The sequence below is a fragment of the Solea solea genome, chromosome 9 (assembly GCF_958295425.1).
Source record: "Solea solea chromosome 9, fSolSol10.1, whole genome shotgun sequence".
NCBI lineage: Eukaryota > Metazoa > Chordata > Actinopteri > Pleuronectiformes > Soleidae > Solea > Solea solea.
Window position 1 is genome coordinate 17,758,626 of NC_081142.1, and position 63,704 is coordinate 17,822,329.

The following is a 63,704-nucleotide window of genomic DNA, read 5'->3' on the forward strand; positions in this document are numbered from 1 at the left end:
CTCTAGGTCGTGGAATGCAGAGAAATGCAGTGGCACAAAGTGGAATAAATCATTACTGTATTTGCTGATGAAGGCACTCACATGAAATATTATTGATTTTCCTCATTCAGGATTATCAGGGTGATGAAAATTCATTGTGAGCTCTACTTGACCTGTATTTAAATAGTGCTTTTCTGCACTTAAAGTGCTTTCTACTACAGTTTTCACTCATTTATGCCCACTCACATTCATGCAGTGCTTTCTAAATCACACACATTCAAATGAAACTGAGTCAGTCTTGCCCAGGGACATGTAGAGTAGTGGCTGGGACTGAATGAACCCTGACCCTTGCAGCCGCTGTGATGCATGACAAAAGTCTTATATTGTCCCAATACTAGCCCTGTGTATTCTGACTTTTTAAAGAGTTTTGTTTGAGTCAGTGCTCTCTGGTTCAACAGAGTAGAATGGGAGCGGAGGATGACTGATTCAGAGCCGGACCGAGGAAATAAATCACTCACGTCTTAGGTCGAACATGCACCGGAGTGAAATGGAGAAGTGCTGACTGAGTGTTTTGGGGTTTTTCTTTTTTTTTTTTTGCTCCAAGAGCCAATGAGACAGACATGGAGAGCCCGTGGCATAAAGAGCAAAAGTGCGAGGCATGTAATTGAGTGTTTGCATTTGAGGAGAAGAACCGAGTTGAAGTTGAAGATGAAGCAGAAGAAAGCGAGGACAAGGAAGAGGGAGAGGGGCAGTGAAGCGCTGGTATCAAACTGCATTTAGTTCTCTCCACAGGGGGGTTCTGCTATACTCTTGTAGTGATATCGCTCACAAACAACCTCTCTGGGGGATTAAGTGTAAAGACTTAGACAGCAAGAATGGGCTCCGGTCTGCTCTTCTGCTCAATCCCTCCTGTGTTCTATGATAGAGGTCAGCTTAGACCACCACGTGCTGGTGCCATGGCGCCTAAGCTCAACAAGGGGCGGTTAATATAGGTCAAGCAAAGCTGTGGCAAGATGGCATTTGTCAACCTTTAAAACCGGCATGAATACCTTAAAAGGGGAGGTTGAGGAGGGGAACAGGAACACAGCAAACAAACTTGTTTTCTACATCCAAAAAGCACGTTTGTTGTTTTTAATAATAGGTCATGTGTTCATTTATTTTAACCATTTAACACCCAGACGTCATGTTTGCGCAAGCACATTTTACATTACTGGAATTATGCAACGGTTTGTGCTTTGGGAAAAATTCAAAGCCAACGTGTGATTATTACGGTAATTTCACTCACGCTGTCGCAGGAAGCCGGAGAATCAGCCTCTTTGTCGCCAGAGAGGAGAGAGTTGGAAAAACACCTGTACAGTACATAGTTTCCATTTTTTATCCTGTTTTTGGACATTGAAACAAAGACTCAGGAAAATGTTATTTAAAATATGTTTTATACCGTTCAAATTTAACACGCAAAATCTGATGTTTGTGTACAACAGTGTTTTTCTAAATAAACCTTTTTGTTTTTCCTTCATTGTAAATTATTAAAACAGTATTTTAACATGCAGTAAATTGTTAATAGATGCCAGATATTGGACGTTATTCTGGAAAAATAGGCAAAAGCACTTAGTCACAGGACATTTTCTGGTCGTTTTTTGGTTAAAATAAGCACAAGAAAAGTCCAGATGGACATTTTGAGGGTTATATTTTAATATTTGTGGACACCTGAACTTCACAGTTAAGGTTAAAAAAAAAAAAAAAAGCAAACGCAGTAACTGGCTTTTGTCATTGGAGAGGAAATGGGAGCGAATCATGGTTGGCTTGAAACAAAAACTATTTAACTCCCTTTTCCCAGCCCAAACAAAAAATAAAAATCACCCTACAACCAACACCATATGCCCCAGTTTCTTAAACTAATAGTCTGTGGCAAAGAAATGGGTCAGAGGCGTGTTCTTCGCGGGTCGCCCATATGACAGCAGAACCGTTCGTTTCATTAGACTGGTTCCCAGGATGACTGACAACATTTCGTGTTGTTAAAAATCAATCCTGAACATATGGCGCTTGCACAACACAGACTCACAAAAAAGAAAAAGAAAAAAACACACAAATATGACAAAGTGTAGGAGACCAGCGCGTGCTTCCCGTCATAAACCTGCCCGGTAATTAATTGCATTTACAAAGACAATATTACGAGCCGTGTTCCCTGTAGAAGCACTTTGTCTCAACATCAATCATAACAGCAGGGAGGTGCATAAATATTTCATCTAAAGCTAATTGAAATCAGAGGAATGAGTTGGATGGAACTGCGTGGGAAAAATAAAAGACAGAATCCAAAAACAATGATCTCAGTTTGGTATATAAGGCAATATAAATTATATACCACGTAATATGTCAGGCAACCTGTCTCTTCACTGTCTTTATTCATGAAAAGTAAAGATGGTGAGATGGAAGGCTGTTGTGCCGCGGGATCCCAAAACAATTTTACTGGATCGCCAAAGATCGCCCGAGAGATGGATCACTGCCATCAAACTCACTTCATATCAGGTAGTGAATCCAATCCAAACTACCTTTTATTTCTTAAGTGAGATAAGGGCAAGTTTATCAGAAAGTTAAAGGAATACTTCACCGATTTAGCTTTGTATTACTAGAATAGGGCTAGTATTTTTGAAAAATTGTGCTTCCCAACCTGAGTTTACGCTACGCTAACAGGACCAAGTGTCACTGGTGGGCACATAACAAAGAAAAGAATGAAGATATTTCTCAACTCAGGGGAAAATGAGGTTAGGAAGCACAATTTTTCAAAAATACTAAATGCAAATTGGTGAAGTATTCCATAAGAATAGCGTCCGCTTCGGCTGTGTCCACACTAGTGTTCATACTAAGTTCGGCGATATTTTGCTTGATCTCTGTGGATTTGCAGTACGTGGTGAACTCTAGTTCTACTTCGAGTGACGGCTTGAAATCTGCATCGAGTCAAGTGATGTCTGAAGCTCTATAGAGATAAACCATGAGATCCTCTCAACCTAGAATCTGTGCCACATGTATCATTAAACTGTGGAAATTCATTTCAAATATTAGTCTTACACAGCGGCACGTTTTGCGCACTTATCATAATCAGTTTAGACCCACCAAGATGTTAACTAGTGTTAGATTAAAATAGCAACCAACTGACTTCCTGTCTTACCTTCCTTTGTGGGAAGTGTGGAATGGAGTTTCGCGTTGGTGTCACTCGGTTGCCAGGTTTGTATGCAAGACCGCAAAAGCAGAAACGTTAACCCCTCAATATTTGAGTAAATGTAAATATTCCATAAGTCAAGTCATATCAAGTCATTTTACACAAGTCTAAGTTTCAAGTTTATCAGAAAGTTAAAGATATCAGGGTACTGCAGGGCTGGATAAATGTCCGCTTCAGCACCCTGGGTCATTATAAGGGTCAGTTATGTTCATTCTGTCAAGTTCTACAATTTTTCACTTGATCGCTGTGAACTCTGATGGCTTGAAATCACCATCGAGTCAAGTGATGTCTGGAGCTCCATAGAGACAAACTATGTTCTAACTTAAACTTGAGATCCTGTCAACCTAAAATCTGAGCCACACGTACCCGAGGACCTTGAGTCTTTATACTAAACCTCTCAACATTTCACTTCTCGCTACCTTCAATTTCTTCTCCTTCACTCAAAAAGAGTAAATAGTATTTCATCCATTCACACACACACACAACCTTTCAGTCTAAGTCCATTTGATTTATTGCATTTTTAGTGACTCTCTCTGGATTATGTGGTGCTTTTATTGTGAAACAGTTATGGATAATCAATATATTTTTTATCATATTGTCCCGGTGTCCTCTGTGAGTGCAGGTGGATTCTTTCTGTTGCGTGTCAATCCATCATTCACCCATTCTTTCAATCAATAAGCTAATACACATGTGTCTGGAGAGGAGCCATCATCAAAAAAAACAACAGAAGGAGAAGCCTTTGAAAATTAAATTGGTAACAAAAATTTTAATTATTATTAGAATTCTTTGTATAATCAGCCAAAGGTTACTAAATTGTTTCCCAGAAGCCTTGAAGGGCAGTTTTATAAACATTGGTCTTTGGAGAAAACAAAACCAATAATTGAACACCCTACAGCTGTTACAGACTGCAGTCCGGGGCTGGACTGTGTTTATTTTGCCATCATAACAGAAGAGCACAGTAGAAGTGTTTACAAAGATTAACAGTTAGACTCTGGCAATCTTAGTGGAATTGCATATTACAGACAAACAGATGCCAAATAAGACAGAACAAACAAACAGTGGACTGACACATGCAAGTTGGTTGTTCACTAAAAAAAAATGTGGATTCTATTCAATTTATTTGACTCATTCATTACAGAATGTAGTAGAGGCAAAGATTGTGGGATTTAATTTTACGAATGTAATTTGTTCCCACCAAATACAACAAATAATATCTGAAATATTTCACCCAAATACATTTGCACGGTGGCGGCCCGTCCATAGAGGGCGCTAGGGCGCTGCCCCACCAGTCTCAGAAGAAGAAGAAGATCGGAATCATCTTGAATACTTTATAAAAACATGGACAATTCAAATAAACGAGCTACACATTATACAGCCCGGTGCAAAATTTAGCGAGTCCATCACGTGTCTGTGTCTCTTGCTCTCACCCCATGTATGTGTCTCTCTAACTCCCTGTGTCTCTCTCTCAGCTCTGATTAGAGCATCACGTCTTATCTCCTATCGATCAGCTGTTTTTTGTGCTTTTTAATCCTCTTTTCATTAAAAAATACGCCACTCCAAAATGTTTCCTTTACCACCAGCCGCCTCTTCTAGGTTCAGCAACAGACACGCATCATGATGATGATGATGATGATGATGATGATGAGAGCATAAACTGAAGAAATAGTTTCTCTCTGACAAGAATGACATTGCTTTGGGGTCTGTATTTTGTATGAGTGTCTAAGTGCTGAGTGTCTCCCTCTACCTTCTACCTCTCTCTCTTCGTCTGCCATGCATCTCTCCTCTCAGTAGTGATTATGATTACAAACCTGCCAGACAAGTGTAACAACATCTATCAGGCTTATCTCATGTTGAAGACTCACAGGCTCGCTCACACACTCACACACACACACACACATACACGTCTGCTCCCTGTCCTCCGTTTATAACCCTCCTGTTAATTCAGACGAGATGCCGCTTCCAAATGATGTCACTCACAGCTCCAGCCAAGTCTGTCCATGTCGCTGCTAAATCCCACTTGACAGGGGCTTTGTCTTTAGATTGGAGCTCAGAAGAAGGCAGCGCTCTCTTTCTGTACCTGTGTGTGTGTGTGTGTGTGTGAGAGGGGGAGAGAAGGGTGTTCTGATAACATTTCTGTTGTTTTTCCCTCTGAATAAATAATAAAGTGAGCCTTAACTTAACTTGCATCTAAAGTCATATTGAAGGGCTTTGTACCAGCTTTGTCACACATATGAAAGTCTCAAGTCTTAACCTTCAAGTTTCAAGGAATCAAAAGACATTCTTGCAAGAATCAATCAAGTTTCAAGTCAAGTCATATGAATATAGAAGATGAAGATGATTTCCCAGATATTCCACCGTTAAAAATGCAAAAAAAAAAACTGCTAGAGTTTTATCTGTAACAGAAACACTGTCTTAATCGTTCCCATACAACTGAATATACAATTAACATCAATAAAATGGAGGTAAATAAACCTACACAGCCTAAAATGTAAAAGATACTCACATTAAACCGTGGAAATGAATTTCAAATATTAGTCTAAAAAAACCAACATGTTTTTGCACACTTACCATAACCCCCCACTCAATGCTGAGTTTCAAATTTGTGACTTAAGTCAGACTCGTCATTTTGAACTGCTAGAGTTTTATCTGTAACAAAAAGACTTACGCATATAATGTTAGGACCACTCCATGGTCCCCTACAGCTGAATATATAATCAACATCAATAAAAAAGAAGACAAATAAACCTACAGTACCTAAAATGTAAAGAATATTGACATTAAACCATGTCATTGAATTTCAAATATTAGTTCTGCGCACGTATCATAACCAGCTTTTGACCCGCCAAGACGTTAACTAGTGCTAGAAGTGTCAAATGGAATGTCACATCGTGGTGTTGGTGTTGCTCGGTTGCCAGGTTTGTATGGTTAACCCCCCTCAATATTTTCGAAAATGTAAACATTCCGCAAGTCGAGTCATTTCGAGTCATTTTACTCAAGTCTAAGTTTCAAATTTGCTTAGGACTTAAGTCAGACTCGAGTCAAGTCACGTGGCTCTTGCAAAAACATCATTACATTGCATGTCATTTAGCAAACGCTCTTATCCAAAGCGCCTTACAATGGAATTGAGTACAATCAGCCAGGGGTGGAGCCGAACTTGCGACCATGATGTCTTTCGCAAACAGGGTACCGGTCTTAACCACTGAGGCACTCCACCCTATTCATTAGAATACTTCTCTTCCCCACATCAATTTAAGAAGAATTACAAGATTGGCTGTCGACTGCTCCTCTCATTGTTCACACAGACCAACTGTCATTTGGCTCTAATGTGTCCATCCAATCTTGCAATGGATGATTGCATCCATTGCAAGATTGCATGCAATGGATGCAATCTTGACTCTAAGATGTTGACAAACGAGAGGAAGTCACTCCCTGTTTCCTCCATAGAAATAAATTTCTTCATCTAACTGATTTTTTGTAAAAATCACATTTCCAAAACACATATATTACGTGCACGCAGGCAACTGAAGATGACCGTCACATTGAGAGAAAACGAGCACAGTATGAAAACACCAGTGGTCACACGATGATGCAGATGAAACGTGTGTTACGCAGCGAGCGGCCGTGTAAAGAGAACTCGGTGCTTGGCTGGTCAACAGATATCAGATGTGTGTGTGTGTGTGTGTGTGTGTGTGTGTGTGTGTGTGTGTGCGTGCACTGGCATCTCTACGACGCATATAAATGAAGTGGAGCGATGTTCTACTCATTCAAACGACTGTCATTTCTGTATATGCTCTATGTGCATTCTTAATGACTGGAAGGATGTGAGATAAGAGTGAAAATGATAAACAAGTAAACATTTAATTTACATAATAACCAAAAACTAACCTGTGACCTGGTTAATCATTCAGTGTGTGCGTTATGATGCAACCCCATGCAATCATGCAGCAATGAACTGACTATAACTGCAAATGTGCACTTTAGAAACTTTTAGGTTGACTCACTTATAGAATGTGTTACTGAGGTGCCTGTGTTTGATGAAAAGGTGGTTTTTTAATATTTTATATTAACATTTTTGAGGAAGAGAACGTCTTTAGAGCAACATTAAAGAGTGTTTTTCCTCGGGCACAAGTCTTCAACTTATGTGTTTTATCCATTATTATGGGTAATATTTAAAAAAAAGTTGTGTTTTTTTTTTTATAATAGTGAGGCAAGCGACGATACTACCTGGCCCTCAACCTATAGTGTTACTACTTTATTTCAGCATTCATAAGACGACGCCAATGAATAAATTAATGAATAAATAAATAAATGAATTCTATGGGATTTCCTCCATGTGGTGGTTGATAAAGTGGCATTCACTACGTCTCTGTCACACTTTGCTTTGGCCGCAATGTGCCAACTGCAACGAGCCAAATAAACACACTTGAACTGAAATATGACCCACCCAGAAAAGCTCTATATGTCTTGCTTTGGTATTTTCAGTATGGCTGCTGCTGCTGATGCTGATGCTGCTGCCGCTGCATGAAAACAACACCGCCTGTTTACTGAATGAACTGCACGTCTGGACTGATTTGGCTCAAGTGCTCCCACACAAAAAGACTCTGACTGCGAGTTTACCGAGAGCGCACGTGTGTCACATTTTAGCTGCCATAGATTTCTCCTATCAGATTATCTGTGCTGCATATTGACCTGACAGCTGGACAATATCACACTAATTTGAACGAGATAACAGGTGAAGCCAGCGACTCTAATCCTACAGATCCTAATGATTAAAGAAATGTGGCACACCAGAGGAGAGGCAATGTCATTCCCTAATTGTGCAGATTGATGGGGGGGGGGGAGAGTGAAGGGGAGGGAGAGAAATAGCATAGGGAGAGGGAACAAATTAGGAAAAGGAGGGTGGGGTGAAAGACGTGGATGATGGTCCTCCATTTTCCGGATCCCTGATACACCTGCAGTGTTTTCATTGGCTGCCTGTTGAGATACAGCCTCACAGAAGGGCATCAAGTTGCCATGGGCAACAAGGGCAACTCTGCTAATGAGACAGATATGAGAAAATAAGAGCACAAAGAGAGAGACAGAGAGACAGAGATACAGGGACGGACGGATAAAAAAGGAAGAAATCGTCTGAGGCAAAAAAGAGAGAAACAAGTGTCACAGATGAAGCTTAAATTCACCCTCACAGCAGCAGCTCGTCCAAACTGCTACACGATATTACAACGATAATTCTGCAACAAACATATTCTCAATGTAAAGGACCAGTGCGCAGGAATTACTGGCATATTGGGGCATATGGTTGCATTAAAAAGTGAAAGTTCAACAGGTTTGACAGGTGCTTCCAGGCGAATATTATTTGACATTTGTGAAAATATTCCCCTAAATCATGAGCTCTGGCCCTTCACCAACTTCCCACTTAACCATTTAATTGTCACTCCATCTCTCCTCTCTCTCTCTCTGGTCGTCGGGAAAGCCACAGACCTGCTCTTAGCGCTTTCATTCTAATAGGGATGAGCGTGAGGATTTAGCACTGAGTCTGGGCACTGATGCAGGCTTCCATGCTCATGGCATCTCCGATCCCCAATCCCACCACTACACCACCGCGACATCAGATCCAGAATTGGGGCTTAATAATGTGACATTGGATTCGATCCATTTTATTTATTTATTTTTACTTGTGTTTATCCTCACAATACTGTGTGTGTGTGTGTGTGTGGAATGAAGAGAGTGTTATCCAAACTTGAATATATGGTTGCATGCTTTCATTTGCAGTTTTTAAATATAATTATTTCAAGAGGGAATAGATTTTCATAGTTACGTTGGCAAAATGTGGTCCTTAAGTTGGTGATGAAGATGAGAGTGATGAAACTTTTAGCACTTTTAATAAGTACTACTTGCATTATTGAGCTGCAGTGAAACCAGAGAGCCATATTCTGAAAACAGCACAGTATTAGAAAGATTGTCAAACTGGTTTAAACTTAGACTCAGCATTATTGATCCCTTGGGACGATTCCCTCAGGGAAATCTGACTTCCAGCAGCTTATTTCCAGCAGCTAGGTTAGAAAAGTAAACAGTAAACTCTTAGCTAAATATACAATACTTTACCCACTGAAGGGTGTGAAAATCTGTGTCTTGGTTATTACATATTAGCAGTATTGTGTGAATCATAATAGTATTGTGTAAGAATTAAGAATCCTAATAACAGGCCAAATGAAATTTGAATTTTCAAAACTGCATCATAAGGGCCGACAGAGTAACAGGAAAATATAATGATGTAAAATACAAACTGTTGCATTTCAGTCACATTATACTGTGCAATTACTTAAGACGTGATTATGAAATGTTTCAGTGACTGCATTATTTGGCGTTGTCCCTCAGGAGACACCAATAACAAGGCACCAGACGGAGGCAACAGCATTCTCCGCCCTACCGGCTCCAAGAAGGTTACGCCCCCTTCTCTTCTCATAGGTGTTGGGTGGAGGAGTTGATGTCCAATGTCCAATACTACTTCCCTCAACATAGTGTAGCCTATGTTTTGGGGTATTGAGTTCTACTGAGACTATATCATGTGAAAATCAATACAAATATTTGAATAATAACGAAAAGTTTCAGCTACAAAGTCCCTCAGTTTAATGGCAACTATATAAAATTACGCACATGTCACTTGCCCTTTTCCCCAAATAAAAATTCCAGACCTTTTCCAGACTTTTTCAAAACAGAAAACATGTTTTTCAAGACCTTGACTTTATGTAGTTTTATGTATGTATACTTTCTTGTTGATATTGTACCTGGAAAAGTTCATTTTAAAAAAACAAACAAGTATGAATGAATGCAGAATTCATGGTAAATTATGTTTTTACTGACAAAGCCTCTTCAAAACATATGAAAATCCCAAAAAAAATCCCAAAAAAATCGGTTGAACTTTTTCCCCTGGACTTTTTCAAGGCTTTCACACAAAATTCCAGGCTTTTCAAGGTCAGGAAAAAAGCATTAAGACTTTCAACACCCACTCAAGCACCCTGAAGCATAACAAAGCATCATTTACCAAAACTGTGAGGAAATAATATGGCGGTTTAACATCACAAAACCAAAATCCAACTGAAACTCCAATATCACACAATTCATGCTGTGTATATTTTCCCCGTGACTGACTGCGATCAAATCTCTCTGTGTGTGGGTATAGAGTGCACACCAGGCCTGTGTTAAAACCACAGTCATCCACACGAGTGTAAAAAAAAGTAGTAATGTGATGGATTGCTGTGCGTTCTCCTTTTCATCATAACAGATAACAGTATTTGGGAATTCAAAGAAACGAGGAAGTCACTGTGTCTCCAACGTCCCTTTCATCAAAAGCATCATCAAACAAGACAGAGAGCAGGGGGTGGGTGATAAAGAGGGAGCCGCTGAGGGTGAAGTAGAGAAGGCTGTATTGTTCAGAGATCATAGTGAGTGAGACTAGAGAGAGAACATATGGAGGGAGGATCACTCACAAGACGTTAGCGGACAAGGAAGGAAAGGAGGGAAGGATTGAACAAAACAAAAGATGAGTCGATCTGTCTGTGGCGTCATTATCGTGATAAAAAACACGCTGTAAAACTACCGTTCACTGTGTGTGAGACGGATGAAGTGAGGAGTTTTTGGAGGAAAAACAAATGAGAAGGAAAAAAGTAGGAATCCTAAATAAATTAAAGTCAGAAACAGCAGATGTATGGAGGAAGATAAAAAAAAGAAAAAAGGAAAAAGGAAATTAAAATGTAAAAGCCTGAGCAGAGAAATGTGTTTTCCAGGAAACAATTACTCAGCAAACACACACCTGCAGTCAAAAGGCCATCTTCATATAATGATTTAATACTCTCCTCTGCCTGCCAGAGCGCAAATGAGCCCACTTTCCTCCTCTTTCACACCATCGCTGTCCGTCCTGTTTGATGGCGAGATGAATAGAGATGGAGTGAGAAATTGCCAGGAGGAAATCTCTCAAGGAGATGCATTTTCATGATATACAATCTTCATTTGAAAATTAGAAATTGGAGGAAATGGAAGTGAACCCAGTGCCAAATCACCCAGGGCCCTGCCAAATCCTCCACATTTCATGGTGATTGGAATGATTGACTTTGTTTGTTTTCAGAGACGTGAAACTTAAGCCTAATGAACAACAAAGCACAACTTCTTGACATTAACCCTTTAACACTTTTTTTGCTTATTTGAATCATAAAAGGGCCAGAAATTAAGAATAATAAAGAATAACTTTCAATAGCTGACAGTTATTTACAATTTACTGCATGTTGAAATAGTCTATTAACAATTTAAAATGAAAAAAAACTTGTTTTTTTTATTCTGTCAGCTTAGATTGGCACAGGGCCCCCGTGACACTCAAGTGCAGGGTAAAGCAGTAGAAATGGATGGATGGATTGCATGGATGCATTCTTTACATTTGAAATTTGAACAGTATAACACATATTTAAAATAACATTTGTTTGAGTTTTTCATCTCAAAGTCAGGCCAAAAAATGGTAACGATGTACAGGCGTTTTTCCAACTCTCTCCTCTCTGGTGACAAGAGCGGCTTCCTGCAACAGCGCGAGTGATATTACCGTAATAACCGCACGTTCGCTTTAACGTGCAACTTTCTTTTTTTCCGATAGCACAAACTGCTGCGTAATTACATTAATGCGCTTACATGAATGCGTCGTCCCCAATACGCTCAGTGTTAAAGGGTCAACAACAGTGTTAGGTGCTATATCTCTTGGAGTATGCAAACTAAAAAGAGGTGTGGAAGGTAGTTTATGGATGAGATATAAAGTTATTCATCATCAAAACTCCGAACTTTGTGTTCACTGTAACCTGCCGGCACACAGGATCATTTAAGGGCTTCTAGAGTAAGGTAAAAAATGTTAAATTACAATGGAAAACAACTTGTGTGGCAAACACAAACATGCATAAATGCAAGTGAGAGCATTTATTGTCTCAAATCTGCCTCATTTGGACCAGGTTTCAGTCTCCGTGAGGACTAGTGGTCCTGACAAGGTCAGTGTTTATGCCAGGAAATGTCCTCAAGAGGTAACTAGTACAAGTGTAAACACACACATGCAAACACACCATCCTACACCAGCCATCTGTCCATGTCTTATCCTTCTTCCACTCCAGTCGGAGGCACGGATACAATTCAAGACATGGAATCTCTTAGTTCTGCCAAGAAAAAAAAAACCCAACGACTTGTAAAAAGGCTGGTGTTGGAGAGAATGTGTGTTTTGCACAGAGCGATGGCAGACTCCCAGTTCTTAAAGTCTATAAATACTCGTACATACTGAATTCTCCTGTTGTCTGCAGCCTTATCAAGAGGAATCTGGTCATTTACTGACATCAACACTGTGTGGGGGGGGGGGGGAAATACACTCGATATATAATAAAGTGGAGAAAGGGCACAGACACAGAGTGACAGGGAGGGGGAAAAAAGAGAGAATATTGAGTGTGACCTAGAGAGGATTAAAGGAGAGCGGAGAACAAAGGTGGATCCTGGACGGAAATAAAAAATGATGCACAAGTGGGAATTGAATGGGGAGCTTAGAGGAGACGCTGTAATTGGACAAGGTGGTGGTCAGAGACAGGGACAGAGAGAGGCACAGTGACACAGTGACAAGCAGGTTGGGGATTTATTGACAGACACATGAGGACAAAAGTGTGCTCGCTCTCTCTGTCTCTCTCACACACACACACACACACACACAATCGTGCTCCAGTGTACTGACAAATACATTGCAGTGAATATGGAGGACGTTGTAAAGAAACGCTTCCATGTATCCGTCTGAGTCATGGTTTCACGTGGTAGAAACTGCTGTGCATTCGTATCAGCTTTCACTCTGAGCTTAAATTGTGCCGTATTTCTAATACAATCACTGCAATTTTTCCCTTAATTCACACGCTATTTCCTCGGTCTAGACTTTGCTGTTTGAGAGAAAAAAAAAGCTGTTTGAATTCAAAGAAAGAAGGTTCTGCAAATATTGAGCAAAAATGTCGTCCTAAAAGGAATTTAATGACACACAATAATGAACAGAAATATAAAAACCATATTCACATGTATACAAATGCAGGAAAATCACACCTTATCACATTGCTTATCACAATCCTACACACAGAAAGTCAAACTGGGGAAGTGAAAGTAGGAGCACTCTTCTATAAATAATTCTCCACCTGTGGCCAAGAACCTAAAAGAGAGTTCAATTTACGTTGTCAACATCGGGGAAACATTTTCAGGCGACGGTTTCTTTCTGACGATTCATGCACCCGCAGCACTTCACCAACTCATGTCATGTCAAACGTCACAAAGTCAAATCAAACATAATCAAATAATTCCAGGGAACGAAAAGGAAAGTAAAGCAAGAAACCCAACAGACCCAACTTTTAACAAGAAGAAGAAATCTTTGGCACAACCAGACTCAAAGCTTTGCAGCCATCTGCCTCAGTAGGTTGGGGTGAAGGATAATACGGGACAGAGGAGACGTGGGGGACAGAACAGCCTCTTCTTAAGTGCATGACAAGTCGTTTGCATTGTCAACATAATTAAGTATCACTGAAATAAAAAGAAAATGTCTCATATAAGCTTTGAAGTTATTTCCTTTGTTGCTTTCAAAGCTTTTACAATAAGTAACAAGACAAGAACATTATTGCAAAATGTCATTTCTGCAAGAAAATGAAATGCAGAACAATATGTGATCCCAAATTCCAGGTGAATTCTCACGATACGAAAAGTTGACACACAAAAAAGCAGAGAAATAGCTAAATATAGGAAGGGAGATGTTTGGTTTAATAAAAGATTATAGAAAAATGCACATTCAAACTCATTATAGAGCTCACACCAGGAGAAATGAGAACTCGTACTGGTTCTACAGAGTTTTGGCTCACAGCCCATGAGCCTCTCACTACTCTGACGTGGGTGGCAGGCACAATAAAAAAATAATTATTTGTATTCATAGAAAGTTTAATAGTGGGATTTGCAATAAATGATCATAAAACACACACAGGTTTGAGCAGCTGCAACACTGCAATTGCAAAGGTTTATCCCTAACCTTTGTTTAAACCTAACCTTAGCCCTAAACATAACCAATTGCTCAGAAATGAGCGTTACTGGTCTTGACAAGGTACGAATACAATAAACTGGAGTCATTTCCCACTGCAGGCTACTCTATGAGTATCTGTCAAGGGACCAGTCTGTGGAGGTGTCAAGGCATGTGTTACACTTGCTGAACTCCTCACAGACAGTCACTGCTGCAGAATTCAGACAGTCCATCGTTTGCAGGCACTGAACACATCCTCTCAGTCCACGTATGACTCCGCAGTTGGGCCACTACGACTCCGTCTGAAACCGCACATCGATAAATAGTCGCACCGTAGTTGCGGGCAACATGGAGAAGGTTGAGTACTCTCACCTTTTAACCCCGCCACGACATGACGACAGCATGCAATTTCAAGAAGAAAGAGGAGCAGAGGGAGAGAGAGAGAGAGAGAGAGAGAGAGAGAGAGAGGGAGGGAGGCCAAAAGAGGACTGACGTGAAGAATTATTGGGAAGCAGGGACAGAGGACGAGACCTATAAGAGGCAACTGTAAAGATAAAGATAGAATGCAGAAATATAAACTTGATGACGGCTTTAGATGGCAAGTCAGATCCTTTGGGCACTATGACTTACTTCATATATATGCAATTGTTTTGACATAACTAATGTTATCCAATACCTGCCACTTCACTTTAGGCCGAGTTCACACTGGATGTGTTTGCAGAACACTGGCCTGCTACATCTCACACAGCTCTGTAGTTCACAGTTCACCTGTCACCTGTCAAGAAGAAGCCGTGGAGCTTCATAAAACACAACTCTATAGTTAACTTCATAGTATGAAGCTGCATATATACATGTCCTGCATTTACAATAAAGCAAACTCTTAAATGCTTTTACTTTGAAACAGGATGTGTTTGTGACTTAAATAGGCCCCTTAAATAGACTGGTAGATGCTCAGATATTTTTAGTTTGGACAAAAATGGGGGACTAACTAACCCTTACATATTTCGGGCCTCACACAAAGTCAACATTATTTACAATTTGTATAAAAACAAGAGGCAGCAGTCCAGATTAACATAAACATGAATTACACAGTATATTACTTCAAGTTCTTTCGCAGAGACTGTGTGGAGCTGCAGTACTCCATCAGGGTACTTGACAATTCAAACGGAAATTTGAGAAGAAAAGCAGGTGGCAACCCAAGTCATTTCAGATAAGTACTTAGAGACACGCTGGATTGAGGGAACAAATATATATTATTGTGAATCAACACTGGAGAGCTGGCTGTGCTTAATTAAGGAGAATGACTTGGAGAGGGGAAAAAAAGACATTAATTGACATCCTCCTGAGTGTTTGTCTGCCTCACAGCCGAGACTAATCAACATTAACTGCAGCACAACCCAAACAGACAGCTGCCAAAATGTTTTGACAGTTCATTCACAAATGCACACTGGCTTTCTACTAATCATGAAACATTCATGAATGAAAATGTGCACAATTGGAGTCTGAATTGGTGAGTGCGCCGTGTGTGCAAACACAAAGCGAGTCATTTCAGTGCGCTGCATTGGGAACAAAGCCGAGAGGAAGAAAGCTGCGAGAATCAGCAGAGTCGGACAGCGACAATGTGAAGGACAAAAACAGAGTTTATTTCCGTGCAGTGCCGTAGGGAGTGATTCATACTCTTCTTCCCTCATGGTCTTAATGTGTTCACCTAGTCACAATAGGTGACTGTCAGCAGAAAACCAATGGAATGGCCATCCATTTTGATTTTTAACAAAACTCTACCACAGCCCTGGAGGAGGGTTGGCTGGTGAAAGAGGCTGTGACACTGCGACAAGGTCAGACTGTGCTGAAGTTGCAGTTACCACACACTAAAACATTATATAGAGACTAGGATACTGTGTGTGTGTGGGTCACAGGTCTTTTGCGGCTGGTTATTTCTACATTTATTTCAATGTATTGATTGCAAACAGAACACAGAAAAGAAACACTAACAATAAAGATAGAAAATGTCCTTTTTCCAGTGTTGAACCAATGCTATGTTCTGATTGTTTGCTGTTGGCAGTTCATGTGTTTAAGCCAAATGTGGTCGTGCTGTGTCTATGTTGTCCAATGTCTTTATTTCTTTTTATAGCTTTTGCATACGGTCAACGGAGCTCCTCCAGCCATTGTCTAGCTCTGATCCATAAAGGGTCATGAGGGGAGCTGGACCCAGAGTACAATCTGGACAGGTCACCAGTCTGTCACGGCGCCAACATACAAAGATAAACAACTATTTATTGCTCACATTCACGCCAATGGTGAATTTAGAGTCTCCAGTCAATTTAACAATCTGCTACAGCTTATAGAGACCTACAGGTAAAACGGCCAACAACTCAAGATTTGTGAGTATAATGAAGCATATTCTCTATTTTCTAATCCTTGATATCCATGCATCACATCTGAATGTCATTATGTCTTGAAAGGCATGCAACAGGAAATATTAGAAACACAAAAATGCTTAGATGTAGACAGACGTCTACATTTACATTTAGAGATCTGCTTTGTACCCATGGAAACCGGGGCTGGGGGGTTGTAATCAGGCACAATTTCCATCACAAATGAAACTGAGATGTCTCTGAGCACATGTTTCTTTTCTTTTTTCTTTTTGTGCACAAACTACATTCACTGGTTCACCACTGCAGTATGCAGCAGTAATAGATCCAATTAAACCAAAGACTTTGGTAGATTTTTTTCAGACAAGGTTCATTTGCTGTGCCTGCAGGGGAAAAAGGAGCAACCCTGTGACTCAAGTGGCCGTCTTATTGAAGCATCATTTACCCTCATGTTCAATGAGATTATGCAGTCATGTTTATACATTACGGTTGCCCTGTGCACACAGAGGCTGCCCGCACATTATCAAGGACCCTTGTAATCTGAATAAACAAACTTCACCAAATGTCATTTCAGCGGAAGCGTATGCCACTCCAGATGTCCATTGCATGCATGTGTGGCACACTTTGGTGACAAGACAAAACATTCACTTCTACAGCATTTTTTTTTTGTATTTTACAAGCGTTTTACAAGAAACACTGCTCATAACATCACACAGTTACAGTAAATCTAGCTAAGGCCATAGTCTGACTAAGACAGGCAACTGGACAACTTGCTGAGTCTGAGTAGCGCTGTATCTCTCTATAAGCTTATGTGTATTCAGTCAGTTTTCTTTTGATATGTCACAGAAAAATAAAAAGTGAACGGTGAGAGACATCACATTGTGGTTCTGTATGTCTGTATGCAGGACGCCAAGTCCAGTCCGACTAAGCGCATACATGCAGGAGTAATCGGACTATGAATCACATTAGCCAGGTATGTTAGTCCGACTAAGACTCGTTAGTCCGAATTTTACTCGGACTAACGTGTTTACATGACATTAAGAAAACCAAATTATTGTCTTAGTCCGACTAAAAACGGACTTTTAACATGCACGTAAACAACATGTTTGTTGCTACACATTATATTGACGAGCTGCGTCAACCCCAACCGACTACGACACTGGCATTATGTTTACACTGACGACTGATGTTTACATCTCAGAGACACAAGCTGCTCGGACAAAAATAGACGTGGGAATGTAACGACGTGCAAAGAAAGCTGTGAAAGGCTCGGCTCATACAGTAATTGGACACAACTGAAAAGTTAGCAGGCTGTTAATATTTGCATGTTGCAATAAAAAAGAAATTGTGGCACCAACAGCAATGACACTTAAACGCACTTGGGTTGGGGGAGGTGTGTTGTGGTGAAAGAGGGTGAAAAAGTGGTCTGTTTCTACTTTAATCATCTCAAAATTACTGAATAGAGAGCATGTGACAACGAGTGCTGCATCTTTGCTTTAAAAAGGTATAAGTATCTGAACATCTCCCCATCTCTGTGTGAGAGTTAGGCTGTTTGTGTTAGGGATACTGATAGCCATCCTGGGTTTTTAAGATTATAAAAATAATCCCCTTGTAGATTACACAGTAGTTCCAAAGACAATTTTAATAAAAGAAGGATTATGCGGGGAAACAAACCATGTCAGTTAGCTAATCCCACAAGAACAGAAGGGAAATACATTTCAGATGACCCGTTTCATTCACATGTGCGCTGGAATGGGAGCAGTGAGCAGAGACCTTTAGGCAGCACACATCTGTATGACACAGCTTGCATGAGTTGGACGGTGGATCAAATACTACGCATCACGGGCCACAACTGACTGACAATACTACACAAATGAGCATGACATCGACCCTCTAGCTACTTATTATCTATTTATATATACTGTAACTGCTGTTTAAAGGCCACACAGACACAGATACTGCCTCAACATACACACGCGTGAGCCAGACTAGACAGAAGCTACAGGCCAAAACGTGTTCAGCGACGCATGACATGGCAGCTAATACAATATAATTAAGACAGCATGGCACTGACACTTTTCCAGGACTGACACACAACTCGAGGGGGAAAGCAGTCACTGACTTCAGAGCGCAGAAGGAGGTAAGAAAATGGATGTGGAGCAGTTAGAAACATGTTGTCAGGAAGATGCAAATGTAGGTGAGGAGTGTGTGTGTGTGTGTGTGTGTGTGTGTGTGTGTGTGGAGTGGGAAGATTAATGTATGGGAGCGTCAGTGCGTTCATCACATAAATACAAATGTCAGCGAAATACACAGTCGAGCTCACTTCGTTTCGGATCTGTACAAACTTTGAAACACTGAATATTGTGTCTGCAGCTCATGAATTAGACTCGAATTGGTTGATCCACTAATTGTATGCAATTGTATGCCTCTTCTCTTTTGTTTGCATCATTACAAACACGTCTAACTGTATATTGGTTTAAAACGCATATGACTAAAAAGAGCACGTATAATAAGACCTAGCCTTAACATAAAAATACAAAACAGCTCTCATGTCCGTGGTGATTTCAGGTATAATTATTATTATTCTTTGTTCGCCATCATAAAGACACAGCGGTAGCAAAAACACCAGCGCACGTACATTTTCAAAAAGCCATTGTGCTGTAATAAGCACCTTACCATACAAGTTTTACACGGAACTCAAATGTATGGCTTTTAAGCACAGGGATGTTTTTCCATAATAAGCAAGGGTGCTTATTATTATGCCAAAACACCGGCCTATAAAAACTGTGTCCAATAGGACGTATAATAAAAGCCAATGAGGTTTATTTGATTTGTGAGTTGTGTATTAGTGGACTATAAAGTGTAGTTTTAGCAGGTTTTATCATATTGTACCGATTATGTCTTCTGTTTATCATCTGACAATTGTTATTGTGTGTAATCTAGTTTAGCTTGTAGTTGTTATGTATATGCATCTACATTTGAATGTGTTATGCAATGTAAATAGCTATAAACTCCAAGTACAGCACATTAGTTGTATTGGAACTATCCAATCCAATCCAACTTTATTTATAAAGCACTTTAAAAAAAGTGCTGTACATCAGAGATAAATAAAACAAATGAAATATAAAAATGACCTAATAGACCTAAGAACAAACAACGTATTTAAATAAAATTCTATTCTATTCTAACTAATATAAGCTCACATGGTTCTTGTTTACCATTACGCTTTATTTTTACAGCGTCATTTTAACATTCCATGTTAAAACTCGAACCAGAGAGTTGTCTATCTCTGATTTAAACTATACTTTCTTCAGTAAAAGAATAACCTTTTTAGGCTTGAAAGTCAGATGAAGAAGACAGCAACACTCCAGAACATTTTTGGGTCTGCAAACTGACACGCTGTAAACACTCTCACTTTTTGACAGCTGCGTATGTCCCACTTGCCGGCTCTAACCCCAGTTTGCTGGAGGTACAACATATCTCTCTCTTTAAAAACCATGGCGAGTGCAGTGCTGCACGGAGAGAGATACGAGGATGTACAAGTGCCCAGGTTGCGATAAATATAAACCTGTGTAGTGCTGCGCTCCCATCGCTCCCTCATACTGAAGTCTCTCATCTGAGATGGTAACACACACAGAGGATCCCATCAAAGTACTTGTGACCTTTCTCATCTTTCAAAACAGACAGTGTAATGGAGCGTTCAGTAAAATGACATTGAGAGTTCAACTCAGTTCAAGGGTAATTATACATTTGCATCAAAGTGTCTTAGAGTGGATACTTTAAAACTGCATTTTACTTTCAAAATAAAATACAACATGACCCTAACTCACATGTTTAAAGTGTAAAGACTAGTCTTGTTTCAGACCTGGATTTCTACAAACAAAGAAAACACTATTACATTTAAAAACAAATCTTAAAAGATTCGTCTAAGCATCCTTAATTATACATAAATCTGACTAATTTAGCTCTACTTTTTTGCTTTACATATACTATACCTATCTCTCTAGAACAGTGGAAAGTCTGTGACCCAAGGTTATTTTCTAATCTGTGGATCCTAATGTGAATATAGTTGGGCTCGGTTAACTAATCCAGGGCAAGATCATATTTACAGATTAAAAAAACAACAATTTATTAATCCTTACGATGGGACACATGAAATACATTTTCTATGCACTGCTGTTGAAATAAAGATTGCACAGGTTAGGAAGACAGTCCTGCATTAATCGATATAGCTCTCCTCCACACCTGTCTGCAATTATCGCTTCCACAAAGGACCCATAATCGTTGTTCTTTCCTTGCCAGACAATGAGCTGCATTCTTCGTAAGTGCCTGTAATGCAGTGAGTCTTCTCTGTTGCCCTCTGTGCTCCTCACTTTACAAACAAAACCACTATCTTTGACTTGTTTTCAAGTCTAAAAACAAACCCAGGTGTCACATTTAACCCATATTCATCCTCTGACTTTGCTCTTGACCAAAGACTTTTCTTCATCGATTATTTCTTCCATCTCCCCATTCAATTCCATGTCCCATATTTTACTCTATCCTTTCCATAGTTTTCATATTTCGCTACGTTATGTTCAGATTACCAGACACATTGTTCAAATCGAATTCATTCATTCAAATTCGATTAATCATATTTGATTAGTTACATTCTTAATTACAAGTGTCTTTCTCCGAGGGTCATCATCAACAACAACACAATATATCGTTTGTGAGACTCCTCAGTATTGAAGTGGAAGATATTTAAGATAAGATACATAGATGTATTGATCTCCAATGGGGGGAGGGGGGATCACAGATGATGTCATTCTCCTCCATCGTTGTTGTGTCAACCCTCAGCACATATTTACAGGCAAAAAGCCGCAGGGGTTCCGTTCTACGACCACATACTGAACTGACACAAATCTGATTAGGAAAAAGTGGAATTGATGAGTTAATTGATTGAAACACAGCCCTGACAAAAGATCTGATGTGAGTCAATTCAGCCCGATTTTCTGAATGAAACCCAATGCAGAGATTCTTATATTCTTCATCCCCCTCTATCTTCACACCATACTGAAGCTCCCCTCCCTCCCTCACCTGCATGTCTGAGTCCATGTGGCCCTATTATCATTTCAAAGAGGGACAGTGGGCTCCTGCTCAGAGAGCAGCCCCTTTGAAAAAAAAAAAAGAAACGTGGATTTTAAATCAGGTTCCTCATGAACAGTCAACAAGGAGCCGGGCTGACTCATGAAAGATGCAACAGGAAAGGACGCATCTGTAACAGCCGACAGCTTGGAGCGGCGTAAGACGGCACTGGTGAAATATCAAACACACTGCGAGTGAGATCAACAGGGTATCAACGTGACCCAATCACAAATAACTGAGGAGTGAGTGTTGTTGTTTTTTATATAGTGCATGTAGTCATGTGCATTGTATGATCCTTGGGAAGCAGTTCAACTTCAAACCTTAAGTCTGAGTCTGAATTTTTTATTTCTAGGTGTAGGAAAAAAAAAACATGCTGAACAATGTAAAAACACTGCTGTGTTTTCCTGTGGTAATATTATATTAGCCAGGTACTTTTCAAAAAGGTGTTGCCACTTGTTTTTGCCTGATTTAAGCCTCTAAGAATTACTGAAATGCTTAGTAAAGTTATTTATTCCAGGAAAATGTAACATTTTGATAGGTTAATGTTTGAAATGCACATTGTCATACGTGTTTAAGAGGCTACTTTTGCACAGCAATGAAAAAAAACATTTGTTTATCCATTAAAGGAATACTTCACCAATTTGCATTTTAGCTTTGTATTACTAGAATAGGGGTAGTATTTTTGATAAATTGTGCTTCCCAACCTCAGTTTCCCCTGAGTCAAGAAATATCTTTATTCTTTTCTTTGTTGGTCCTGTTAGCTTAACTGTTAGCAAAGATGGCGGACACTGTTTACATTCTGGGAGCGAGGCACAGGCACAAGATTTACACTTAAACACTGCTTGGTGTTAAAAACAATTCACAAAAAAAGTAAATGTATAGTGATGACCCACAGGAAAAATCAGTGTGTGTCACTGGGCTGACAGCTCAGACCATGACAGCGCCCGCAACACAGCGACGTATATAAAATTCACTGCTAATACCCAAGGGCAAACATGTTATACATATATGTATGCAACTCAATCTTCCAAGATTTACATTTATATGCAGCGGAAGCGCTATAGTGACTTTATTCAGCAGCACAGAGCATGTAGAGGTCACACCCCCTCAACAGTCATACAAGCATTTGCCATTAACACTCTCCTTCTTAGGTTGCATGACCTCCATTCTCTAGTAAATGAAGGAGTTGATGTTGACAGCATGGGTATGTGACTGACATATGTAGTTAGACCCCGGAGGTTACCGCGACGACCCCGTCCTTCATCACATCGCTGTTGTTCCCTGGAGTGTTCTGGTTAAGTGTGTTTGCATATATGAAATGTCATTGTGACAGTAGAAAAGCAGGCAGAATTACTGCTTAAGAGCAATATGTGTACATTGATGTACAAACACTTCAACGAACAAGCCTTTCATAACCATTTGTATAATTTTGATTGGCCATAAACTGGTTTGATCCCCGATGTCGAGATGGCTTGTAAATTCTTAGGGGTTGGTTCGTAGATAAACGTGCACCGTGCCAAAGACGCAAATTGCGTCATCAACAAGCAGGCCAGATTTTGGAACCACACGCAAAGAGCAAATTAATTTCCCAGATTATAATCCCCGCTCACCAAGCAGAAAAAACATTTTGAAAACAGAAGAAGTAATCGACGTCATACGCGGAGCCATATGCTGCGAGAATGGAGCGGAAGTATACCACAGGCTTTAAAGAAATATAGAGTAAAAGGTAAAGATAACCCTTGGTTCTCCCCTATGTTGGCAGTATCCTCTGCTGATTTGTTTGTTTTCAGACAATTAAGAAACAAGTGTTTGTCTTTGATCAAAAAAGCCAAATAAGAATATTATTTATCTGTCACCACTGAGAACCTAAAACAGTTGTTAAATCCGTGACTGTGAGTCATGCTCTCTACCTGACTATGTTGCTATGTGCAAAATGGAAATACTATAGTGTTTTAACAAGCATTTCATATGCCTGTCTTGACCAGGTCTCCCTTGGAAAAGATGTTTTTAATCCCAATGGGATTTTACCTGGTTAAATAAAGGTTAACAAACGAATAAATAAACAGATTATTGTATAATATGTTTCTTTTGTGTTTACTTCACAGCGATGACAAGAGAAGTTTAAAAGAAAACCGCTTCATCCACACCACGTCACACACACGTCACACACACACACACACACACACACACACGCTCACACACTGCTGGGGGGATGTACTGCATGTTGATGAGTGATCCAGATTGTGATCTTTGCATGTCACATCAGAGTGACAGCCACAAAGGACACGTCTCCTGCGTCTGCACCCATCAACCAGTGGCATTTATCTGAGCTGCAGACAGACTGAAATGACCCTCAGATTGACATGCGACAGCCATGTGCAACTACAAACTACTGAATTCCAACACTTCTCTTCTTTTCTTCCACTTTTTCTCCAGTTTTGTTTCCGGCCAATATTTTTATGACAGGTATGCTCTTACCTTACCTTATCATCTTATCTTAAATTGGTTTTATTAATATTAATACCTGGTGGTTGTAATAGGAGACCTGGACTATTTGTACTTTAACTAGTTTTCAAAAGTAATTTTCTTCCTCTTTTTTCCTTCACCACAGCAGAACGTTATATCTCTGTTATTATGCGTCATTGCCATCAACCCTAATGGAATAAAATGATGATACTGAAGGAGATTGTGCAGAAATGTTCATAGTCTCCGTCTCCTGGGACCCCGAATCTGTAGAAATAATTTGCTGATTGTTATAAACTACAGTAATTTAAGTTACAAAATAAAAAAATCAATGTGTGATACGGTGTAACTCGAGCAATGTTTTTGCTCTATTTCACGGAGCTTTGGGTCTAATTTCCCCCAGCTTCTTTATCTAACGAGTGATTTCTCTTATTTATTTTTTTAAAGAAGTTTTGCAACATAATGCAAACTATCTAAGCTTTCAAATGTTTTATATACATATATATACATATATGTATATATATATATATATATATATACATTATATACATTATATCATCAATCTTGTCTTTATTTTCCTTTAAAAATTTTTTTAATTTTATTAACCCTTTAACACCGAGTGTATCATCGGTGGCACGTTTGGGCAAGCGCTTTTTACATTACTGTAATCACGTGATAGTTTGTGCTATCAGAACAATCCCGACAGTTTCTGAAAGCCGGGAAGTTGCACTTCAAAGCCAATATGTGGCTATTACGGTAATTTCACTGATGCCGATGCAGGAAGACGGCAAATCAGCGCATTTGTGCCCTCCAAAGATATCCAAAAATGCCATAAAGACGGTGCTTTCGGGTGATAAAACCACCACTGAGGTTTGGTGAAGCGTTTGAGATCAGTGTGTAGTTTTTTTGATTGGAAACATGTTTTATACGGTTCAAAATGCAAACTCCAGTGTTTTTCTTCTAAATAAAAGTTTTTTTTTTATTGTTTTTCCTGACTTTAAACTGTTAAACCACTCTTTTAACATGCAGTAAATTGTAAATAACAAATGCCACGTACTGAAAGTTCAAAGTGTTCTGGAAAAATGGGCAAGAGCACTTTGTCACAGGACATTTTCTGCCCCTTTTATGGTGGGGCCGGACCAGTCCAATAATAGCATAATAACCTAAATGTTTCCCATTTTACAATAAAGTATGTTTTACAAAACATATTATGAACAACCTGAAATTTCTAAAAAAATAAGTGCAATTTCAACAATATTATGCCTCAATTTACCATTTACATGTATCTGTAACTGAAAAATAGAATATTTTTACATTAGGAATCTAAATCTGAGGTTTTCACAAAATCATCCTGGGACCCGGATTGGGCCCACTGGTAGGCTGGTTCTGTCCCGCAGGCCGTATGTTTGACACCCTTGTGTTAAAGGATTAAATGACATCTAAAAAGACCTAGAACTAATTTATTCCTTTATCACCGACATCATCAACCTTGCTTTATACAGTATCTCCATGCAAGAAACATCTTGCCAATTATTCCATATTTAGCCTTAAACTCCATGAACACATTATGTCTAACTCGTCACCCACTTCCACCAAAAACTGATAGACTTTTTTTGTACTTTACGACTCGATTAACTCAACTGAACTATACCATCTGAGTTATTGTAGTTATTTATTTGAAGCAGAGGGAACCAATCTTCTGCCTCATGTATTAGAGCCTATTATTGTGTGATGGCCAGAGGGCTGATTGCACTGAAGGAGAAAGATGAAACTCTCCCACTCCTGCTCTCACTGCTTTAAAAGGTCTGATGCAGTTTGTGCAGAGAATCAAACTCATACTCTGTACGAACGACTCTGTGCCGACAGATTTCATCAGAAGTGACAGGCATTAATCAGCCATGTTGGGAATCATAGGTCACATGACTTACTCTGGCTGTTGTTTTTGTTTTTAGATGTTGTTGAGAGGGCACGATAATGGAAAACGCACAAAAGGGTTGGCAGTAGACATTTGTGATGAATGTGTTTGCTTGTGTGACTGTATTTCATTTTATTTTTATTATTATTATTTTTTTGTGTCTCTCTCAGGGAAACAACATATTATAGATTGTGAGTGGGGAGTTTTAGGCCAGTGATGTATAGAGGACAAACCTGTAATTCACATGATTAGAGACACTAGAAAACAGCATCTGTACAATGGTACGACAAAAAGTGGGGTACGACTCGAAGAAACTTTCTGATGTGACGTAAAACAAATGTTAGTTCAAGATTGCTATCTGAATTAAGGATATTTATCAGGCAGAGCAGCTGCGACATTTAGAAACCTGGGAGGCTAATAAATACAGCAGTGGCATTTATTTTAACAGGAGAAATGCAAATTAAATTAGAAACATATTTTTAGATTGGGGGATTCTCCTCTGAACGGCGACAAATGGCTGTGAACAAACTAAATTTACATGAGGTTAGAGCAGCAGTAAATAATGAAGTGAAATTGTTCAACATGATTAAGAGAACAGGGGAATTTGCCACATGTTTGATACATCTGTATGAATATAAAGGAGAGACGGGGACGTGGAACGTTAAGAAGAAGTAAAGAAAATCAGGCTGAGGTTGTGGAGCATCCTCTATGATCCTTATTTGAAATGACATGCCCATCTCTCATGTTATTTCAACAACATCAACAAGTCCCAAACCGGTTCATGCTCACAATCCTGTGTTGGACTTCTCATTTTTGAGGGCCGGTGAACCCATAACGACTTACCCTTATTTGTATCCTTGTTAGTTTTAGCTTCAGTTTTCCTGGACGTGCAGCTCTCTGGTAATTCTCCATCCACGCCTGTGCAAAAAACAAAGCCACACACTTAATCTTGATGACATAATGATTCCTTCAGAGAGACAGAGTGAGGTGTTTTCCTCCACACGGTTGTGCGACACTGACATGACACCGCGGTGGAGCGCGGGCACAGACGCAGGGTACTGTGCCTGGAACTGCATTTCAATCCGAATGTTTGATCTCGCTGTTAGGGATTTGACTGATATTGCCTGAGGAGATCAAGACGAGAGTTTGCTCTTTACCCCCCCAGAAGGCATAGAGAAGGGAGGCGTGAAGATGAAGAGGCTTTAGAAATAAGAGCATATTTTCCCGCTCCTTCTCTGTGTTAGTTTTCAGACAGATGCATCATATGGGATATTTCACTGACTATAACGCTGGTTTATCCGCCACATAAAATGCACGCGCTGTCCTACTGAGATGCTTCATTTTCTCTGCATGCATAAATAAATAGTTATGCTAATATATACGTTTCTCTCTTCTTCTTTTTTTTTTTACTCAAAAACACTCGGCATGTTGCTCTCCACCCCGCCCCCCCCCCCCCCCCCCCCACACACACACACACTTATGCGTGAAATCTGCTCCATTAACACAGAGACAGATGAGGACCATGGTGTCCACGGAGCGACGCCGCGTTGTCACCCGTGAATAAGACGTTGCCGGGGATCACAACCAACAAACTACTGTAAGCACAGTTATAACAACGAATGATTCATCGCGCGCTAAGTGAATTAACAGGCTTGCCCGCCTTAAACAGCATTTGGACTCATTACTGGGTATTGATCGAGTCCAGTGTTCTGGATGGAGGCAGGCTAATCCTTAATAATCTGTTCACTGTGGAGAAGAATAACAAATCTGAAGGTTACACTTTTTCCCCCCCTCTTTGTGTCGTTCATGCTCATTTTTTTCTCTTCCTCCTGTCCTCTTTGGCCATCTGTGGAAATAGATATATGGACTTATGTGCACTTTTTTGTTTATAAACACTCCAATAATTGCAATAGTGGCAGTCGTTTAAGAAAAACTTTCTTATACCATGTAGCACCTGAGAAAATATTGAGCACTTGAAGTAAAACCTTTAAAATACAGAGGTGTAAAGAGGCCGAGCTTCAGACTTTCGGACAAATGCTCTCTCATCATCCTCCTCTTCCTCACATATACGGTAGAACAGTATTTCTGATTTGAAGATGACGACATGAGTTCTGCTAATCCCACGCTGCAAGTCTCCCCACCTACAGTATAACAGCCTTCATTAGGAAATGAAATGTACACGATATGCAGTTTCTTGTTAATTACTAATCTGGACAAATATTTAATAAGTTTGTGTGTTTTTTGGTTGGTTGAAAATGTTAATGTAATTTTGGGAGTAGGTTGTGGCTTATGAATAATTGTGCATATTTAATTGCCTATAGTAATACGCAAGTACCTACGTGGAGTGCTTACTCTCTCTCCTCCATTTCTTTTCCATTACGTTTTATTTGTCTTATCTTGGAAAACAGTTTGCGCCAAGAACTGTTCTATTTTTTAACAACTGAATTGTGAGGATCCAGTGGAGTTCTTTGGTGTCCTTGTGTGGATTACAACCAGGGAATTATTAGAGCGTCAAGCTGAGGCTTCATTAAAGAGGAACCTACAGTTGCTTTCTGCTCCATATACGCCTGTACTGAAAGTGCTTTTGCCCATTCTGCACCTCTTGTGTGAAATATGAGTTAATTTAATCAAACACTTTCAAATCCAAACGGAGAGTTCTTGAGGCCGACTCCACAACATGCACCATTTAGGTGAGGGTTTTGTATTTGCTGCCGTCTGCCTCGGCCGGGACTCCTTTGAAAAAGAGGGAAGTGGGAATTTCTGTGGGAATTTCCTGAGTGTCACACTTCCAAAACTGTGCAATAATAAGACACATGTTAAACCATTTGTTATATAGTCTGGCACCACATCACAGTCATTGTCTCTTTTGTAGCTGTCAGAAAATGTGGTTGTACAAAGAATATTGTTTTTCTTTCCTGTGTTTAAAGTCCAAAAATAACCAATAATTTTTAGGTTAGGTTTGATTTTTTTTTTTCAAACTACACTTCCGGTCTTTTTCTCATTGCTGATATTGCATGTGGTTCTACAGTAGAGTGGAATCATATTAAGTGATGTTTTTCGCCACATTTGCATATTGGAGATTTACTGAAGAGAAAGTGGGAGAGAGAGACAGAGACAAATAGAGAGACGACAATATCTGCCTGAAAGCCAGGAGGGTTATTTCCCCCCTCTTCACGTGTCACCTAGAAAGTCGCACAGTGCTGGCCAATGAGAAACCAACACCACTGCTAATTGCCTGTTAGGGAGCGTGTCAATCATGTGGAAATGCCGCCGGAAAAAATTTACATAATATCCCATATATCCTGCCAGCTGACGCTAAATAACACTCAATGACCAAAGTGGAGGTTCAGTTTTTCTCTGTCACATTTGACTCTGCTGAACAGTGATTAGTCTCCCAGCCCCAATATTCTTGTTTAGAAATATTCTCAGTGTCTTATTTGAATTTGCATATGCATGTACACGTGTGTGTGTGTGTGTGTGTGTGTGTGTGTGTGTGCATATACTCCTCAGTGACTACAGTGGTTGGTAATTGTGAAGAAGGAGAGGGGATAATAACCATGGTCTCAAACAAGGTTGATGGAATCCATAATTAGAGGCTTGGTTAATGCGAACACCTGCTGTCCATGTCTGATGCTGTGTTGTTGTTGTTGTTGTTGTTGTGGCAACGACGTCACGTTTGCATTACCACAATTACGTGCCGGTTTGTGCAATCGGAAAAATTCCGTCAGTTTATGAAAGTGTAGAAGATGCACATCAAAGCCAACATGTGGTTATTACGTTCATTTCACTCACGCTGTTGCAGGAAGCCGGCGATTCAGCGTCTTTGTCACAAGAGAGGAGAGAGTTGGAAAAACGCCTTCTCATAGATTCCATACTTTTTGGCCTGTTTTTGGACATTGAGAAAAAGACTCAAACAAATGTTATTTTATGTTGTTTATTGTTTATCTGTGTTTTATACTGTTCAAATGTATGTTCATGTACAACTACAGTGTTTTTTTCTAAATACAAAAACATTTATTTAAATTAAAAGCAGTGAATTGTAAATAACTGCCACATATTGAAAGTTATTCTGGAAAAATGGGCAAAAGCTCTTACTCACAGGACATTTTCTGGCCCTTTTATGGTTAAAATAAGCAAAATAAAAAAGTCGCGATGGACATTTTGAGGCTTAAGTGTTGAAGGGTTTATACTTGGTTTTAGGGTCAGAATTGGGTTTCTGTTATGTGTCATAACGTGTGTGTGGTCAAACTGTGACCGTCACATGTGTTCTCAAATTACAAATCTGTCGTCGGTGTAGCGTGTCACAGACACCAGCTGATGCAAATGTGCCCTATGCATTTCTTTTTTTTTATTTGACAACAACAACTAAAGCATGCCTCCACATTGTTCGCAGCTGTCTGCCTATCAAAAATAAAACAGTCAACTTACACTGTAATTCTCCTGTGACCACTAAACTGCAACAAAGGCTTATTTAGATGTCCAACAATGGCTGAATGTGAAGTGTGCACGCATCGCAGTACAACAAGTGAACCAATCTGAAACTAAATGAGGCAGAATTATTCAGAGATAACTGGTCAGGATTTTACACACACACACACACACATTCATGCAGCTATCCTTTTAAACGGTGGTTTCACCCTTTTTTTTCTCTTGGGCAAGTGAAGGATAAACTTTAGATTTTTGTGATGCTACTGTGTTTGTTTATTTCATGTTCTGTTACAGTGCTGGAATATTATTTATTTACTTATGGAGGATTTCTTTTACTCTGCTCATAACACTTGTTATAAATTACAGAAACACAGTGAAGAGCAGCGTACAGCTTTTGTTTTCTTTGAAGAAGAAGTGACAATGATGTTGACTCCATGTTTTGGGACCGAGACATGTGTGTCAGAGCGGCCGTTTGATGATCATATGACACATTTATCTCTGAAAATAAGTTTTAAAAAACGGTGTCCCTTTAAGGAGATACAATTGGACACCCCACACCTGAACCATGACAACCAGGTTTTTTTGTCTCCATGAGGATTACTGGTCCTGACAGGGTCAGTGTCTATGCCGGGAAAAGGTCCTAAAGAGGCAACAAATACAAGTACACATACATACAAACAACATGTGTGTTGTTGGCGTGTTTGTTTGTTCATCCATAGAACTGTACAACATGCAGCAAACCATGAGTTTAGTTTAGTTTTTTCACCGCTCTTGATGTAAAACATTCACTTCATTAGTGTATTGTAAGCACGGCACTCGCCCGCAGGTTGGACAGACGGACAGACAGACAGACAGACAGACAGACAGACAGACAGACAAGCGCTTTGGTTCCAAACAACCAAAAATCAAGGACAGTACACAGGAGGCTAATATGTGAAAAATGATGGAACGCTCACAGGAGAGCGAACAGATGCACTGGCTGAGACTTAATTAATGAGGGGAGACTAAATACTGCAGGTAAGAAAGATGCTGACTGAACACAGGTGACGCTTTTCAAGGTGGGACATTGAATCAACCAGACCACAGAGAAGGTTCATGGATGCTGTGAAGGAGGACATGAGGACGGTTGGTGTAACAGAGGAGGACATGAGGGATATGACAAGATGGAGGCAGGCGATCGGCTGTGGCGAGCCCTGAAGGGGGAAGCCAAAAGACAAGGAAGAAGATTATTCACACCAACGTCTGCTACATCTTATCCTCACCTATCTATCAGCTTATGTTTCCTCCTGTAGTCCCTGAACATCTTCTACATATTCTTCTGTCAGTTCACTTCGATTACACTCACCTCTGACCCATCATCGCTCTATCCTGTTGTTCCTTCCCCTCCCAAGTCTTTCTAATTGGACTCAGAGTGGGATGTTCCCGTCTTTATCCATAATTCAGCAGCACCAACTTGACCGAGTTATTAGCAGGACATGACAGACAGAGCTTCGAATCTCCTCACTTCGACATTTCCATCATTTTCTTTCCTGTAGGATTTACTTAATGTAATCAAATATTAGTTTTATTTTCATGGTATATTAGCTGCCAGCAAAAATAACATACAGACATTCACATTACAGCCTTGAGTGTAGGCAAGCTCACATGAAGGTAACACCCAATATTTTTTTATGTAGAGGTTGTAAATTAATAATCACATTCTATGTGGTTGATACTTGTGCTGTAGCTGCTTTTAAAAAAAAAAATATGATAAGTGACAAACAGAATGAATGGCTGACTATTATATCATGAGGTATTATATATAGTAACAAGTCTGAAATTTATTTAACACATAACAAAGGTCCATTTATAAACAGCGTGTTGTTTGTTAAAGCATTCTATTCAATCTTTTTTAAGCATTTTATGACAACGATACGATAAAAATGCTAAGTGGAAATTGCCGCTTCTCTTTTTAAAGCGTCAGCATCACTGTGCAATGTCATGAATTAAAAATCTCTAAAACGCATACATCCATAAAGATTTACACCACATGTCTAATAGGCAGGCATGGCTCTCTTGATGAGGCCTGCCTGGTCGATGGTATAATCCACATTTATAAACTGTAATATCTCACTCAACTTTATTAAAGTTATTAAAGTAAAACTTTATTAAATGCTAATATCCGTTTGACAGCCGAGGAGACGCTGTGCTGTTTTTACTACCGTGTATTTCACTCAGTGGGGATCCACTGTGGCAGAGACGTCATGACAAAGCAATGAACACTTTGTATTAATTATTAATTTTTCCATATCTGAGATACTGTCGCACTGCAACTAACCGTTATTATTAGAAATTTGGGGAAATGCGAGCAAAACACATTTGCAGAAGAAAGCCAGAAGACTCATTAGTAGGAAACGACGAACAAAGATCCAGCAAATTCCTTATTTGTGAAATGAAAATTGATGAAATTTGATGATCTGATCGATTACCGCCTTCTGCAAATAATGTATAAGGATTACAGAAATGATTTGAAAAAAGAGAGTGTGTGTACGATCTGAAGGGAAGAGAGGTCTTTTGTTAAAAAAAAAAAATCAGAACCTGTTTGACAGTGAAGAGAGTGTGTTTTCTTCTCTTTTTTGTATAAAAACTGTATACTATGTGTACTGACAGAGCGTGAAAAAGCGGCAGATATTGTACGATTTGTCTTCCTTCTGTTCATTTTTATTCTTGTTTATATTATTTTCATGAGAAAGATTACTTTCATTTATATGTCCACATTGTCTGCGTGCAACGGTTCAACGGGACCAACCTGGTGAACTAAATAAATATGTTCAATTTCTTAAATGAATGAAATAAACTTGACAAACAAACAAACAAATGTCATGGCATTAAGATGACTTTGAATTTGATGTATTATGATCTATTATGTAAATGTGCTTGTTTGTCTTAACTATTTTATTTTGTATATATTATTGTAATTCTGTTTTGTATACTATGTAAATTGATGACTTGGGATAAAGGCGCAAAGTAAATAAGATTTTTCTCCTTTTCATTCAAGACTGGACAATTTTGTGTTTATATTAAATTGCTTTGGTTTTTCTTTTGTGAATGAAATTAAATAAATAAAACTAAACTAGCTTCTCTCATTTAACTCACTCTGTCTTTGAAGCAATCAGTTTATTACCTGCATAAAAGCAGCCATGCAGTATAAAAGCCAAAAAAACATAATATGTAAGCTTTGCCAAATCATTATTCTGTGCAAATAAATCCAGAATTATTGTAAAAAATAAAGCTGTAACTGATGGTAAAACATGAAGGTGCACTTTAATGACCTCTGTAGATCGTTGGTGGAATACAAAATGTGACATAAAAAGCCAATTAGACACACCGTTTGATCTCGACTGATGATTGAAGTACACACTCATAAGACAGCAGAAGAGTTCTGAACGTTAACCTCAACTATACACTTCAAACCTTATGAAATCCTGATGAAATGATTATCCTCTCAGCGGGTGCTGCAGAATGGATCACCTTGCGTTATCTCACACTGAGCGAGAAGTTTTAGTGTCTTTAAACCAAAGATCCATCAAAGGAACCCGTGGCTGCCTCTGTGCATCCACAGGTAACACAGACACGCACACACTGTGGAGAGCAGGGCAGAGGTGACGGCAGTAAAACACTGGGTAAGTGGCACATTACCAAGTGGTGGATATAGAATTTTTTTTCATATGCTTAGCTTTTGATGGAATGTAAAAGTACTACTCCAGAGTATCAATAATTTATTTGATAATAGAAATGATTATGAATCTTGACAAAGCAGGGATTCAAGATATGATGCAAAGGTCCCCTTGAAGTGAAATGTATAAAAAATACATAAAAGACTCTTTCTAGTCCAAGAGCACCTATCATATTTCTTCTCTTTTGAAGTTGAGGGAATACTCGATGAGTCCCCCACCGCAGTTATCCTCAAAGTATGGATGTGTGATTTCCAATCCATCGACACTATATTTATTTATTCCACTTTTGCTCTCGCTCTGCTCTCAATACACGTTTGCTTTTAAACTGTCAAACGAAAGATGCCGAGGGAGGAGGACGAGGAGGAGGAGGAGCGCGGGATCAATGTATCATTTCCTGATTTTTTAACAACAGATGGTTGTAATCCCAGATGTCTGAAAAATGTCTGTTCTTGTAAGACAATGAAGCCTGAAATGACAATACAGAAATATATCTATCTGTCTGTCTATCTATCTACTAGCTGTGTTGCTATCTTTTATCTACCTGGCTGTGTTGCTGTCTGTCTATCTATCTATCTATCTATCTATCTATCTATCTATCTATCTATCTATCTATCTATCTATCTATCTATCTATCTATCTATCTATCTATCTATCTATCTATTAGCTGTGTTGCTATCTTTTATCTACCTGGCTGTGTTGCTGTCTGTCTGTCTATCTATCTATCTATCTATCTATCTATCTATCTATCTATCTATCTATCTATCTATCTATCTATCTATCTCACCTGGTGACATTCTCGTGCTGCACACAGGAAGTGTGACATTTTGTCAAGGTGGACAGAGGCAACAGCAACACTGTGCTTGTAAAGTGAGACGGCTGCAAACAGTTTTGCGAATGACTAATAAACACAAAGAAGCACTCAAACCACAACTTTCAGGTGAATTCTATTGCTCTATAGCTGTATACACACAAAAACTCCCTCAGTCAGGTCTGACAATATTGATTGACAGTCTGTATTCAGTTGAAAGTTGCAGCACACAAATAATCGTACATCATTTCTGTTCACTAAGATCACAAACAGAGGCAGAATAAAACAACTCACATCAACTAAAATCACGCACTGGATCATTAAACTGTCGCACATAAATCTGCTTCCACATTATCTGCACATAATGATAATCAATTGTGGCATTAATGTTGACAGCGGCTGCAGTTTAAAGTCCACATCACAACTACTGTACGTACAAACTCAACACCCAAATACTTTCACAGGCTCGTGGACATCCATCCGTCCATGTCCTCCTTCCCTCTCTTACTGAGACAGCATCATTATTCAGGGAGAGGCAGTCGTCCTCAGCAAAACTGACAATTAGTACCCGACAAAGTGGAAAAACATATTTCTGTATGCTAATGAGTTTTGCAGCCACCACAGTAGATGCTGATTAGACTGTGACTTTCCCCCTAAAAATATCCATTATTGTTATTATTCTTATTTTTCTTATTTAGAGCATTTATGTAGAGCTCAGTTCATTTCTTCCCCACATAGCATTTATCTGGGCCTTCAGCGGGCTTCTGAAATAAGTGACAGGTGACGTAAGAAAGCTAATTTGATTCATGAGTAGATTTAATGGAAGAAACGGTGAAGCGTGAGAGTGTCTATAATGTAGCCACAGTCACTGTTCTCCATACATTCACCTCGGCTGTCAGCAGAGAAGCAGACAACACTGACTTTTCCATGTGGAAGCGAGGGCAGATGCTAAGAGTAGCATAACTTTGTAGAGATAATACCCAACCTCTGCCTGTCTTCAGTGCACATCATGATCAAACGCGAGAATGTAAAAAAAAAAATCACAATTAGCACCTACTCATTTGCACAGACTCTCTCGTACTGCAGTACAACCGGTGTTCTGTCTGCTGCCTGTCAAAAGCCATTTAAATCTAAATGTCAGCTATGTTCTCATTAGTATCAGCAGGAACTTTCCAAAAAGATATATTTCAAGGCTTTCTGTCGAAGAATGACTTTGATGTTTAGGACCACGTTTTTACCTTTTTTTTTTTTTTTTTTAAAAAAGAGTGGTGATTAACTATAAAAATGTGAGTGTTTGTGTAGCTTTTGCATCCCATCAGAATGAAGGGATGACAATTAGAGGCAATTTAATGCAGCTCCCTGGTGACAAAAAAGCATCCAAGAATAATGTCACATTTTGTCATAATAATAACAACATGATTTGCATTGCAGATCATCTGACAGAGAGGCCTCTGCTGAATCTGCCTGTGACCTCGGCAAATCCACTGTGAGTGAGTGAGTTCCTGAAGAGTGAATGACTCATAACACACACACACACACGCACACACACACACACACACACACACACATGCTGAAGACAATGCCACATTTAGACTTATACTTTTTTCTTATTAGACCATGTTATAAATATATTTAAGTACGGAAGAGAATTAGGGCAATGTTCATTTTCTTTTTGAAAAAAATAGAAATAAAACTGAATTCTGACTAAAGATTTTTTTTCTCAGTTCTGACCTTTTCTTAGAATTTTGACTTTAATCTCTGCATTCTGACATTAATCTCGGGATTCTGATCTCAGAATTCCGACTTTCTTACTTTAATCTCAGAATTCTGACTTTTTCTTAGAATTCTTACTTTAATCTCAGAATTCATACTGATTTTTTTTTACTTTCTTTCAAAAAATGGTTTTACATGTGGCCCTAATACTCTTCCGTAATTTAAATCATTTGAATGTTTGGAATACTTATCTCTTGTGGGGGAAAACATGCAGAGATGGAGCACTTGTTATTTATTAATTAAAACTTATTTTAATGGATTTGTTTGTAAGTCACAGACACTATGATTTAGGAAGAAATGTTTTTATACAGAGCTTATCCATCTGGAGGCTTATTGTACTGGCGTAATTACACAATAGTGAGTGCTTTGCTCTTTGTCAGAGGGAATATTACTCACCATTTATGAAAGCGCACCTTCACAGTAAAAGCCTGAGATAAGCTGAAAGACAAAAGAGACAATAAACGTATGAAAATGGAGTGAATCTGATACAGTGGGCATACGGCACGGATAAATTGGGAAGCTTTTGTTCTGCTGTTATTGCAGCACCGGTATCTCATCTGTGGGAATAAAGGGTGCGTTTGAATCTCACACCAGTCAGGAAAACAATGGATGAGAGGTGGTGAGATTGGAAGTAAGGTGGGGGGGCCCTACACAATTTTCCCCAATGCGGGCTCAGATGGTGCCCACTGGAGAAAACGAACGAGGAAGAAAAGAAAAACAAAAAGTGAGACGGCGATGTCCAATGAGGAAGGCAAGCATGCTGCTCTACTGTAAATGTACACGGAGCTGCTGTGTCTGCATTATTGAAGAGTTCTCATTAACCTGAGCCTGAAACAGACCAAATCAATAGTCACACACACCGAGACACAAAGCTTTTCAGGGCGTTAGAGCCGCTCACTGTGCAGATGTCAGGATCATGGCGAGACGTGGCTGCAAATGGAGGTTAAATTCATTCAGAAGAGAGAGAGGAACCCTGCTGTGACTGGGTCAGGGATCACCTGTCTTGCATTGATTCGGCCTGGAACCAGACGCGTTAGACAAAGCATTGATCGCGGTCTGTGAGTTTGTGTGATATGCTTATATAAGTCCCTTGATCATTCTTGTTCCACAGGGTGGTTTATTTATTTTAGGAAAGTCACCTTAAAAGAAGAGTTCAAATGTGTTCATTGCATAGAGTGGGTGTCTGGTGTGTGTGTGTGTGCGCATGCAGAGGTCAAAACTAATGACAGCAGCAAAAAAGAAAAAGATATGCTCATCTGTTGACGTTCAAAACATTTATGTTTTCTCCAAGACAACTTCTTTTACACTAGGTGATATTGAAAAGCCTCATTTGTCATCATTATGTCAGATCATGACAAACTTGTCACATTTCACTCACTTCATTCCAAACTATGTTTTTTCTTTTTTCTTTTTTAACAACTGCAGCAGAGCAATACAGTGACAACATCAAATATGACAGCCGGGTGACCTAATAGAGCTACTAGCAGCTGCCACAGAATTGTAAATGTCCTGAGCCGAGAATACCTTGTTTGTTTGCTTCCCTGGATTCCTACAGCACAACAACACACTTCTGTCTGTCCGAAAACATCCAAATAAATGCATGAAAGCAACACGCACTATGGCTTTTGAATCATACCCTCTGCTACTCTGGTTGTTTTATACGCTATAACAGCTGTAGCATAAGAAAATACAAATAATGGAATGACACTGAACAAAACAGTAAGGCCTATAGTCTAAATGTATGGTTGCTGTTTTTTTAAACTGAGGTTTTCCTCCCTTTTTTTTGTAATATTCTGTCCACATAAAAACAAAAGCATGTCAATTCAACAGGTGGTGATATAACCGTAACTGTGACAACAAAACGTATCAACGTGTTCTGAAAGAGAAACTAGAGAACTCAATTACTGTGAGTAAAAGTAAGATGAAAATAAGATGTCGGAAAACATTAAAAAATATGTTGATCACTGTTTGTCAAAACCTGGAAATGATGATGTCTTTGAATGTCTCGTTTTGTCCACAAACCAAAGTGATTCAGTTTTTAATGAATTCTTTGTTTACAAGGAGCAAAGAAACCAGAAAATATTCACATTTAAAAAAACAATCTTGAATCTTGTTTTAATCATGAAAAAAGCTTCAGATCGAGAGTCATTTTTCTGCTCTAACTGTGAACTTTTTCGAAAATGTTGAAGATTAACTCAAGTTTTCAGGATTTCTAAGTCATTTTAACGGATCTACAGGTCGGCATTGTTCAGTTTGATTCTTGTGTCGGATGTCTTGCTCCAGTGACGGCAGCCTGACAACTTCACGCATAGTATCAGGCTCGGCTCGCTTGGAACCTCGCCAGAGCAGGTACTAAAAAAGTACCAGGTGCTATCGCCAATGGAAAAGCAAAATAACTGTGCTGTAGTGTAGTGGAAAAGCCCCATTATCATCCACTGGCACTGGATTGCTGACAGACCTGGCTCTGGTTGAGGTTCTTTGAATCACCAACATTTAAATTGGTCTCTCAATGTTGAATTAAACAGGACAGATGATGAAATTCAACATTAAAAGACTCCTGTCATGGCTCTAGGTTCTTGTGCAAACCCCTGGAACATTTGGCAGAGTTGGGTTGTTTCATCATTCAGCTCCAATTCAAGAGTGAAAGAACGTCACCAGCTCTCTCTGCCAGCCGGGGAAGAATGCATGGCTGAAGCCTCCAAAGTATTGATTGGGATTTGAGGTGTGATGGTGACAAATATGCCAGAAAAAGGTGTGTGTGTGTGGGCAGCAGCAACAGTACGGAGACAATGCTGTGAAGCAGCTTAGCTTGCCTGGATTTCATTCCCTAAAATGTGTGCAGTCCACATTCTTTGCCTCATAAGACGAGACGAAAGTAATCCAACAATAGAAGAACGATTTCACACAGATACAGAAGTCCTGACACCTCATCGGAGCAGGGAGCATCTCTCTTAGAAACTCTTAGTAATTATGATACAGTATCTATTTTAGATCCGGCAGCTTTATTAAAAATCTGCACCGCAAGACCTTTTAAACCATCACTATCTGATAGATTTTCCTTCGCACCATCTGATTGCAACCGACTGTTTTCATACCATGAACGGATAAGTCAGGGACAGTGTGTGCACCTCAGGTAAAGCTCTAATCTCTCCGCTGTCATTTCCCCAGCTGTGGACTAACTCTGCTGGTAACCTTGAGATGTTCACAGGTAAGTGTGAGGATGCTGGTCTGGTGATTTTACTGGTCAGAATGTCGCATTAAATCGATGCAACAGGTGTTGATGTTTTTCTTTTCCATCCATCTTCAACCGCTTTATCCTCCACGGGGGGTCAGCGGACATAGGGCGATAGGCGGGGTACATCCCTGGACAGTTTCGCCAGTCCATCGCAGGGCCACATAGAGACAAACAAACATTCACTCACTCTCATTGATGATGATTTCATAAATATGAGATGACAAAACATAGAAGAGAGGAGAATAGACATTTAAAGAGGGGACAAGAAGAACAAAATAAGGAAAAGTGTGCTAACACCAGGGCTATTCTTCATTATAGTGATCATAACACTATGGTTTATCAGCAAACAACATAGGACAGTTTTAATTTGAGTAAAGGCCTCAATGATGCATCAGGGTCCTATAGCAATCACAAAGATGCTCCTCCTTGACGTCTGTGAGAGAATAAGAAAACACTCTTCTCATCTTGGCAGAGAGGCCATGCAGCTCTCTCAGAGAATAACGTCTCAGGCAAGGATTAGTATATATTCTATTCATCTGTTGCCAAAGTTTACTGTTGGTATACATATATATATATATATATATATATATATATATGTATATGTATATACATATATATAAATATATATATATATATACACATATATATGTATATATATATATATATATATATATATATATATATATATGTATTTTAAAGAAAACGTATTGTAATAAAGCAAACTATGTGAATTTCAGTATCAGCAGACTCCAGGGCTTACTCCGACTGTTTCAACCTTTAATGCCGTGCACAGCATATGAAACAGTCCCAAAGAGACTCTGATTGAGTCTAACGTGATAAGGTTGGCAGTGTGTTTATTGAAGCAGGTGTTTTCTCCTCCATCTCAACTGACTCGACAAAACCCGGCCTCAAAAGTGCAGGTTAAACCTCCCTTGCAGAAACTGTCAAATTAACGGCCCCTGCCTGACACTGATAACTAAGCCAAGGTGTTGCGTGCTCTTTGGAAGGCAGTGGATAAAGCAGCGGAAAACCTTCATGTAAAAAGGCAACGTGACACACAGCCCAGTGTGCTTTCGTTTCTCTCTTTGAACTGACATTTAGCTGGATTGAGTTTGAAAACTCACCCCATCTCTTAACTCCAGTTTTACCTTCAGTCAACCTCAGCGCATCACCCAACACGGGAGCAACCCTCTCGTCCTTGAGCGTGACTTGCAGGTCGCCGTGCCTTTTCTGTTTAGTTTGAGAGGAACATCGAGGGAGACACGCTCGCCGGCAAACTGGTGCGAGCCGAGGAGTCTGTCAAACCCCATCTTTGCTACAAAAAAGGTGAAGTGGATGGGCACAACTCTCAGTACAAGAAAGGACGGAGCAAAGAGCACAGGAAAGAGGAGGGTGTGTGACGGGAATGCAGGAGCTCCATGTCACTGTGGATGACAGTCAATTTGTCTGAGAGTCAAGGGGCTTTGAGCAGTACACTCGACCGCAGGCAGCAGCAGAGCTGATGGAATTAATAAGGGGGTATTTACCCGTTTGCCATGGACATGGTAATAGTGCAAAAGTGGATTTAAGTGCAGGACGCCACTCGTGGGGAGGGTTAGGGCAAAAGAAGGGTGAAAAAAAACAAAGTCGATTTGGAACACAAAGAAGCAGTCGCACACGGCACAAGTGTACAAAAACACTCTCACAATGAAGGTCAAATACATGAGCGAACACGAGGGCTGAGGGGACGCGCAGACACGCAGGCGAGGCGGGGAGCGACAGGTGAGTGGAGCAGGTAACGAGAAACAGGTGCGACTAATACAACACTGGTGCCGCACAAACCAGACACACACACACACACACACCGGGAAGCGACTGTCACACCTGCTTTTAACCAGTTTTATTCAACACGTGGCTGTTATGAATGTTCACATTTCTCTTCTTGTCGTTTGTATGCCCTGTTTTCCGTCCTTGGTTCTCAACTGACTTTCCTGGTTAAGTAAAGGTCAAATAAATCAATCAATCAATAAAGTACCGGGACACAAGCACAGATACAGAACAAAACAGGAAGCTGAGTCACCAAAAGGCACCAAAAAACCTACAAAATATGATTCCAATAAGTGCAGCACAAAACCTCAAACCAAGGCTGAAGTATCATAAAGTACTACACAGTCCAACAAACAACCGTCTACTCACACTCACATCAACAGTCAGTTTAGAGTCATTAAATCTAATTAATTGACCCTATTTCGTACATGAATGCAGTTCAACAATAACAGAATACAGCAGCTGTCTAAAAACAAATGCTGTTGTATAATATATTCCATGTTTATATCTAAATATCAAATCAGTTCCAGGGACTTAACACCGTGGGAAAGTTGCAAACATTCTTAAATGTGTTTCAAAGGGACCTGGAAACTGATAGCTTCATATCACTTAATTCATATATCTTTCTTTTTTAGTGTATATATATATATATATATATATATATATATATATATATATATATACATATATACACATATATACATATATACCTGCATCGCTAAACTGGGGCACAGCTGTAGATTACAATTGATTGGATCACTTTGAGGATTAGGTTTCAGATGCAGGTAGATAGAGTTCTTATACCTATGTATTTAATATTTGATCTTTTAACCCTTTCATCTCCCTGAAACCTACTGTGGCTAAGTCTGAGATCAACATCAAAGGTGACTGGGCTTTTGGCACCTGAGCACTGGAATATAAGATGCTGCTTGTACATGACTTATGTATGACACATAACACATATATATATATATATATATATATATTTTGATTCATATAACATTCCCACGCCTAAAAATACTGGATTTAGCACATGTGCAAAAAAAAGAAACCCATCTATAATTTGAGCTGATTTTACTCTGCACATAATGAGTTTGCCTCCGTTTGCCCGGAGCAAGGAGTGCAAACTGTGATAATTGGTTTTAATGAGCTAGGAGCTCCTGAGTAAGTTGTTTGGTTATAGAAATCCCAAAGGGTTCCTGTGGAGGAGAGGAGAGGATTCTTCTGGCTGCTTGGTGATGGTTGGGTTGCATCAGGTGAAAAGCTTTAACAAAAAAAAAGGAAAAAAGTCAAATCCACCCTGGCTGTAATGACAGAATGTTACCAGTAGGGAGCACACTTTTCATACCATCATGAGTTGAGTCTATGGCACATACATGATACTACTCTGCAGTGAAGGGTCTTTTTTTATACCCTGTGACAGTGAGCACAAGAACATCAACATTCTTTGTGTCCTGCATCCAACAGAATGGACAGACCAAGAACCAAGCAGCCTCCATTGAATAATAATAATACAAATAATATCTTCTATATTGATTTTTAACCAGGTGATTAGTTCATTAACCAGGACAAACACACCGGGCAACTTTCACTAAGTTGGAATTTTCAGCCTCAGAATTGGCAACATTACAGAGGCTTTAGGATAAATGTTGGATCGTTGAATTATTTAACAGTATATGAATAAATATGAGTGTGAAGATGACTCTTGGATAATGTGAATCTGTAACCCTCATTTCCTCTCAGAATCGCTCGCTTTCTAGGCACAGGTGGGTAATTAGTCCATATTATGCCACTAAAACACAGGGTACAGCTCCCATTCAGTCTTGTATAAAGTAACCTAAAATGAATACTTGAGTAAAAGTATCTTACTAGAGTCTTTAAGTATATGACATGTACTGTAGATTTTCTGATATAAAATGTACTTAAGTTTTAAAAGTAAAAGTATTAAAAGAAAATGTGAACAGGTAGGATTGAGCCATGATGTCTCAGTGGTAGGGCGAGTTGTCTTTCAGCTGGAAGACTGTAGGTTCAATTGCTGGCTCTGCTCGTCTATATGTGTCCTTGAGCAAGACACTTAACCCCATGTTGAATGGCAAAACTATTGCGTAAATCTAGCCTCTACATAAATACAGACCACCACCAACTCTTCTTCTTCTGAGTATGAGTAACAAAGATAGTTAGAGGAAATGCAGTGGAGTAAAACTTGCTAGAAATATAAATAAGAAAAGTACAGATACATGAATTTTGTACTTAAGTACAGTAAAGAAGTATTTGTACTTTGTCATATTACAACACTGCACACATTATGTTCAACCCCGGTCACGTAGAACATAAGTATGACTAGGCTGCTCCCATATTAACTTTATACTAATAGTCATAATTCATTATATTATTAGTCATTAAGTGTCATGTGTTGATTTTATAAAATTTAGCCACAACGATATTTTTCTGGCAAGTTCTGGCAAGATGAGAACATGATGTAAGATGGGCAGGACAGGGCAGGTACACGCGTTTGGAGGAGGGGGTGGCTACTGTTGCTTTAAACGGGTTTCCCCAAATCTTTTCTCGTGGGTCCCGCGCCAGGACCTCGGCATTGTGGCCCCGGTGTTGCTGCTGTGCGCCGCTTGTTCTTGGAAACTGCGTCAGGGAGCAGCTGAGGGAGGCTTAACATTTCAAACTTCTGGCGGTACGCAACAAAGTTTCCACCGTGAAAAAAAACACTGACATGCAGCAGCAGCAGCAACAGAGACAGAGACAAACTTGGACCAGGGCAGCACCTCAGTGGTTGCTTAAGTTTCTGAAGGTACAGTCTTTGTAATTTGACGGAGGTTTAGAATTTAAAATTACAAGAATGCGTGCGTAAAACTACTCCACTGTTGTCTTTTTTCCCTAATAAGAATATTTTAAAGATAACCAATTTTATTATCTTACTGCACAGATTGAAATTTAATTTGTTGCCTTTTGATTTAAACCTCCGCTGCTGAATATTCAGCTCACGTTGCACACTGCATTAACGGGGTTTTTTTTTTAGTTATAGATGTCCTGTCAGCTGGAAGGAGGCCTGCAGCAGGAACCCCGAGCCACATCTGAAGATGCTCTTAACGTGACATGCACTGACGGATTCGGACCCGGGGACGGAGGACAGGGTGGCGTGGCCCTGTCCCCTGTGGCGGGAGAACAGCAGCAGCAGCAGCAGCACAAAGCGCGCAAGATGACCCGCAGCCCCAAATGTGCGCGCTGTCGGAACCACGGCGTCGTGTCGTGTTTGAAAGGCCACAAACGCTTCTGCAGGTGGAGGGACTGTCGCTGCGCCTGCTGCCTGCTGGTGGTGGAGCGGCAGCGCGTCATGGCAGCGCAGGTCGCGCTGAGGCGGCAACAAGCTGCAGAGGTGAGGGGAGCGCGAGGCCAGGTCAGTGCTGGAGGAGCACGAGGACAATGTTCAGAGAAAATAGATCAAATAATAATGTGGGTCACACTATGGGAGTATTTTTGTAAATTACTGTAAGTGACTTCATGAGATCATAATCGTGCAATTGTGTGTTTTATTATTTGTCACTGCATGGATTTCACACAAGCAGCTGTTAAAATGTTCAATCTTTTGATGCGTGTGACAGAATGAGGGAATTTTGATGTTATATCTTTGCTTTAACAGCTCCAAGCATAAGGCTTAGAATGTCATCAAGTCAAAGTTTAATATTTTAATAATTATAAAGGGCTTCCAGGTTTTTTTTTGAGATTTCTTGAGTGAGATTGTTCTTCTTTAATTAAGATCTTGTGATCAGAGAGAACTTAGTAACTTGCAAGACAACTAGAGCTCTTCTTAGTAATGTTATGCATGACCAAAGAACATTTAAGAATAATATTTCTCATGATTCTTGACAATTTGGCTTATTGAGGTATTTATATACCTCTGTACACAATGACTTACATTTATAGCTGCTTAAATATTCACTCACTGGTCAAACAGTCGAATATACATCACTGACTTTCTCAAGTTTATTTATGAAGCACATATGAAAGAGCAGAAGTTATCAAAGTGCTGTAAAATGACATGAAGGGAGAAAGTAAATAATGGTAACAGCTAGAAGAAATATGAGATAATTGACAGCTCGCCAAACCTAACCTATAGGCAAAAACAAGCGAAACAGTGAGGCTAAAGAGTGAAAAATAAGAGTCCCACAAGCCCTAGAAAACATGTGGGTCATTTTAACGTTTCCAAAGGTTTGATTCTGACACAGCAAGCACACAGTTGTCCTCTCCACTCAGCCTCGCCCGAGGTACAGCAGGAGCAGCTAATCTGAGGATCAGACAAATCTGTGGATGAAGCAGGAGCTCAGAGGAGCGAGAGGAGCACCATGGCATGTGAAGCTTTACAAACAAACAAAAGAACCAATGCACAGATGCAAGAAAAAGGAAGAGATGTCGTTCACTTTTCTTTTCTTAACGAGACAAGGATGAGTCGATGATAAATGAACAGATAGCACTGCAGTCCAGCTGAAATAATTGCAATTTAAATTAATATCACAAAGACCTTTACTTTGCTCTTACATAATGTATTCAATCCCTTTAATTGCCCCTGGGTGATGGTATCGGTATAACATAATTATGTCCACACGTCTAATTCCTGTTCCTGTGTTTCTTTCAGGGTAAGAAGGGGGTCAAGTGTGCTGCTCCGCTGCGGCGGACAGCGTATCAGCGTTACAGCAGAGTAACCGAGCCAAGCATCCTGGCGAAGAACATTCTGCAGGGTAAAGTTTAATTAATGTCTTCTTTCTCATTAACTTTAACCCTGTTCCCCAAGACTGATTCAGAAATGAGTTTCCTTTTTTATTATCTCCGTCGACGAGATAAAAGCCCTTAAAGTCAACATCTGCTTTTTTTCTTTATTATTTTGAATACTTTACCTTTGAATTCCTGAAAGATCACAACCTTATATCATTAGTAGCATGCCGACTCATTAAATTAAAGTATCATTTTAAAGATACATGTACAAGATACTTGTAGAGAGAGGATATTATTCTCCACAGCAACTCTGAAAATAATGTACATGTATATTTTCAACATTATATGCCACATACAGTACAGTGCTGTTATTGTACACCTGCACTAACAGAGCCTTCTTTGCCTGACACTGCCTGTGCTTTTTCGACTGTCATTACACTCACTTAATTTATCTAAACCAACCTGTTCACTGTGTGGCTCCACTATTTAACAACAACAAGCCATTACTCTAATAAATAGTGTGTATTAATACCCACTGGCTTGCAGTCAAATCAAAGCTCGAAGCCGTGTCCTCCCTACTCGGACCCTCAGTTAAGCGAAAGCGATGCGGCAAACTTACCGCGTAATTAAAATAATAAACAGCAACGTCCTCAAACATGAACACATCACTTAATTGCCCCCAAATGACTTCATAGTTAATACATAAATGAATGTACAACAGCAGCATGTGACTGTGCTTCCATGTTCAGGAATGAGACCAGCGGTGCCTCTGGAGGAAGACGCCCCCTGCTGGTCTAAGCAGGCACAGCACAATCAAACACACGTGGCGTGCCCGTCCATCAGTGCCCGGATGAGAAAGCGGCGAGCCTTCGCAGACAAGGAGCTGGAGAACGTGATGCTGGAGCGAGAGCTGAGACAGCGGGAGCTGCAGAGCGACTTTCCCTTCCCCGCCTCGGTCCTCATCCCCGTGCTGCACCCTCCGCCGCTGCCCATCTCCCCCAGCCTCCACTGCTGCACGCTCAACAAGGACCCCGCTGCTGCAGGAGCATCCGGCTACGTGTATAAATACAAGCCTCCGCTGTACGAGTGTGACTTCCAGTTCTGTCACTTCTTCCACCTGAAGAGCAGATCGTCTGCAGAAGGTGACAATCGTGACTTTTTCAGGTCAGAGCAGGCCAGGGGCGATGAGGAGGTGCTGAAGGGTTGGAAAATGTGTGAGAACAAAGACCAGCAGGAGCCGATGCATCTGCCATCAGAGCAAGGACTCAAAAATCACGGCAAACCCGTCAAATTGCCCTCAGAACGACCACCAGAAATAATGGACTCAAATGGCTCTTCAGACATCACACAGTCTGTTTTTAGATCAGATCAGAGTATCCTGGGCGGACCAGACGTCAGTGAGCCCAGCAGGACTCATTCCAGACCTCTGACAGCGAAGGGCTGGAGCACAAACACTCCTGCCGCCCCGGCAGGTCCTCACGCCGACTCTGTCAAGAGCCCTCATGGTAGCTCCAACCGGACTCCCACTGTGAGGCCATTACCTTTCTCTGTGGAGGCCCTGCTCAGGGCCTGACAGGCAAATGGAAAGTGATGTAGAGCACTTTGTTTATGTGTGGACCAAGCAGTGATGAAGAGGGTATAAATATAAAAATGGCTGGCTGTACTAGAGGTTGTACTGGATGTAAAGAGGATGCTGCAATAAAGTGGCGATATATATATATCAAGAGGTGAAATATATATATAAAAAATGTTCCTTACTCTTCTTTTTTTTCCAAAGAAAAATGTATTCTACTACATTTTAACTATCATTAAAGATATACCAATGAAAGGTTTACCATTACTTGCCTCCATTGAGCATAATCTGCACAAATATACATTATATAAACTCACGTGGACTCATTTGTCAGCTGTGTGGTAAAATAAAAATGTGTCTCTTTACGTCTTGTTCTGCAGAACAAATACATCCATAAAACAAAGACAAAAGAGTCAAGTGGTGTTTTAACTCTAGCCCATTTCTTACTTCATACTCTGATTTTGGGTCCGAGTGTAGGTGTGGCTGGTTGATCTCGGGGATTTCAATTGTCAAAACAAACCAGGTGCTGCTCAGACGTCTCACCAGAAAACTAACATTAGGTGAAGCAGGTTCTTTGCGGATGAGATAGTTAAAGAAGAAAAAAAAACTTTCCATAATGGGTCTGCAATAGCACAGCGAGGGGTAGAAAATAAACCATCCAACTCAGATACTTCTATGAATTCATTATTTATTGTCGTTTCCATTGTTCTCCAAATGTAGTCCATTTCGTCAGAACACAGTCTAAAGCCCTCTGATCACATGGCATACTGTTTAATATTTTATACAGTATCATTTCATCAAACAGGGAACTGGAAATGATCACCAAAGGCTGAATGGGAGGCTGCCAGTGTTGTCTAGGCAACATTGTTCTTTATGCATGGTTATGCATCCTGGCTGAGTTTGTTTGAACTCGAATTTGATCGATATCCACTTTTTTTTTCTTCTTCTTCTTCTTATTTCTCTGCTTTTGTGTTCTGTTCTCTTATCTCGCAAAGATGGAGGTCAGATACTTTTGACAACTCTCGACCTTGTGGCGTCAACGCGCTGTTGATAACGCACTCCCCTGTGTCTGTTTGCGTGTATCTACCAGCATATCAGACTGCTTTCCTCCCTGTCCTTATTCCCACAGAAGACGGGGGGGCGGGACTGCCACAGAGGCAGATGAGGATATGTGGGGAGGGGAAAAAAAAAAAAGAGAAACGAATGATGTGCCATTTTTGTTTTGTTGCACACAAATCTGTGTTGTTACAATGTTAATATCCCTGCAAAGAAAAATGGCCATTTTTTCACCATTATGACAAAAAGATAATCATCAATCCCAAAGGGGTGATAATGACCTGTGTGAAGAATAACACAGAGGATGTAAATCCATTTCCCCGCAGCAAAGCAAAGGGAAAAAGCTCATTTATCCAGTTAATTCTGGGGGGTCTATATAGATGAGGTGTGTGGCAGCTTAATACATAGTAATCCTGCTCTGACGTGCCACTCACATTCTGCCATTCTTGTTAGGGAGTGTGCCAGAGCCAGACCGATCAGCTCTTAGCCCCCGCGTTCTTCTGAAAGCTTCGATTTGAGCTACAATTACCAGTTTATTAACTTTGCTGGGCCAAGTGAGAGAGAGAGAGACAGAGAGAGAGACAGAGAGAGAGAACACGAGGGGCGTCTTTGGAACCACTGCCGTGTGCTGCTGACAAAGCAGATTCAACAGGTTGAAACATGTTTTTGGATTTGTAACAGCAACACCCCATCTCCTTCCCCACCGTCTGCCTTTTGTCGCCCCCCCACCCTCTGATTTGCCTCATTTCCATTTCAGCCAGATTGATTTCAGTCCGTTCAAGGTGGAAAAGCTTTGCTTTGGCATTCCCCAGTAACTCTGATCTTTTTACTGCAGCAGTGACTGGAAAGGTGGGATAAAAGCAAAAGGCTGGAGGAAGAACTCGTGGGTGGGAGAGACATGAGGAAGCGCCGTAGCCCATCTCAGAAGTCTTTGTGTTCACCTCCACCTTCCTCTTTTCCCTTCATCCACCGACAGCAAACAGTTTTACAGTGTTACAGTTGTCACACATGCACCACAGCTGTGTTCCCGGCCTAGCATGAAGCCGTACTACCGCTGTATAGTATAGAAATATATATATAAAAAAAAAGATCTTTGTTTTCCCATTTGCCTTCATTTCCTTTGCCAGTGTTTCAGTGTTGACACAAAGCTGTGTGCAAAAGCAGACATGTAGGGAAGGCAAATTCTCATTCAAGGGAGTTTTTCAAAAAGGACTCCGACCACACTTGAAGACCCGTCTTAAGAGTCCAGACCTCTCTGCTGCTCTGGTATGACGGGTTATTTCTCCCCTTGGACGCATCATCAGGAACATTTAGTATCAGGGTTCAGTGGAAAGCCTTTGATCCTCCTGCCAGCTCTCTTCATTACAGAGTGAGAGTGGACTGTACGTGTATGTCTTGTGACACTTGGTTGGCACATCCAAGAGAGCTGCTATCTGAATTTAATGGTGTTATTATGGGGTGAAAAGAACTCTCCAGGCTGACGTGCGCACACCGACAGAAAAACAACATGCCAGGGCCGAAATTATTTTTTAATGATCGTCTGGTTCGTCAGCTCAGAAAACTGAAGTCTCGTCTGACGTGAGCGAAGGCGAAACGTACAATAAGGACAATAAAACGGACAAAAACAAGCTCATTTGACAGAGATGAATGGACTGTTCACACTATTTTATTTCAGCTGTTTAGAGGTTGGACTGACTGAGTTCATCATTTTATTGTTGTCTTCAAAATTAGGAAGTAGATTTAATCAGAATGCAAACAAAGCACTTTTACCAACACGTTATCAATGAAATACAGCATAACATCACATTTTCTCAAGGACAAATCCTTTGTGCGTTTCTTACCCAAGCACACTGACTTGGTCAGTGTTCATTTTGTGATAAATCCCTTGCACAACATTAATTATAAAGTATTATCTGTAAATCCTGTTAGTTAAAGGTGAGGCAAAAACCACGTTAAGCCTACATTTCCTACAGTTTTTCTTTTATTTAATATGTATTTGTTGATGGGTGTTATCGCTTGCACTCTAGAGAGTATTGCCGCTATTTATTTCACCAAGCATCTGCAACATTGCGTATCAGGGTTCAGGGCAGAGCATTTGATGTGTCTGCCAAGTCGCCACGCACTTTGGATTCTCTCCTGTCCCACCCTGTCCTGCATGCTCTCTTTGGTGTTTGGTGACCAAGACTGGTTCAGAGATACTGGTGTAAGTTTACAGTACACTACGGCTGCTCTACGTGTGCGTGAGGACTTGTACTTGTTGCCTCTTTAGGACCATTTTCTGTCATAAACACTGACCTTGTCAGGACCAGGAGTCCTCATGGAGACCAAAAACATGGTCCTAATTTCTGATACCTTCACGTCTGTTAAGTTTAGGGCTAAGCTTTGAATTGTGGTTAAATTTAAGTTAGGTTTAGGAATGACCTTTTTATTAAGTCAATCAGTGCAGTGTCCTAAGAAGAATAGCTGTGCAAACCTAGCAAATGTATGTGTGTGTGTGTGTTGTCTCAGTTGTGATGTCATCCTGGACCGTATATAAAGAATGACAGAGACACAGCTGTAGCCGAGCAATAAAAAAAAAAAGTGTGCCTTGACTTCTTTTTGAAGAGCCAGCCTTTAATCATACTGACCCCATCCAGCCAGTGGTGTAATTTATTTAGACACTCAAAAACAGTGCCAAGGATCATTCATCGAGTTTACTCCAAATGCGACAGTGATATCTGAAAGATGCAATAAATCTAAACACACAGTGATCAAATCGGAGTATGATTTTCAAGTCAGGAAGACGTGAAGATTTATGGCTGCTGCTGCTATAGTGTCAGAGCAGCACCTCCTGAAACATCTCATGTGAGGGACGGACAGACAAACAAGACCAGATCAATAGATGAAACACAACCCATTAAATACTAATGTCTGCACAGAATGGGTGGATTCTAGGCTGTAAAGTACTGACAAAAAGTACAACACAAAGTATGTTTAGAATCATTTTCTTCCCGGCAAATTATAGTTATACATAATCATTTTTGAAGGAACAAAGTTGTGCATTTAATTTTAGCATCAGAGGGTTAATATCAAGACCTGTCCCTGGTTAGGAAACTAACAAAAGTGGCCAAGGTTAACGGAAAGACCATAAATAAATGTGTTGTGTCTGGAATAACAGTAAACTGTTTTAATAATAAAAGCATATTAAAACACATGCTGTAGCTGAGATATTTAGGTCGAAAACAAGTGTGTTAAACATTTTCTTCATATGTTCATATATTTTTGTGTCTTGCTCCGTAAATCAACAAAATAGCTTCATTATATTTGAAATAAATATAATCAATTAGTGTTGAAGTTAACTTAGCAGCGATAATATGCAACATTTGCATATCAATATGCGTGGTACATTGTTCAAATTGGTTTTAACTGTTAATTTGGTAACATTAAGTTGCCTGTAAATGGCATTATATTTATTTTGTGCATGTGCCGTCTTCCACAAACTTTGCTAAAATTACATTTTATCAAGTTTTAAGCCACATGTTAACAATACATCTTTTGGATTTTAGATACTTTGCATCTTAAGTTATCAGATGAGTTTTGTCGTTGGTAATTTCTGTTTTAAAGATTCCTTAAGCAGCATAAATGTCACTTACAGCACAACAAAACCATTTGGGTCTCATCGGGATAAATACATAAATCACCCAAATTAAAAATAAAATGAAACAAAACTGAAATGTGTACGTGTCTGTTTCACTTACTGTGCAAAGTCAGTGAGGATGTTATGATATATTTGTGAAATGACACAGAAGTTTTGACAGTCAAACTGTTTATTTTCTAAGTTCAAATATGTTATGTTCCAAACTAATTTTAATTTCAAACATCCATCATCGTTTCAGTCTCAAGTTTGACCTCAGTCCAACATATGCAGATAGTTTGACGCACTGCACACAATCTGTCACACTTGTTTCCATGCAGCAATGGCCATCAGATTTAACAGAAACAACGTGGCTTTAATAAAGAACAAGTGTCTGGTCTGCCCTCTGACAGAGACATTCCTAATTGACTGTAGTTGGGTTCCTGTCTGACCACTGCTACCCTTCATTTAACAGAGGAACAAACACCAGCTCACGCTTTAAAAGACAGCTCTGTGTGTAACCGAGCCTGCCGTGGCAGGACTAGAAATTTCACAGCTTTAAAAACATCTTTGAAACAGGCAGGATAGAGTTCTCTCTCGCACCTCCCCACTTACCCCCATCCTGTACGATTTAGGTTTTTTCCACACCAGAGTGTGTACAAGCGTTTGACGTTGTCTCTGTGTGTGTGTGTGTGTGTAGTATTCGTATGCCTGCATGTGTGCAGAGCTGCCCTGTCGCTGTTCCAGGCAGCCTTGGGGACGACCGATGGTGTCCACGGCCGCAGCTGTGTTGCGATCCAGTTACCGTCACATGGTGCTGCTTGGCCGCGAGAAGAACTACCTCTGCAATATTAGAAACCAAAACAGACCACAAGACGGCACTTTCTCTCACCTCTTTCTCACTCGCTGTGCTTCCCCCCAGAAACCATTACTGATGAGATGTTGAAACGACTGCATCAGCCTTGTGTAACAGCAACATCAGAGCAGAGGTTATTGAATTTCGTCTTTTGCTGTACTTAATCGAAACAATCTGTCCTTCTGTTGAATGTTGAAACAAAACTTCAGCGTATCAGCATTTTTTTTATGTGAATTTGTGTTGATCTTGTCATCTCCTAAGCTTTTACCATCTGTTGTACACTTGTTGGACTTGTTTGAACCTCCGCTTCTCATTTAGTCGCTCATTGTGGAATCGCTGCAGATGTGGAAGCCATTAGTGCCACGGGACGAGGGGAACAGTCCAGTTATCTCTTTCGTCAGATATGATCATTGAGCATATAAAAACATTGTAATACAGGTAATAAATGTCAGCACTTTCTTTGGCGATGTTAAAAAGCTGTGAGCTGTGATCGGCTCCACACATCTTTTGAATAAGCTTCACACATTTGTACAACAGTGTTACTCGCTCCTCTCATACTGTAGCTAAAACCAGTGTCATGACGGGGAAAGGTTCAGCAACTCTATAGACCAAGGGTGGCAACAATAACATCGGTGCAAAAACAGTTCAGATTGCCTGACCATTAAAGTCATATTTACCCAGCTTGGTTAAGATTTTATTCTATAGAAGATTCTGAAAAAACCAAACTCAAATAATCCCCTCAACCACATTCTGACTCCTGGTAATCTGACCCACCCTGATATTATTCATGTCCTGGTCTGCATATACCCCCCCCCCGTACAGTATGCCAACATATTGGCACCCTTTTAGACGTGATTGATTATGTCTGAGGCCTAAAAAGGGAGGACGGTGGAGTTTAACGACACATAAAACCATGTTTTGTTGTCAAATTCAACACCTTCAACAATAACAGAGCTGGCATAATAGGCTTGGAGGGTGTCACATGCCGTTCAAGGTTAAGTGTGGCCAAGTTGAAGTGGCGCGATAGAGGGAACCCTATAGTTCACTATAGCCCAGAACTGTTAATACAACCTGCCAAGATAAGCAACATGTTATAAAGCTTTCTAATTTTCCTTTTAGTAAAGAGAGATTATGCATACAGACAACCCCCCCCCAACCCCCACCCACCCCATGACTATGTGCCAAGTCTAAGATCCTAAAAACACAGAGGGGGGATGAGGGATGACATACAGTTACATGTAATAACCTTTACAGTATAAATAGTGTCAGTTAAAAGATGTTATTATACGTCTGCAGTTTCACCGGTGCGTGTGTTAAATCCATTTATCGGAAACAAAGTGTCTATTTCAGGTTGGTGTTTTGACGGGTGGTGGTGGTGTGGGTGCGACATGAGACAAAGCCTGTCACTGTGTCTGTCTGTCTGTCTTCTTCAACTCTGTCACACTTCTCTGAATTCATGTTGCCAGTTAAGTTTTTTGAGAAACTACCCTGACACATCCACTTTGTTCCCACCGAGCTGAATATGAATCATTTTTACAAATTCTTGGAGAGATCTTAGTGAGGAAAACAGATTCATATAAACCAGTTTCTTCAGCTGTGATTCACCAACATTAAGTGATATGATGGAAACATGCAATTCTCAAACTGTGTACGCGAGCTTCCTCTGGTGGTACTTGGAGGAAAATCAGAAATACTGTTGTATCCGTTATTGTTTGACCGGAGTGCGTAGAAAATGAAACAAATTACAAAAAATTAATAATACAGGACATGGGAATTATGGTGGCGATCTTCCCCAGCTTTGCCCCAGTCAGGGTAGATTTCCTCAAAATCCCTTTTGACAGTTAAATAAGCAGTTTGGAAATTCAACCCTCAATACCCACGCAGAGCTGTCATCAGTGGCACCGCATCTCGCTACAAATTCATCTGTCTACAACGGTCACATGACCACATGATGACACGGGAAACTCTCTATGAGATAAAATAAAGAGATTATTTTATAGTTGGGTTCTCTTGTTAACATATCTCATAGGTTTCTGAACTTTTAATAGTTCTACCTGGAAGTTTGGCCTTCGACAATATCTTTTGCCGGCCAAATTCACGAGACAACGATCAAAAGCCAGCATATAACGGCTTACGTTAACCCTGCTGATAATTGTGTTACTTCGAGAGTTCAATATTTTCTCAGGTGGTACTTAGTATAAGAAAGTTTGAGAACCACTGTGATAGAAGAAAGTTGAATAGATGCTAGAGGACCTGAATACTGAAAGATTTTGAGACACTTGGGTGATAACCATGTCCCTGCACTGACTTTTACTTTACACACACGCACACTCACACACACAATGCAGTTCACTGACCATTATAACTGTTCTGTACTATTCTGTACCAGCGACATGAAGCGAATGAGTAGTAGGTGTGCGTTACATTGAGTTACATGTCGCTGGTGGAGAAGCAGGCTGAGATTGTTCCTTATACTTGACTGCATTCAGCCGAGGTGTGAGACAATCCAATTTGTATTTCACTCTGCTCCAGTGAACAGGCCAGCTTTAACTTATATGATGCTATGAATCATGAATTTAGGTTTAATGATGCTCAAGATAAATAATACATATATATAAAATAAAAAAATGTGTGTACAGTGAAAGATGTTGAGGGAAATGTAGGTCATTCTTTTCTTGAAAGTCATCCCATACTTGCTAAAAATGATTCCATAACACTTATGCAACTCTATTTATACAAGATGATTTTAACTTGGATGCTGTATGGTGCTTAACATGTGTTGGACCACCACCCAAAGCCCTAAATTAACAGCATTGGTAATTATAAAAATCAATTTTTATGTTTCTGTAATGGTTAATACACCAGTATGTAGAAGCTCTTTAACCAAAATTATATTTTCTAATGCTATTATTGAATAAAAACTGAAAAAAATAGTAAAACACATTATTATTTCTAATAGGGTTACTTAATAGGGAACCCTAACCATTTCTTAAGATTAAGATGTCAAACTATAGTTATTTACTTCTCTTTTCTAGCCCAGTGAGCTGGCTCAAATTTGGGTATAAAAAGGTGAATTCAGTTTGCTGTTTGCCAACTTCCCAACCCACTTGAGTGGAATTGCTTTTCAGGGTGGCGCAGGTTGAACCACAAGTAGATGGTTTCCACAAAAGTTGCAAAGAGTTTTTTGTGCATGATACTACTGTGCATAGATATGTGAGCATGACTAACTCTCTCTCTCTCTCTCCACGATTACTACACAAGTGTGTTTCCATTTCCGCCTTTAGAGCCACATCACCGAACTGACACATGCAAAACACACTACGTCTTTTTTTCCGACTGCCATCAAGCCTGAGTGTCAAAATATTACTGGTGCAACACACACACACACACACACACACACACACCTGACTGCCACCTTTGCCAGCGTTGCTGCACTCTTGCCACTGGTGGAATTTTTCCCCCAAATATTTGCGCTGTAACACAAGCTAGTCTGTCTTGTGTTTTTACTTCAAACAAAGCTATTAATCACCTTAATCGCCCTCAATTAACCCCGCGCACCAGACGCTTGCTCCGCACGTCATAGCAGTAACCACTCACTCGCTCGCTCATGCAGTCACCTCTGCCAAACAGGTGATGAATCACTACCACAAGGCAATCTCCGCCACAGGCTAATTCACATACGTTTCAGGTGACACAACATTAGCTGCAGGGAAATAGTGAAAACAGGGCACAGTGAAGCTAACGGAGCCCTGCAGTACCAAAAAAACAAAAACAAAAAAAACGCAAAGGCATGTCCCTAAAGCTTTGAGTGCACTTACACAGAACCTTTTACTAAAAGAAACATTTTCACTTTACAAAATTCTTACAGTCTAAGTTTTGCAGTTTAGTTAAACTGCAAAACTTAGACAATAAAGGTGAATCACATGTTTTGCACAGCAGTTATTGTTCAAATAGACAGAAAAAGGATTGGATGAAGACTGATTTTGCTGTAATTTATTTAAATACACATTGAGGGGGAAAACATACACAACTTTTGTGCTTATTTGGTCAGAACCTGCAGCTATGAAAAATTAAACCACAATTTTATTAGTGTTTTAATCCTATGAATACTGCTTGAAATGTAACTTTATGACTCTGTGCACAACATATAGAGTGCGAAGGTAACAGAACACCATGTGGACTATTTAAAGAGATGTGACTCTATAAGCACCCTTTTTTGTATAATATGGCTCAAAAACATCCCAGAATCTGAACCCGACAACCATTTGAATAAAGAAATTATGCATATAATTCAAATTCTAAATGTATAGTTCTTGAATTAGTCTTTTTTGAAGGGATCATAATGTTAATAATGCATCAATATAAATAAAGTCCATCTGTCCCTGTCAAGGAGCTCAAAGAACTTTTGTTTGCGTTAATTTTAGAGAGAGAGAGAGAGATTAGCAATATTATCCACTGGGTCAGTTTTTATTCTTGTGCTGCCATTTGCTCATTAGGTTACTCAAAGCGCGACTGCCAAACGTTTGATATCCAAGACGGAAGTATATGTTCCTTTGAACGTTGTGTTCCTCCGTTGGCACTCGCACGAGCCGGATGCCAACCATGCTTGTTGACAAGAAAGAGGACAAATCCAGATGTGATCAGACGTAGTAATCGGTTAGTGATATATCCATCATAGAGTGATGATAGAGTGAACAGAAATGTGTTAAAAAAAACAAAAAAACATTTTAGTTAAACTTTTTAACAACCAAAAGGAATTCACTGAGTCAAACAGAAATAATAATTTAAGATCTAGATTAAATTGGGAGCCCAAACATGTTCAAGCCCCTCAGTGATTTCCTCCAGCAGACATTGGTTTTTAACAACAGTTTTTTATAACAGATGGGGAAAATAAAAACTTCCAAGTAATATCTATGGACCGGCAGAGGTTAGACGATAATTTCCCACCTGCTTACCCATACTAAAAATATTCAGAGATTAGAGAATGCTTTGAAACCTGTCCCAGCTGGGATTTGAACCATCTGTCATGACAATAAAACTATAAATACGCTCCCTACTCTGTGACTAAATGGAAGATCTTCAAAAAAGAGACTTCAAATGTATATTTTTTTTAAAAACCCTGCCCAGCTTCCTGAGGTGTTAAACTGTGCATGAGTTTGTGTCCAACCCAAAAGAAGAGTCAAATGTGGCCCACGTATTGCAAGTTTAAGACCTCTGCTTTAAGGTGTATCCATTAGCAGTCTGGGGGAAACTGTCGAGCAAACTTTTTCACTGTTATATTTTTGTTTGTAACCTTAAACATTTACTATGTCGTGTACTGCCAGGTCACCCTTGGAAAAGAGATTTTGATCTCAAAGGGTTCTACCTGGTTAAATAAAAGTTTAATTAATTAATTAAATAAATAAATAAATAAATAAATAAATAAATAAATAAAGAATTTATCTTCATAAGTATCATGTCTCATAGTGTGAATTAAAATGTACATGAAATAAAATGTAGTCATTCATGCGTATCAATTTAACCATTTATTTGCAAATCAAACGAAAAACTATATAATGAGCAAGTGCTTGAGTTTTCATGCTGGACATAATGTACATTCCAGATAGATTACACATGTTTTACCAAAGTGAGCTGTTTCTTTAAGTACACTTCAGAATTAACTCTCTGACTGGCTGAAATTGATGTAAATTTAAGGTGGCCTAAATTGGCCTGAAATTGCCAGTATGTGGTCACCACTATTTTCTAATAATCCATCAAGTTAATGTGTCGACCAGAAAAGGAGACAAAGTTGAAAAGAAAGGCTTCAGTTGCACAGATTAGGAGCATATTCACACACAGTGGCTACACTGTTACTGGCAATAGGGGAAAAAAAAAAAAAACACCCAGAAAGAATTAAAAAAAGACAGCAGACTGAGAAGCAGCAGTGGAAGGATTTTGTCACATGTCTCAACATAATACAACAGTTATTACAGTGGGGCAACGGCGGCGGCTTGGAGGCCCTGCGACTATCATTTATCACTCATCATAGGAGCAGGGAAAGCCCTTCCTTCCCTCTGCGAGTTTCCACTTAGAGCAATATATGAGCACTAAATCACCGCCTTTTAGCGAGTCTCCGACATCCGAGTGAGAGTGAACTGCCAGTGAATGAACGGCAGGAATTAGGTTGCCGTTAACTCACTGAGCCACATCACTCACGCACAAATGAGAAAACACAGTGGCGACGGTGCTGACAAATGGGACTACTTTCCTCTCATAAAAGAAAGAGAGTATTATCGTTTGTGGATGGATGAGTGACAAAAGTAGGGCTGACATTAACAAGTCCTGTTGAACTTTTCAGAGGGTGCCTGCACTTGCAAGGAGACTATAGCAGTGGGAATTTAAATCATATTGCATGATACATATTTTGAAAGCGCACATGTTGCATCAGAGCGTCTTATTTCTGGTCATTTTTCCGTTAACTAACATAATTGTGTCTACTTTGAGTCCTCATATTTATCATTGAAAGAACAGGTCAGTGTTGTTTTCAGATATCAGCCAGGCTCCTTCAAAAAAAACCTTGAAAAATTAGGCATTTAAAACCGACTTATATTACAAAAAAATATGAATGAATCATGGCAGATAGCTTTAGGTGTCAAACTCCACACAACAGAAGTGCGTCTGTGTTAAGTGAAAGCAAATGTGAGAGAAAGATAAAGACAGGAGGAGGCAGACGTTGCTCAGACAGAGAAGAAAAGATATTGCAGAGAGATGGAAAGAAATAAAAAGGAGAACGGAGACAGCAAGGCTGCTGATTGTCAGACTGTGTCAGACCTGATGCCTCCACCACTACTACTGTGTCTTCATCTCTGTCGTTCCACAATCTACCCATCACTCCCGACATCACACATATCACTGCTATACGCTTGATATTGCTGTTTTGTGCGAAGTTATATTCAGGTTGAGACATGGAAAAGTTTTGGAGTAATAACTCATTTATTTCATATCATGTGGAACATACAGTATTGCTAAGTTGGTTGAAGTGTCATGTTAAAACGCATTAAGATCAAGAATCCTGCAGATAGTGTATGTTTAAAAAAGTTAAGATTCTGGTCTGGTGCAAAAGTAGTAAAGGACACATCTGAGTAGATTATCTCAAGTCTCTCCAATTCAAAGAAATGCATGTTACTTGTTGCTTGGTGCCTATCTACCTGTTTGGTTTGTTTACACAAGGCTGATCCTATCCACACTCTTGTGTGCCAGTGTTCACTCCATTTGTCTCTGTGCTCGCAGCTTGAGGATTTGTTCTGCAGTGCAGTAAAGGGAGATGAGGCACAGATAACTACAGTAGCGCACAGCACGGGATTTACGGTCAAAATAAGAATAAAGAAAAATAGTATTTTGTAACCTTTTCCCCCCAGGGAGCCACGGGTATGGGACACACGCAAGGGAGGGAATCTATTTGAGTCTAATGAAGAAAGACATTTGTCAGAGGAAAACCGCAGAAGCCACCAGCCATTACTCAACTGTGATGACTGTATGGGAATGTGCCTCCAGTGTGGAGTGTTGAAAAAACATGCATAGAGACAAACTTGCATAAAGCTCTCACTCTCTCTCTCACACATACACACACATCGTCTGTCCAGCTGTGTCAACAGATGCACATTTATTTCTTTGTGCTATCGTATGTAACGGTAATGCGGTGGGCAGTTAGACCGGGACTGTGTATGTGTGTGTGTGCATTCGTGTGTAAATGTGTGTTCTGGGGGTGATAGGTATAATGACTGTATTTAATGAACCTGCTCCAGTTGGTAATGTGTCATGTTATGTCACCACCGACTGCAATTTTAGTCAAAATACTACCCATGTAAACACACTCCATTAGACTGCTCCGTGTGTTCATACGTGACTACATGTGCATGATGTATATTTTTGTGAGGACCAAAACAAGTAGAATGCAAGGCCATTTTGGCATTTTCTCTGAGAAGTCAAACATTAATCAAGCATAACATTCAACCACTAAGATATTTTTTTTCTGTTCAGGAAAATAAGTAAATAAGTATAATTTGACATCTTAATCAAGAAATAACGTACTTTATTTAAAAAAAAATTTTGGAAACAGTAATTATATTTTTATATTATTTATTCATACAAAGATGATTTTGATAAGCAATGACCTTACATTGGATGGTGTTCTAATAAATGTGTTTAGCACAGAATGTGTCCTCACTAAGATAGGTGTGTCTTTGTGGTCAAGGCTTTAATCATGTTGTAATTATGTAACGTTATGGCTAACTTGTCTTCATTATGTGTGCATGATGTGTGTGTGTGTGTGTGCACATGTCCTGTTTAAAATGTATATTTGTCTCCAGGGTTTGTGTTTGAGTGCATGTGCACATGTATGTTAGCACTTGTGAGAGAATGTGATGTAGATCCAGGAAATGTTGACAATCTTGGGACAAATTTGGAAGGAAAAAACCCTCAGATGGAGACAACAGCCCCTGATGAACACACTTTTCTCAAAAATGTGCCAGTGAGCTGTGCTAATAAATAGCCTTTCTTTTCCTAATTTGAACTAGTGACTTCTCATGAGCTCTGCTGGGATTCGATAATGAACATTTACTTTGTTGTTCTTTGGGGAGAGATTTGAAGTGGACACATTTCTGCTGCGTGAAATCAATGCCGCCGCATAATAGCAACAACACAGTGTGCAATACAAATATCACCTATGACACAAATGTTGAATTATAGCTTTTGGTTTCTCTGGGTAAATTCACTTCGCATTGATTTATGTTCTCTTGTGAGACTGCCTTTTTATATGTAGAGTCTTTCATTTCAATGTAAACAAAGATATTGCTCTCATATCTGGGGGTTACAAGTGTGAAACTTCACCACAGCGTTTTACTACACCATATACCATTCAATATTTGTCCCAATGAAGTCGTCATGTTAACACACCCGAGACGACATGAAACCCATTATATTCCTATATTTATGGTCAAGGTGTATATTATAACCGCCTTTTATTGGTGGTCGAATTAGTTTGTAATTGTAGCCGCACAGCTGCTGAGAGAATAGTTTGAAGTAGGAGAAATGTAATGTTTATTTTAACATGAATCAAAGTGTCTCTGTGTGTGGTTGTTTATGTGCACGAGGAACTCTACTTCGAGAGAAAAGTCCTGATACACACCGGGACATTTCTGCCAACATACACATACACACACCCACAGATCCAAAGAGGATGTAGTGAATGCGTACATGCTCTCCGGAGAGATTTACATTGAGATGCATTTGCTGAGGACACAAACACTGCAAGCTGTCAAATAACTGGCTTCAAGCTGTTACTTGGCAGATAAGAAATTTAAATAAAATGTTTGCATTTTAGAGAGAGAGAGAGAGAGAAACCATCAGACTTCAAAGCCAACCAACCCGTGCCATTAAGATTTTCCGCTCGAGCCAGCGGGTGATATCAGCTGATTGTCATGTGCACACTAAAGCCCCAGAGCTTTAGTTACAAACTGCGGGAAAAACTACAAACAGTGTTTAGGAATCAGTCAATGCTGTATGCAGGTGTCAAAAAAGTTTGAAAATGGCAAATGCAGTTTTGACCGAGATAAATAAAACAACAGTTCAAGTTATGGTGAAGATTTATACCTTAATTTATTCACAAAAGATTGCAAAACCTCGTCTCCTATTGCTAATAAACATAATGGCATAGAAGTCATACCTGGAGATTAAGGAGCACAGAAATCTGACACTGAATACCATTGTTAACGTCCTGCATCCCATTTGTTCTTAACTTTGGATGCTTTTCCTTACATTATTTATTAGTGTTTTGCTTGCTTATGCATTTGTTTTTGGGATGATGTGTCCCAGCAACGTTGAAGTAGGTTTGCTGTAACACCTCAGTGATGTCAGGCCCCAAACTCATCTGTGACACACCAAATACTGCAGCTCAGCAGCCCTTTGTGCAGCACACACACACTTTATCTCCCTCTCCCAAGTCTTTACTGAGTTAATAA

The 63,704-nt window shown here is 39.8% G+C and overlaps 1 protein-coding gene across 2 annotated transcripts; it reads left to right on the top strand.

Annotated features, from left to right (window-relative positions):
* Positions 1-44,445: 44,445 nt before the first annotated feature.
* Positions 44,446-48,546, top strand: dmrt2b (doublesex and mab-3 related transcription factor 2b). 2 transcript variants are annotated; one of them, XM_058637587.1, is made up of 4 exons: positions 44,446-44,689; positions 44,918-45,295; positions 46,532-46,634; positions 47,358-48,546. In XM_058637587.1, the coding sequence occupies exons 2-4, from the start codon at positions 44,924-44,926 to the stop codon at positions 48,179-48,181; spliced, it is 1,299 nt and encodes a 432-aa protein (XP_058493570.1). In that variant the 5' UTR covers positions 44,446-44,689; positions 44,918-44,923; the 3' UTR covers positions 48,182-48,546. The 2 variants fall into 2 exon arrangements, with proteins under 2 accessions (XP_058493570.1, XP_058493571.1); XM_058637588.1 differs by having other exon boundaries at positions 44,918-45,274.
* Positions 48,547-63,704: the final 15,158 nt, after the last annotated feature.

Coding starts and splice junctions, on each gene's coding strand:
- dmrt2b (XM_058637587.1), top strand. CDS start 44,924: ATGTCCTGTCAGCTGGAAGGAGGCCTGCAGCAGGAACCCCGAGCCACA. Junction 45,296..46,531: donor TGAGGGGAGCGCGAGGCCAG/GTCAGTGCTGGA, acceptor TGTTTCTTTCAG/GGTAAGAAGGGGGTCAAGTG. Junction 46,635..47,357: donor GGCGAAGAACATTCTGCAGG/GTAAAGTTTAAT, acceptor TTCCATGTTCAG/GAATGAGACCAGCGGTGCCT.